Source organism: Bacillus rossius, chromosome 3, assembly GCF_032445375.1.
Source record: "Bacillus rossius redtenbacheri isolate Brsri chromosome 3, Brsri_v3, whole genome shotgun sequence".
Lineage (NCBI taxonomy): Eukaryota > Metazoa > Arthropoda > Insecta > Phasmatodea > Bacillidae > Bacillus > Bacillus rossius.
The window spans coordinates 303,935-359,148 of NC_086332.1; the positions used below are offsets into that span (position 1 = coordinate 303,935).

Genomic DNA, 55,214 nt, shown 5'->3' on the forward strand with positions numbered 1-55,214 from the left:
TGTCTGTCCGTGTGGGCACGTGTCGCTCACTTGATCGCAACTTTCCATTCTCTGGAGCTGCTAACCCATGGTTTGGGGGGGGGGGGGGGGAAGCAGAAAAGTCCGCCATTCCGTGCGTTTCGTTTGTCATGTCAGTCGCAATTGTCCTCAAACACTTGGTTTCACCCACTGACCACTTCCCCGGGACTAAGTTAGCCGGAGGTCGTGGCTAGGCTATAGGGGATCTAGCTCCCCAGTGTCCCGCCTCGTCACTTTACCTGATGACTGAGGGGAACGAGTGGATCTTTTAGTTCCAGAAGGTAAAACAATGATTTCGTCCAGGCGTTGGTTTCTCTGTTTTTATTTTACTTTTGGTTATTTGTCATACTATAGAGTTACAACCTATGATTTAATTAACAGAAAGCATATACAACGTGGAATTGAGATTACATTAATACAAGAATGGGTACAAGAATGGGCCGGCCCTTATTAGGTCCTTAACATAAGTAGCTTAACCTTTTTTACTTAAAGTTAGTGACAAATAACTAGTTAAATTATCGTAGTGAGGTTCTTGATTTCAGGTCGAAAATACGTCGTGGCTGTATGCTAGTCCGAAAAAGGTTTTAAAAAAAGTGCAAGGCTGGTGTTTCGGAGATTGAGGGATAAAATGGGGCAGCTGACGAGACGTCAGAAGCCCTGGGCGATCCGCCCCGTGTAGATGGATCTGGTCCTTGGCAAAGTACCCGGGTCCGGTGTTCGGTGCCTGGCACTGGTACTCTGGCACGAGTGCTATGGCACTTGAACCCTGTTACTTGGTCCCTGTCTGTGAACAGATCCAAACACATATGTTTAGGACTGAATCACAAACAGTAGGTGGAATAGGCAAAAAAAAATGCCTTCTAGTTACGATAACAGGTGGAGGAGGGGTGGTGCTAAAAATTCACCAAACAGGGTGATGTCTTCCAGGGCCTGCCCGCTGGTTGAGCAGGCGAGCGCGACGCGGATGATCCATGATTCTCAAAAAAATAAATAATCTACGATGACTTCTACATTACTACTTCAGCTATATTTACGTGGACTGACTAATGCCTAAACACTACTATGTTGGGAAACATCCCTTGGCTAATCTGATCACATCTTAAGAGAAATGGCGAGGGGTCCCGATGACGTTTGGTTCTATGCAGTCAGTCCTGAATCGCGGTGTGCAGTGAGTTTGTGGCGGCCGAGACTCTTAATTAAAATATATGTTAACGGGAGAAAGGTGGGGGGGCTTCGGCTCTCGAACCGAAAGGTTCCGAACATTACCGAGGTGCTTTTCGAGGAAAGGCAGACTTCGATATCTCGAAGTTGTTGTACTGCCCGATGTCAGCGCGACCTACTGAGGTGTGGCTGAACTGAGAAGAGATCGACTCGCGCGGGTCAGCTAGTAGCATCATTGAGGCTTATGAGACGGTCTAAGCCAGCGCTCTGGTGGCCTAGGGAGTAACTACAGTACTGGTTACTGCGGCAGACGCCAGAGGGCAGGCGTTCCGCGGGCGTTCTAACTCCCAGGGGAAGGGATTCGCAAAACTGCCGCTAGATGGCATAAGTATGTACTTCATGTACTACGGCCGTGACCTTGGGGACAGGCCGACACTGGCCGGGGTTGGTGGCCGGTCAAAAACTCGGGGCGGTGTTCCCAGGAAAACCTGGAAAGGGAAGGGGAGGTTAAAATTGTGGTGTCAGTGGGAACGGTGGTCTACAGCGTAGGTGTGACTTACTTTGGCGAAGATAATTCGCGATCATGCCAAGGAGTGCTCGCGTCAGGCGAGGTCTAGGAACTGGCGGTCCTGAGAGTTCGCAGATCATAGCAGTTCTCGTCACGAATCGGGGACGAATTACAGGAGATGTCCATGCGCCAAGGCAGGAATATTAGGATCGCCCTGCTGGGTCATTGAATATTAGCGGCTGGGAAAATTAGGGGAGACGAGTCTGACAAAGGTTGGATGGGAGTGTACAGGAGGAGGAACAAGTTTAAGTTCATGCAGCAGAGGAATGATTGGAGACATTATTTAAGTTGAAAAAAAAATTCAAATTTAAAATTGTGCCGAAAATATTAGTTGGCGGCACACCAGTACTAAGTTAGCCGGGGGTCGTGGCTAGGCTATAGGGGATCTAGCTCCCTGGGACTAAGTTAGCCGGGGTCGAGGCTAGACTATATTTTGCCATTCTGTGATGTTAAATTGTGTGCCTTATACATGGCTTTACTCCTAGAAAACGACAAAGTCATTGGTGCCTTTTGAAATTTAAATTTAAGTTTACTATTTACGTTTTTAAAATTTGTATGTTGTTTCTTTTATCAGTTACTATTTTTAAATTTAATTGTGGAAATTTTACTTCTAATGTTCTTTTATTTGAATGTGAATCTATTTACCAGTTATGTTTTTTTATTCGAATGTGGGGCTATTTAAAAGTTGTTTTTTTTTTTTTTAATTTAATGTAGTGCCTTACAGTATTTTTAAATTATTTGTGATGGCTTTTTCATCTTTTTAAATTTAATTGTGGCGCCTTTTACATTTTTGAATGTGGCACCAATATTAAACTAAATGGTAACATTCTGAGTTTAATCATGGTGCCTCCCATATGAATTAAAAAATGGTCACCAGTATTATAAAAACGATGGTGGTCTCTAGCAGGCAACACAGTGGTTAGTATATTAGTTTTTGAATTTGGCACCAGTACTATACAAAATATGGCGGACTCTGGTGTTCGAATTTAACGAAAGTACTATTTTAAATATGGCGGTCCCTAGTAGTTGACACGATGTTGATGCCTTTTAGCAAGAACACAAGATGGCAGTCTAAAATATTGAAACTTATCGCTCCTCTGGTGTTTGAATTCACTAGCAGACGTCAAAGTCATTGGTACCCTTTGGTTATTTTGAATTTGGCACTACCGACTGAAAAAATATGGTGGTCTCTCGCCCTTAGTCATTGGCCTCCTATAGTATTTAAACATAGCTATTTAAATATGGTGCCACCACCCAGTACTACACAATAAGGCGACCTTCAGCAGACGACAAAGTCGTTCGCACTCTCTTATTATTATTTTTTATTTATTGCCAGCACACAAGATGGCGGTCCGTAGCAGAATATGGTATTTTATAAATTTAAACTTGCGCCGTCATCTAGTAGGAGATATGCCGTATTTAGTTATTTAGCTTCCAACAGTCACTTTGGTCTAGTGGCCAATGTTGTGCCTAGCGATTAGCATCCCTGGGTACGGGGCGCGGATGAAATAATACATAATTTTATATTCTTAAAAATAACACCAGCGCTACAGCCAAGATAGCCGCCGCCGACTGTGACGTCAACAGCAGACGTGACTCACGCGCCACTACCGCTGTGGACGAGTGCACCCCCCCCCCCCCTCGCCATAGCCGACACTTGGTGCCATGCCCACCTCCTGTTTGGTTCCAGAACTCTGGCACTACCCCTACTCCAGTGTACATATTGGAGTTCTAAAAGTATACTATTTCCTGAGATTTCAGTGTGACAACTAAATGTTCTTTGAATATTCAATTGTAAAGAAAAATTAATCATAAAATGATGGGGGGGGGGGGGGTGTTTGCCTGTAAAGTTGGTTTATGGACGATAATTTTACGTGATAACGTCATTAGAAAACATTGATGAAAAATTGAATACTTTTTAATTTTCAAATATTATTTACAGATTTTACAAAATTAATTTTAAATATTTGTTTAAATATAATCACGAACAATTAGCTAAAAATCCCGCCTTAACCTGTTTGATATTATAGAAGATTTTCCCGCACGGTGGTTGGCCGGTTCTTGCACGCTCGGCTCAGGCGGAACGTGACAATGAGTCATGCTTTTTCATGGGTGCAGCTGGCGTTTATCAATTTATAAGACGTTATCACGACGAAAATGATATAATGATTATGCTGGAACCCCTCCTTCACCTACGGTCCCGATTGCTGTATTGAAAGTAAATAAATTCAGTTATGTTAACGGTGTATTTTACATATAAGAGCAGAACAAATATATTTCGATAGTTAAATGGATTACACTTCTGCTTGAAAATAATACATTAAACACTACTTTGCGATTGGTTATCACGAAACAATTAGCGACTAAGGCGCGTTCCACTCAAAAATAACACGCAAAAGAGATAACACATAATAGTTATGAAGCGATGCACAATAATGATCTGGGCAAGGACTTGAGGGCTGAAGGTTAGAGTCAAAAGAGTGTTTATGTTTAAAACAGGACATATATTTCAATGAATTTTTAAAACTATTGAATAGTAAAAATATACAAATGAATAAGGAATAAAAACAAATTTATAAATACGAGCATAGAAAGTGGTAGTTAAATGTTCATTTAAAAACTATATTTTTTATAAATTATATAAAATATACAAAAGAAAATGTATTTTTATAGGAAAAATTAAATCATGAATTATAAATTTCACAAAATACACAGCATACATATAGAAAGAAAAAGGTGCTACACCTGTGTCTGGTCAGGCTCACACCAGTCTGTCGAGACCAGGTCGTGGCATGTCGTGTGGTGGTGTGGATCTCTTGGAGATATACTGCATCTCCACGACCCCGGCTCCAGGCGGCGGTGCTGGTGTGGCTGGTGTGTCTCCCAGAGCTGCAGTGCTGCTGCCTGGACATGTGTCTGGTCAGACTCAAACCAGTCTGTCGAGACCAGGTCGTGGCACGTGTGGTTGTGTGGATCTCTTGGAGAGATACTGCATCTCCACGACCCCAGCTCCAGGCGGCGGTGCTGGTGTGGCTGGTGTGTCTCTCCGAGCTGCAGTGCTGCTGCCTGGACATGTAATGCAGTTTCTATGCTTGCTCATGTCTAGAACCTTTCTCTACCCTTACATTTGAAACAATATTAGATAAGTTGATTTTTTTGTTATGTTTATAAATTATTTTTATAAAAATATTGTATGTAGACTAGTAGTGGCGTTTAAGGATAAGTTTGAGTGCATTTGAACACTTAGCTTGAAAATAATATTTTATTAGTTGTCTTGGCAATACGTGGTTTGCTTTTCTCAATATTACAAGAATAATGTACATTAATTATTTTTACTGACATTTTTAGGTTATCAATTAAAATTTAGTTTTTTGTTGGTGATATTTTAACAAAACTAATATTAAGAATTTTTTTCATTATATACCGAGATCTTGACTTTTACTCCCAACTTTGGAGTTTAACTTATTACATGAATTTTGGCAGACAACAAACTTTAAGTTAAAATTTATGACCTAATTTTTGGTGATTATAACAATACAAAAAATTATTAAATATTCATGTGAGAAAATTATAAATTTATATAAGTGTATTGATGAATATTTCTTTTTTTAACTTAATAAATAATTTGCAAAAGAAAAGTAAACCTCAACTTGTGTCGTCATTAGACAACTACAAACATTAAACAATGTTTATATTATTTAATATACATAAATTCACTCTCATGCTATTATACTTAGTAATATAAAAATTATGTTCTAACTATTATTAAAATGTAGGTATTAGTTATATTTCACATGTAAACTGCCGGTCTTCATAAGGGTGGGGTATAAAGGGATGTGTAAGTTGTTGACGCATAAATGAGGTCAATGTCAAGAAGAGGGTGCCAGTCAATGTAATAAGTTAATGTCTTTGGCAATGAGTTGCTGACTTATGAAAGTGCAATGAGGGATTATAGGAAAGTGCCGCAGGATGGCCTACGTGACAGTCCTGATTATATTTTCTAATTAGCTGACCTATGAAAAGGTAAGGACCTCGTTTGTCGCCTCTGGGGCCCCATTGCCGGAGACTGGGAAAGGTGCGAGAGGGGTGGGGCATCCTCTCGTGCCAATTCCATGCAAACAAGACTTAACTATTCTTACTGTGTATACAGAAAGCCAACCCACACAGTCAGGTATCTACAGGCAAGATCACACCACCCTCCATCGCAGAAGAGAACAGTCATCTCAACTTTGGTAAACAGAGCTAGAGCCATTTGTGAAGAAGACCATATTTGGGAAGAAATTAAACATCTTACAAGTGCTCTTCAAGCGAATGGTTATTCAAAGTCAGAAATCAGGAAAGCCATGAAACCACCTCAACTGAAAAAAAAGAACATCGTCTTAATAAAGCCTTCATTCCGTATGTCAAAGGAACCTCTGACCAAGTGGCAAGAATTCTTAGGAAGCATAAAATTCATACAGTTCTCAAACCTATAAACAAGAGGTGAAAAACAAAACTCCTGCTGAAAACCTAGCCGGTGTGTACAAGATTCCATGTTCTTGTGGCAAGTTATATATAGGACAAACTGGCAGACGAATAATCACAAGGGTTAAAGAACACACCAGTGACTACAAACATGAAAACCCACGATCAGCTATAGCAGAACACTCCTTGGAAACCAGACACAGCATTGATTTCTACCAATATAACACCATATACAACATCCGTGAATATAAGAATACATACATTCGAGAATCAGGAGAATTATTAAAACATCCAGCAAACATTAATAGAGAAGATGGCTACAAATTAAGAAAAATGTGGAACTCACTCTTTAGAACATTTTAAATCTAAATTGAAATCACATTAAATTTAAGATACCACACACTATAAATAAAACCACATGACATCTGAACAGTTAAGGCCCGCTGTTCACTTAAACTCAACCCTCCCCCCCCCCCCCATCAAGTCATAACTAACAAGGCTGAATTCCACACACGAACTTAAAGTAAATTCCCCACGAAATTAAACATTAAATCATAAAACTGGGCCACCCAATTATCACAAATACAGCCCCGCAGCTATTAAACCCCTAATTTGTTTCCCAATGTCCCGTCAAATCTAAACTATTCTAGAATCCAAACTGGATGTTATGGGCCACATTCAGCGGCCTGGTACTCCTTTGTGTGCCTCGGGGTTCGATTCCAAGTCCAGGCACTCGGCCCTTAGGCCCGCCATGGCGATGATGAGATCCCTGTCAGCCGGTCAGCAATGACTGCTGGGGATTGCTTCATGAAGCAAGTATTCTGAGCCCGAGCCAGGCAGGATAACTGGTAAGAACCTCAGTAGGTAACTGCTCCCTGATGATGGCGACTGCAATGTCGACCGAAATGTCGGTGAATTATTCGCCAAGGACACGACTACAACCCAGAAGCCAAGCTACTATGGTGAGGCATGTTGTCCACTGGCAATCAAAGCAATTTCGGGTTGGCCATAATCCTCCCACAGCATCTCAGTCCACGTGGCATAGTGTACGAGATTAGGCTCTTGGTTCTTACGTTTTCTCCACATGCCAGTAACACAGTGATTTACGTAAGACACCTGTCACATCCATAATGCGTAAAAACGAGCTCTGGCTCTGTTTGAGACAGGCCACGGTTGTAAGGGAAACCAAATTACTATAAACACCTCTTGAATGTAAGGCCCCGTTCTTCGACAGTAGCATAGCATCCTGGGGGTACACCCTAGGATACTTTGTCTGCATTTCTGCCTGCTGCCGAGTCGCCAAGAGGGGACGTCACGATCAGATAGAGAGTCTCGTGTTCTGTGGCCTAGGATGCAGGTGAAACACCCACTTGGTAACACCCTGTAGCAGGGCAGTACGGGTCAATATCATTTGAGAGAATATCTCAATTATCATTTAGGGATGTTTGTAAATACACCTTTTGTACATTTTATACAGGAACATTTACAGTTTGTATGGCACGCTTAGCAATAGGGATTAACAGGACACAGTAAACTGAGACTACTGTTCCAAATACAGATCACTAAATCGGCTAATATAGACCTATATTTTTATCAACGAAATTTGTTAAATAAAATATAACATTTTCTAATGACTAAAGTGGAGCGATGCTGGTAAAGAATGGTACTTACCATGGAAAGGCACCATCTTGCTGAGCACCGCTACTGGCATCTCGAATGCCAGGCAGAACACCGCCGACACTCCCAACATAAGTGGAAGATCGCCGATCACATCCGTCACCTACACAAAACAACGCCCATCAAGTGTTTCACATATGCTATGTGCTAAGCACAACCACGGTCAGTGCTGTACTTCATGGTACAGCGGGGGACCCTGTTACACGGTGCGGACTTGCTTAACTCGCTAGCACAACACTGATTCTTAAAGACAATTGGCCATGCTACTGCGAAGTAATGACTCCAGAATATTGCTATCGTTGAAGATCGGAGGTAAGGACGTGTTTATAATTATTTTACGTGAGCAGCACATAAAATTATTCTACAAATATTACATTCCAGCATCTCCCTTCGACTTGGTTTGCATGGTAGACAAAACAGACATAACTTTTGCCCTGTTGCTGGTAAAGAAGGGGGTTCTATAACAGGAGAAGGATAATAAAAAAGATAAGAGAACATACATAAGACAAACAGTCCGCCACAGTTTGTGATCCCCCTGTTCATCACCTGTGGAATGTGCTGGCAAGTGGTCAGGGTGGGGTGGGGGGGTTCATGTGCGCAAGTATTGTCGTCATCGCGTGCGCCTGGCTCCCAGAGGCGGGGGACAAGCACTGTCCACATTTAATTAATTACATTTTGATCATCTGCTGGATGTTTAAAAACCGATTACAAATTGAGTGACAACTGTAAATATAGGTGTAGTTAATAAATATATACAAACTTATTAATGGTATTCTTTTTGAACCATGTGTTTTTTCTTTAATTTTTCTTAACAGTTTGGTGTAAGAAGTGTAGGTGCCGTCACCCGACCTCTGTGAAAGGCCCGGGGGGTACCTGACGGGCGCTACGGGCGTCGAGTTGCTGTTGTTGTCCGGAGGGGCGCCAGGCTAGCGGGCTGCTAGGCCGTTGGTGTTGGGTCGTGGGTACTCTGCCCCCGCGTGCCCCGCCAGGTACACGGCTTGAATCTACCCTGAATGGCTCTCCCTTGACTGTGAAGGCCGCTCGGCCGTGTGGAGGACGGGAGACTCCGGAAAATTAGTATACACGAGTTGGTGAGAATTACCTTTTATCTAGTCCCGCTACAAAACACTCTCACCAACACTTGGCGACGTCTAGCCGTTACACAATTAACACAGAAAAAACATAACACTACGCGACACTAATGGTTACCGCGGCAGTCTCGCGGGACGCGGGTCGATGCTCGCTGGAGACGGCCAGATCCGAACATTAACGGGTGCAGGGGGGGCTCTATGAGCGGGCTCCTAAATTCGGCGAAACACTTACGTGAGTGATACGATCTGCAGCGCGGTATCACGATGAAGACGGTCGGGATAGGCCCGGTTCCGTAAAATACGCGCCGAGTCGACGTGGGCAGCTTATGAATTAATAATAGGTTTAAATTTAAATATTTAGTGCAGAATAAAATGATCACAGAAAGAAAACTTGGATGCTGCCCACGGACACACGTCTGTTCCCGGCGCGGAGTGGTTCGAGACTGCCGGACATGGCCGCATCGCAAGGAAGTGAAACTTTCTCTTCTTTGTGAGTCGGCGTCAAAAAACTTATATTAACTTAATTTGCTCTATTATAAGCTAAAAACACGTTCCAGGTGCTCAATTAAAAGGTAGCACCTGGTAATTGTGTGCTTAAGGCTTAACAACTGTTTTATAGTAGTATTTAATTATTTGAATTGTGACATCAAGTTGGCGACTGTAAATTTACTAACATATTGTCCCACTGTGAATTGTTTTAGAGGGACTTCTCCTATTCCGACTTGATCATAGTCACGGGCATTTTAATTAAGGCCAGTGGCCGCGGTGACTGTTAATGAGGTTTGTTGTCTATTGGGGTCACGCCCGAGGCGCTCGCCTGACTCAATCCGGCTGGGCAAGGGGTGCGCTCCGAAAACGGGATACGGTACTGGCGGTGCGGAGCACGGGCTTAAAGGCCATGGTCGGTACGACGTCATAGGTAGGAGTCATAATAATTAAGTTAGGATTAATTAATTTAATAATTTATCAACAAAAGTATATATTTGTTAAGTATAAATTTAAAATAGGAATTGGGTTGATTTTGATGTTTAATAAAGTAATGTTCATAAATTATATTTGGGTTAAAGTTTTGGTGTAAGATGTAAGTGAAATCTGAGAGGAGATAATACACAGTTTGTATTAGTTAGGCATAGTTAATTAGTGAAAGTGGATGATAGAGTAAGCTTCTGAAGAGCTTAGTGTTGAGGGCCTCAGTGACGTAAATGAGTGATTGTTTTGATGAATTTAAGAATTGTTCCCGAATTTCTAGGTCAATAATTACAAATTTCCAAGATGGCGGTTATATCGGATTACTGGTGGCTGGTAATAGAGTATTTAAGCCTATTTTATGTCTTACCACCTTATTGAATGACAATAGTATTTTTTCATTCAATTAATTTTTTGCATTGTTCAGAAATCTAACCAAGGATATGAATAGATCGAATCAATCAGTATATTGATTGTAAATTTATTTAATGAATTTTGGAATTTTTCCCAAATTTCTAGCTAAATAATTACTAATTTCCAAGATGGCACCCAAATTTCAAGATGGCGGACGTCTCAGTAATAGTTAATTATTACTGCACTCTAGCAGGCAAAACTTAAACTAATATGATGGTAATGCACTTTATCAGACGAGTACACACACACAAGATGGCATCCTCCAGCCGACGAAAACAATATGGTGGCAATGTCCTCTAGCAGGTGATATATGTTAACTATAGCTCCTGGTAACGAGTACTGAACACAAAATGGTGGGTGCAGGATGATCATCAAGGTCTAGGTCATAGACCAAGGCCAAAGTTCAAGGTCAAAGTTAAATTACAAAGTTCAAGGTCAAAGGTCAAGGTCGAAGTCAAAGGTTAAGGTCAAAGTTCAATGACAACAGTCGAGGTCAATGGTATGGTGACAAAAAATTAAACTAACATGATGTCAGCGGCAGGGGCGTAGCCAGGGGGGGGTTTTAGGGGTTCAAACCCCCCCCTTAGCACCAAATCTTTAATTAATTTCCTATTCATCACTCAAACAAAGTTCATATTAAAATTAATAAAATTTTTACCATTACAATATTTAAATTTAAGAACCGAAAACTGCTGAAATAGCTCTATTTTACACCTTACAATCCAAATTTTTCCGGGGGAGGACCCCCGGACCCCCCGCTTTAATACGGCGGGTGGGGGGGGGGGCAGCTTCTTAACACCCCCCATACACAAATCCTGGCTACGCCACTGGTCAGCGGTCTCTGGTAGACTTAAACCAGATGGTGGTCTCCAGAGGTCGAAAACAAGATGGCGGACATGACGTCATACCAGATGACGATATATACCTTGGTATTGGTGGTGGTGGGAGGTCAGTCTGCAGGTGGCTTCTGTGGAGGAAGGATCTATCGACATATTTTATTAGCTTTGCTCTTACCGGATTTTAACCGAGAACTTCAGGGCGTAAGTCCGTTTTTAAAATTTATTAAAATTTTATTTAAAATTGATTGATAAAATTTTATTATATTTTTTAATTTTTTTCAAATTTCTAGCATAAAAATTAATTTTTTTCAATATGGCGGCCGTAACGAAAAGTTCAACGTTCTAGAAACCAATATGGTGGTCATAACGAAAAGTGTAGCGATAACATCATACTCAAATAAGATGGCGGGTGTAACAAAATTTGCAACATTTATAGAATCCTAGATGGTGGTCGTAACATTATGTGCAACGCTGTTTTTAAGTAGTATTTTTATTAAAACTTAATTATTTTTTTTATAAATTTTAAAAGTTTTTTCTTTAAAATCGGATAACAAATAAAGATTTTCATGATGGCGGCCGTAACTGAAATTTCAACGGTGACTTCAAAATCCTAGAGGACATCAGAGGCTTATCGGAGGCTGTAGACATGGATGCTTAAGCCTATTTTAGGATTAAGTGTTCTTTCTAAGACATAAGTCTTTTGAGCTTTTCGAAATCCTAATTATTGAATTTTTCAGAACAAAAACGGGAATGTTTCCCTCAAAATATTAATTTTTGAGTGATTTTAATTCATTTTTTAGGAATTATGAGGTGTTTTTGAGTCCAAAATGGCTGCCATGACGTTTCAAATACAAGATGGCGGTCGGCTCCATACACCACACCCAGAACCCAGTGCCAGTACCGGCTATCCTACACTATTTTCATGGTAGCATGAGGTGGCACAGGACTACTTAATATCATGAGGTAACACAGGGCTACATGTTAGCATGAGGTGACACTTGCCATGCTGTAGACAGTGTGGTGTCCAGGAGCTCTCAGCGAGCCAGCGCGCGCCAGCAGCCCCATATAGTGGCACAGGGCTACTTGTTATCATGAGGTAACACAGGGCTACATGTTAGCATGAGGTGACACTTGCCATGCTGTAGACAGTGTGGTGTCCAGGAGCTCTCAGCGAGCCAGCGCGCGCCAGCAGCACCATATAGTGGCACAGGGCTACTTGTTATCATGAGGTAACACAGGGCTACATGTTAGCATGAGGTGACACTTGCCATGCTGTAGACAGTGTGGTGTCCAGGAGCTCTCAGCGAGCCAGCGCGCGCCAGCAGCACCATATAGTGGCACAGGGCTACTTGTTATCATGAGGTAACACAGGGCTACATGTTAGCATGAGGGGACAATTGCCATGCTGTAGACAGTGCGGTGTCCAGGAGCTCTCATCGAGCCAGCGCGCGCCAGCAGCACCATATAGTGGCACAGGGCTACTTGTTATCATGAGGTAACACAGGGCTACATGTTAGCATGAGGTGACAATTGCCATGCTGTAGACAGTGCGGTGTCCAGGAGCTCTCATCGAGCCAGCGCGCGCCAGCAGCACCATATAGTGGCACAGGGCTACTTGTTATCATGAGGTAACACAGGGCTACATGTTTGCATGAGGTGACACTTGCCATGCTGTAGACAGTGTGGTGTCCAGGAGCTCTCAGCGAGCCAGCGCGCGCCAGCAGCACCATATAGTGGCACAGGGCTACTTGTTATCATGAGGGGACACTTGCCATGCTGTAGACAGTGTGGTGTCCAGGAGCTCTCATCGAGCCAGCGCGCGCCAGCAGCACCATATAGTGGCACAGGGCTACTTGTTATCATGAGGTAACACAGGGCTACATGTTAGCATGAGGTGACACTTGCCATGCTGTAGACAGTGCGGTGTCCAGGAGCTCTCATCGAGCCAGCGCGCGCCAGCAGCACCATATAGTGGCACAGGGCTACTTGTTATCATGAGGGGACACTTGCCATGCTGTAGACAGTGTGGTGTCCAGGAGCTCTCATCGAGCCAGCGCGCGCCAGCAGCACCATATAGTGGCACAGGGCTACTTGTTATCATGAGGTAACACAGGGCTACATGTTAGCATGAGGGGACACTTGCCATGCTGTAGACAGTGTGGTGTCCAGGAGCTCTCATCGAGCCAGTGCGCGCCAGCAGCACCATATAGTGGCACAGGGCTACTTGTTATCATGAGGTAACACAGGGCTACATGTTAGCATGAGGGGACACTTGCCATGCTGTAGACAGTGCGGTGTCCAGGAGCTCTCATCGAGCCAGCGCGCGCCAGCAGCACCATATAGTGGCACAGGGCTACTTGTTATCATGAGGTAACACAGGGCTACATGTTAGCATGAGGTGACACTTGCCATGCTGTAGACAGTGTGGTGTCCAGGAGCTCTCATCGAGCCAGCGCGCGCCAGCAGCACCATATAGTGGCACAGGGCTACTTGTTATCATGAGGTAACACAGGGCTACATGTTAGCATGAGGGGACACTTGCCATGCTGTAGACAGTGCGGTGTCCAGGAGCTCTCATCGAGCCAGCGCGCGCCAGCAGCACCATATAGTGGCACAGGGCTACTTGTTATCATGAGGTAACACAGGGCTACATGTTAGCATGAGGGGACACTTGCCATGCTGTAGACAGTGCGGTGTCCAGGAGCTCTCATCGAGCCAGCGCGCGCCAGCAGCACCATATAGTGGCACAGGTAGACGCAGTAGCTCAGTTTACTGAGTGGCACCATCACGCCAGCAGACAGGATTGTGTTCACCGGTCCTGCAAATAACTCATAACTGTTGGTTTCACATAGTTTCTACTTATCTACTTAAAGTTATAACACTTTTGAATTATGTTTTTTCGATTCACGAATGCCATTCAAGTACCAGAATACTAGTACTGATTTATACATATTGTGGTTCAAGCAAATATGTATTAATACATTTTGTTTATCATATTATTAAATACATACCTTAGTCAATTATTTAATAGTAGGTAGGCTTACATAATTTATTTTCACTTAAAATAAATAAATGATATATTAACAAGTAAATGAAACAAAACAATTCTCTAATTTAAACACCTACTTGATTAGGAAACAAATTCCAAAATTATTAATTAATAAACTAACAGTTCACAGTAAACCCCACTTGTTAGCCTAAATAAAAACGCGAGATGGTTTTTCTTCACTTTAAATTTAAGTTTATGCGAACCAAGCATGTTTCTTTGACTCACTGAAGAACAAAAATTGTTAGTAGTAGTATGTTTTGGCCGGTCCGGGGACTGGGTCCGGAGCGTGGTGCCGGTGCCGAGCCACATCTCTGATTCTGACGTCACGGCGGCCATCTTGGATGAGCGTAACGGGACACAGCGTAACGGAACAAGTTGTACCGTGACCTTGACCTCGGCGGCCATTTTGGATCCGCCATTTTGAATGACGTCATTTTGTTTTCTCGAACATTCCGGCGTTGTGTTTTCCGCCATTTTGAATTATGACGTCACCGTTGCAATTTCCGTTACGGTCGCCATCTTTAACTTTAGTATTTATTATCCGATTTTAATGAAAAAAAAATTTAAAATTTATAAAAAAATTCAATTAATAAAATTTTAATGAAAAATATTTAAAAAAACATACTTTTTCGACACGGAGCTCGGAGTCCTCGGTTCGAACCCGATAAGTGCAAACAAAAATGGCGACAGGCTCCTTCCCCCGTGGTGGGTGCTGGCAGACTGACCCCACCACTTGTTTCATAGCATATATCAGGTAGTATGACATCATGTCCGCCATCTTGAAATTTGGACACCATCTTGAAAATCTTTATTTATTATTCGATTTTAATGAAAAAACTTCCAAAATGCATCAAAAAATTAACTTAATTGAATTCTATTTGATTAGATCGATTTACGTCCTTGGTTCGATTCCCGGCGAGAGTAAACGGTCGAACTTCCTCCATGGAAGCTACCTAGACTGACCTACCAAAAACAATAACAAGGTATATATCGTCAACTGGTATGACGTCATTTCCGCCACCTTGTCATCATCTGCTGGAGAACACCATCTTGTTTACGTCAGGTAGAGTATGCTAATACCATGTTGGTATAATTTTCTGTTCACCATACCTTTGTCCTCAACTGTTGGCATTGAACTTTGACCTTGACCTTGAATTTGACCATGACCTTGAAATTTGACCTTGACTTTGAAATTTGACCTTGACCTTGAAATTTGACCTTGACCTTGCACTTTGACCTTGACCTTGAAATTTGACCTTGATCTTGATCTACGACTTTGACCTTGACGACCATCATGGATCCAACATTTTAAGTTCAGTACATGCTACCAGGAGCTACCACCTGCTGGAGTACACCATCTTGGGTATGTACTCGTCTTATAGAGTACATTTCCATCTGAATAAATTAATTCCAAACCCGCTACAGTGCAGTAAACATTTATTACTGAGGTGCCCCCGCCATCTTGAAATTTGGACGCCATCTTGAAATTGTGTAATTATTTAGCTAGAAATTCGGGAAAAATTCCAAAATTCATTAAATAAATCACTCATTAATTAAAATATTGAATTGATGGATTACTATCTTCGGTTTGAATCTTGACCAGTGACAGGTGTAACTAAATATTAAATATATGTAATATTTTATTTTCCATTACCTTTCGTGGAATTTAAAATCATTCACTTTACGAAAAACAACTCAAGACAATATACCTGACCATCGAATTAAATACAGTACCGCTATGCCTTACATGAAAGTCTAATTTTTCGATAATTGAATAACCTATAAACCGTTCATGTACAAAGCCATACATACATATAGACCAAGCGTCTTCGGACCGAGAGACCGGGTCATAATCAATGTCAGACGTATAGAAAATATATTTCCGAACCTCACGACCTTCCTCATCGTCAGCTAATTATATTCAATTGAACCAACGGACCATGTTTTTTACGATTACAAGAGGACCAAGAATCCAATCAAAAAGGCAGCACCATCAACAAAAAGGCAGCACATTTGGAAGCACCATCAAAAAATTAAGCACAATTGAAAGCACCATAATCAAAAAGGCAGCATATTTGGAAGCACAATTGGTAGCACCATCAACAAAAAGGCAGCACATTTGGAAGCACCATCAAAAAAGGAAGCACATTTGGAAACACAATTGGAAGCACCAACAACAAAGAGGCAGCACATTTGGAAGCACCATCAAAAAGGGAAGCACAATTGGAAGCACCATCAACAAAAAGGCAGCACATTTGGAAGCATCATAATCAAACAGGAAGCACATTTGGAAGTACCATAATCAAAAAGGAAGCACATTTTGGAAGCACCAAAATCAAAATGTCAGCACATTTGGAAGCACCATCAAAAAAGGAAGCACAAGTGGAAGCACCATCAACACAAAAGCAGCACATTTTTAAGCACCATAATCAAAAAGGCAGCACATTTTGGATGCACCATCATAAAGGCAGCACATTTTGGAAGCACCATCAAAAAAGGAAGCACATTTGGAAGCTCCATCAACAAAACGGCATAAACGAAGCACAAGTTACGAGAACTAAGTCTTAGTTAGAATCAGAATACAAGAAATTAAAACATTAAATTTTTATAATTTAAATAATTTATTTTATTTCTTTACATTATAAAAATACAAGTAAAACAAGACATTATTGTATGAAGCCAGCTTTCCTCAGTTCTTTGAGTATGAAGGATATCTCTTTGATGCACGAATAGTTTCCTGCACAAAGCGAACCATGTAGAAGTCTTAGCCGGTCAACCAATATGTTTGGATCTTTCCATGATGTGTAATCATTCTCTTCTACCACCATCTTCCTTGCACGTTTATAATAAATATTATGATCTCTGGTGTCTTCCGTTTTACCACCAACCTCAGTGTAACTTTCATTTTTGAGACAGTGATCATCACAAGCTTGATCAGATTTATTTAATATATTACGTCGTTTCCATCGTTTCGGTCTCAGGACACCGCCACATTCTTCGATATTGTCAGCTTTAGGTGCTTCATCACAGTCTATGTCTTTGTCAACAGCCTCAGAGTCACTGTAACAATCACCGTAGAAGGCATCGTCTTCACCCTCATTACCGTAAGAATTCGATGTTCATGATGTCGATGTGTCTTCATCGTCTTCATGCTTTCTTTTTAGGAGTCCATCATTTTTACAAAGTAGGAAAGATCTCCTTGAATTCGGCTGGAATATATTCTCACTTTTCTCGTTAAGGATTCTTCCATTGTCTTCATTCTTCCATAAATCATCAACCTCCTTCAATTTAAGTTCTTTGTCGAGATCGGAAGAGCCAGGAAAATTTTGTCGCAATGCAGATCACTCTTCCTTAGTCTAGTAGATTCATCATTGTCATCTAATTTGTACGCAGGCTTGGCGTTACAAGTTCTTCCATGTCTTTTTAAGCTCTCTCTCCGCGTAAACGACTTGCTACATCGAACACAACTTATCATATTACGTAGTGGATTTTTAACACAGTCATTCTTGTCGTGTTGTCTTTTATTCTTTCTCAAGAAAAACTCTTTGCTGCAAAACTTACACCTATGTTCTTTCGATACAGCTTCAGATCCCAAATCGGAATTCATATTAGTTACTGAGACTAATGCCGGATACCAATAGAGTGTTTTAAATTATATCCATTACTTAAATAGAATTTTTTTCATATTTCATCAGCAAGAATTAATATATCTCATGCAAAGGTACTTGATGCATGTAGTTCTGCTTTTCAACAACAGATGTTGCCACATGTTGCTTGCAGCTAAATAATTTTAATTCTTTTATGCGGGATGCGGGATGCTCACTAACGATCACAAAAGAAGGATGGCTTCGCTAGACTCCAAGGAAAAGGAAGTTCATCCTTCCTGTTAGTGCTTCTTAGATTTCTCAGAGATTATTATTATTTGACTAAGTAATGATTTTTTTTTTTTAATTTCCACCTAATAAAAATATTACAAGTGTTGATTAAGTAGCATAAATTCACTAAGTAAATGTAACCTTAAATAAATTAACATGACTCATTAAGTAAAAAAATCCTTCATGCAGAGATCAATTGCTCATCTGTAACCAGAAGCACTTGCAAAAAACCATCAAAATATTGTCAAGTATAATCAGGAGCACACGGAGAAAACCATAAAAATATTGTCAAGTATAATCAGGAGCACACGGAGAAAACCACCATAATATCGTCAAGAATATTCAGGAGCACACGGAGAAAACCATAAAAATATTGTCAAGAATAAACGAGAGCACACGGAGAAAACCACCATAATATTGACAAGAATAATTGGAAGCACACGGAGAAAACCGCCAGAAGTTTTCATTGTTATCATAAAATTACAGGGAAAAAAAATAAATAAAAATTAAAAATAAAAAAATCACAAAAAATTCAAAAACTGATTCTGCTAGCTTGTGAACTTCTCATTGTTGAGCAAAGATAGAGTTCTAGTCCAAGCCAGAATCAGTTTTTGAATTTTTTTGTGATTTTTTTTATTTTTAATTTTTATTTTTTTTTTTCTGTAAGTTTATGATAACAATGAAAACTTCTGACGGTTTTCTCCGTGTGCTTCCAATTATTCTTGTCAATATTATGGTGGTTTTCTCCGTGTGCTCTCGTTTATTCTTGACAATATTATGGTGGTTTTCTCCGTGTGCTCCTGAATATTCTTGACGATATTATGGTGGTTTTCTCCGTGTGCTCCTGATTATACTTGACAATATTTTTATGGTTTTCTCCGTGTGCTCCTGATTATACTTGACATTATTTTGATGGTTTTCTGCAAGTGCTTCTGGTTACAGATGAGCAATTGATCTCTGCATGAAGGATTTTTTTACTTAATGAGTCATGTTAATTTATTTAAGGTTACATTTACTTAGTGAATGTATGCTACATAATCAACACTTGTAATATTTTTATCAGGTGGAAATTAAAAAAAAAATATCATTACTTAGTCAAATAATAATAATCTCTGAGAAATCTAAGAAGCACTAACAGGAAGGATGAACTTCCTTTTCCTTGGAGTCTAGCGAAGCCATCCTTCTTTTGTGATCGTTAGTGAGCATCCCGCATCCCGCATAAAAGAACTAAAATTATTTAGCTGCAAGCAACATGTGGCGACATCTGTTGTTGAAAAGCAGAACTACATGCATCAAGTACCTTTGCATGAGATATATTAATTCTTGCTGATGAAATATGAAAAAAATTCTATTTAAGTAATGGATATAATTTAAAACACTCTATTGGTATCCGGCATTAGTCTCAGTAACTAATATGAATTCCGACTTGGGATCTGAAGCTGTATCGAAAGAACATAGGTGTAAGTTTTGCAGCAAAGAGTTTTTCTTGAGAAAGAATAAAAGACAACACGACAAGAATGACTGTGTTAAAAATCCACTACGTACTTAATATGATAAGTTGTGTTCGATGTAGCAAGTCGTTTACGCGGAGAGAGAGCTTAAAAAGACATGGAAGAACTTGAAACGCCAAGCCTGCGTACAAATTAGATGACAATGATGAATCTACTAGACTAAGGAAGAGTGATCTGCATTACGACAAAATTTTCCTGGCTCTTCCGATCTCGACAAAGAACTTAAATTGAAGGAGGTTGATGATTTATGGAAGAATGAAGACAATGGAAGAATCCTTAACGTGAAAAGTGAGAATATATTCCAGCCGAATTCAAGGAGATCTTTCCTACTTTGTAAAAATGATGGACTCCTAAAAAGAAAGCATGAAGACTATGAAGACACTTCGACATCATCAACATCGAATTGTTACGGTAATCAGGGTGAAGACGATGCCTTCTACGGTGATTGTTACAGTGACTCTGAGGCTGTTGACAAAGACATAGACTGTGATGAAGCGCCTAAAGCTGACAATATCGAAGAATGTGGCGGTGTCCTGAGACCGAAACGATGGAAACGACGTAATATATTAAATAAATCTGATCAAGCTTGTGATGATCACTGTCTCAAAAATGAAAGTTACCCTGAGGTTTGCGGTAAAACTGAAGACACCAGAGATCATAATATTTATTATAAACGTGCAAGGAAGATGGTGGTAGAAGAGAATGATTACACATCATGGAAAGATCCAAACATATTGGTTGACCGGCTAAGACTTCTACATGGTTCGCTTTGTGCAGGAAACTATTCGTGCATCAAAGAGATATCCTTCATACTCAAAGAACTGAGGAAAGCTGGCTTCATACAATAATGTCTTGTTTTACTTGTATTTTTATAATGTAAAGAAATAAAATAAATTATTTAAATTATAAAAATTTAATGTTTTAATTTCTTGTATTCTGATTTCTAACTAAGACTTAGTTCTCGTAACTTGTGCTTCGTTTATGCCGTTTTGTTGATGGAGCTTCCAAATGTGCTTCCTTTTTTGATGGTGCTTCCAAAATGTGCTGCCTTTATGATGGTGCATCCAAAATGTGCTGCCTTTTTGATTATGGTGCTTAAAAATGTGCTGCTTTTGTGTTGATGGTGCTTCCACTTGTGCTTCCTTTTTTGATGGTGCTTCCAAATGTGCTGACATTTTGATTTTGGTGCTTCCAAAATGTGCTTCCTTTTTGATTATGGTACTTCCAAATGTGCTTCCTGTTTGATTATGATGCTTCCAAATGTGCTGCCTTTTTGTTGATGGTGCTTCCAATTGTGCTTCCCTTTTTGATGGTGCTTCCAAATGTGCTGCCTCTTTGTTGTTGGTGCTTCCAATTGTGTTTCCAAATGTGCTTCCTTTTTTGATGGTGCTTCCAAATGTGCTGCCTTTTTGTTGATGGTGCTGCCTTTTTGATTGGATTCTTGGTCCTCTTGTAATCGTAAAAAACATGGTCCGTTGGTTCAAAAGAATATAATTAGCTGATGATGAGGAAGGTCGTGAGGTTCGTAAATATATTTTCTATACGTCTGACATTGATTATGACCCGGTCTCTCGGTCCGAAGACGCTTGGTCTATATGTATGTATGGCTTTGTACATGAACGGTTTACAGGTTATTCAATTATCGAAAAATTAGACTTTCATGTAAGGCATAGCGGTACTGTATTTAATTCGATGGTCAGGTATATTGTCTTGAGTTGTTTTTCGTAAAGTGAATGATTTTAAATTCCACGAAAGGTAATGGAAAATAAAATATTACATATATTTAATATTTAGTTACACCTGTCACTGGTCAAGATTCGAACCGAAGATAGTAATCCATCAATTCAATGTGTTAATTAATGAGTGATTTATTTAATGAATTTTGTATTTTTTTCCTAATTTCTAGCTAAATAATTACACGATTTCAAGATGGCGTTCATATTTCATTATGGCGGGGGCACCTCGGTAATAAATGTTTACTGCACTGTAGCGGGTTGTAATTATATTATTCAGTTGGAAATGTACTCTATAAGACGAGTACACACACAAGATGGTGTACTCCAGCAGGTGGTAGCTCCTGGTAACATGTACTGAACTTAAAATGTTGGATCCATGATGGTCGTCAAGGTCAAAGTCGTAGATCAAGGTCAAGGTCAAATTTCAAGGTCAAGGTCAAATTTCAAGGTCAAGGTCAGGGTCAAAGTTCAATGCCAACAGTTGAGGACAAAGGTATGGTGAACAGAAAATTATACTACCATGGTATCAGCACACTCTACCTGACATAAACAAGATGGTGGTCTCCAGCGGATGATGACAAGGTGGCGGACATGACGTCATACCAGTTGACGATATATACCTTGTTATTGTTGGTGGTAGGTCAGTCTAGGTAGCTTTCATGGAGGACGTTCGACCGTTTACTCTCGCCGGGAATCGAACCAAGGACATAAATCGATCTAATCAAACAGAATTCAATTAAGTTAATTTTTTGATGCATTTTGGAATTGTTTTCATTAAAATGGGATAATAAATAAAGATTTTCAAGATGGTGTCAAAATTTCAAGATGGTGGACATGACATCATACTACCTGATATATGCTATGAAACAAGTGGTGGGGTCAGTCTGCCAGCACCCACCATGGGGGAAGGAGCCTGTTGCCATTTTTGTTTGCACTCTTTGGGTTCGAACCGAGGACTCCGAGCTCCGTGTCGAAAAAGTATGTTTTTTTTTAATATTTTTCACTAAAATTTTATTAATTGAATTTTTTTATAAATTTTAAATTTTTTTTCATTAAAATCGGATAATAAATACAAAAGTTAAAGATGGCGACCGTAACGGAAATTGCAACGGTGACATCATAATTCAAAATGGCGGAAAACACAACGCCGGAATTTTAGAGAAAACAAAATGACGTCATCCAAAATGGCGGATCCAAAATGTCCATCGAGGTCAAAGTCACGGTACAACTTGTCCCGTTACGCTGTGTCCCGTTACGATTTTCCAAGATGGCCGCCGTGACGTCAGAATCAGAGATGTGGCTCGGCACCGGCACCACGCCCCGGACCCAGTCCCCGGACCGGCCAAAACATACTACTGTTAGTCACAATTTCTCAAAGTAAGTAGTATAATAAGTTAGTAATCTTCTTGTGGGAAGAACTGGGTTCGTAAAGGATAGCCCAGGCTGTTCGCGGACGAGGCACCACCAGGTGCTCATGTCGACCTCCTGCCGGGATGCGCGAGACCTCGGGCTACTCAACACCACGCCCTGGAGACAGCGCAGTACACCCCCCGAGCGAGTCAGTTATATTGTCTTGTTTCATATTCTCCCTGTTCATTGCAGTTGACCATATTTCTGCTATAGGCCTACTTATATGCGGGTTGATGCCTTGTAAGAGAAGGCTGATCAGTCATAATTACCTTCATGTTTTGGCCCGCCATTTAGTTTCTCACAAACTGAAAACTATAGTTGTAGAAAGTCAGCGAGTATTATTTACAGTGGCAGTAATTTTTTTATGTGTTCGCAGTCCAAGATTTCTCAGAATCCTTGGGGAGCCATTTCGCAAACTGAACTATCGAAGCACTATCCATAGATTATTTTATTGCGTTGCATACCCCTGCCTCTAATTTATCAACCGTTGCCCAACTATTAATAGTTGTCCGCAACATGTGCACGGGGATTTCTTGCCCGCCACATGTTTACTGTTTGCATTGAACATTACGAAGATGTTCAAATGAGGCGTGACTCGACCCCCGCCCTGGCTTGGATGCTCCTAATTTGAGGCCTAATAAAAATTAATAAATTTCACACGAAAGCGGACTTAATAAAGCTGGACCTTCTCAAGCACATTAAGAGATTAGATTATTTAGAAATATCCCTGATAAAAAATTGTAGGCATAGGTATTATGAAAAAAATAGAATAAATATTTATTTTTTTGCAATAGGTAAACATAAATTATCAGGAGTCATCAAATGCGATCAGTAATTAATTATGAATACATGGTATATATTTTTTACTTTATTCTGAGAATATGAGTTAAATAACTGGAGACCGAGGGGCTCATGCAGAGGGGGAGAGGGGGGATATATTCCCGAAATACTAAAAAATCAATCAGCCCCATCAATATATGGAAATAATTTGAAAGAAAACATCGGGCAAAGTAGCTCTATTACTCCAGTGGAGGCCTGATGAATGTCAAAAATCTTTAATGACAGTTCCACGACACATCCTCGTACACCATGGAGGAGGTCATTTGCCGGGCATGTGACCATTCACGAGTAAGATTGGCCCTCGCTCGCCAAAATTGCTAACATGGCATGGTTATGTGACGAAGATCATAGGTTTGAAACCAGTATCCCAGTATTATTAATTTAATCTTAGACACTAATTCGATCATAATCCTGAATGGTCCCATTCCCTATGGCCTCTGTTTAAAACCATGCATGGTAAAGACAATTTAATATTCAGACGAGTAAATGTAAAGTGTCCATTAAAAAATATAAAGAAAATGAAAAACAAAGTTGTTGAAAATAAAGGTACAGGTTTGAAAGTTTGGGTATTGACTTATAGTATACTTACATAAGATAATGCCACCAAAAGCACTGACCTCCGAAACCCTTGACGCAGGCGAAGATCAGCCACGACAAGCCCAAAGACCAGGAGAAACGACTGAGGCCAGCGTAAGCAGAGGACTCGAGCACAGACTGGGGGCGGGTCTGCAGCACGAAGACCTCTGCTCCTTGCAGGACAGCCGCCATGACCACGAGCGACAAGGTCCAGCCCGCAGTCACAGCCCACTGTGCAGTGTTATGTTTCCTTTTAACATTACAGTATATGCGTAGTGTTGATCCACGATAACGTGCTGTTTAGTTTTCAGTCAACAATAATATGCACGAAATTTATTTTGGCAGATTATGTGCAAGGTTACTGAATATTGAGTAAAAAATTTTAAATTTGAGTAAAAAGAAATTGTTAAGTGTTATGTATTTACATGTCTTAACAATGTGATTGGGTTATATTCCATACTTGTTGTAACTATGTGTACAAAGAAGATAAATACAAGGTGAGTTCATTAGTCAATAAATATAAAATTATGAACATATGGTGACAATTATTTTATGTGGTCTATTCAATACATATACAAATAAGAGTTCATATATAAATAAGAGCTCTGGAATCCCTTAATGCCAGGTTATGTCGATGAACACAGAAAATAACTGAATTCACTGACAGCATTCCAGAAATATGCAAAAACACGATAGTTTATTATTTTGATTTGAATGTTCGATGAGGAGTTTATTTAATATCTAGGAGTATAACTTGATGAAAAAGTCCATAGACGACATTCGAGATCATGCACACAAGGTGAGCTTGTATAATATCATTGGATGTAATTTTTCGGATGAAAGACGATTTTACAAAATAACTGATATCAACGAATGATTTCTATAGAGAATAATTCAGTTGAGTGGTCTTAAGTTTACAAACATGCTCAACCCCTCACGTAAGAGTCGCCTAAGGGACATTACCAAAACCTCCTTGAGATTACTCAGAAAACATTGGGATATAGTTTCCTCTCACTCCCTTTGGCTATGCTTAAGTATGTCACCTCCCCATCCTATCTCCTCCTCCTACCCATTCCTCCAGTTTGTATAGTCATCCATATGGTTTCCACCCCTTTGAGGGGTGATTTATGGAGCATAATCTAGTGTCCAATAAGGAGCTGTCTCGCTCCCCTACCCTCTACCTCCAAGTCTCAGACAGGGTGGAAATAGAGGAAGGAGAGTGGAAGTGGACGTGATTAGTGCAAAACATATCATGTGGGACTCGAGGAAGAAAGAGCGTTGTTGTGATTGGCTGGAGGGTTAGGATCAAGGAGGTCAGGATAGCAGAAACCGCCATCTCGCAGGAAGGGTGGAAATAGACTAGTTTAGTTCAGAATATGTCAAGTGGATATTCAAATGAATCAGGTGAGTGAGAGGGAGTCGAATATGAAATTATTTTTAATTTTTGGTATTTGCAGGCCATATAGGACGATAAAACAACAGCTGGATATTGAAGGAAACTTAATAAAGTATACATAAAAATAATTTAAAAATGTATAGTTTTAGTATATTACTCTTGTTCCCCATCTTGAAGTGTGACTCTCAATGTATGTGCACTCTGTGCAGATCTGTTTGTTCTGGCCCAGCGTGGTTGAGTACAAACAATGTGCACTATTCACAAAATAAATTGCTTTTATTTTCTTTCATATTCATATTCTGGCAACATTTAAAGTTTATGTTTTGTGTCCAGGCATTTCTAAGCAAATTTTTGTCATACTATTCTACAAAATTATCTGAAGCTTTATTAAGCCACACAGGATAAACTAATATACCTTATTTTCTGAGTTACAGAATGCATATTTTTTTTTTAAAATGTCATAACTAAACTTACCCCTTTTTCACCCCCACAATCTTAAAATGTTAAAAAATAATAATAACATACTAGGTAACTCTTAGTTATGACAATGTATGATCGTTGACTTAGTTGTGAATACTGATCTAGGTGACATCAATGGAAAGTGCAATGTATTCCGAACCCCACTAATGCCTCACAGACCAATTAGATTCTTATGAATATTTACTTTTCCCATAGGACATCTAATAAACAGGCGCGGAAGCTTTAGGTCGTCATTGCTTATTATATAAACACTTTATTAAAATTAACTTAATATTTAAAATGATATCATTTTACTCTCTTGGTGAGTGAAATTACATATGTGCATTACATTTTAATATATTTATATATTAAAATATTAAATTGTCTAACACTCTGCATAAAAATGAGTAATTATTTTAAAATCTGCACTATAAAGCACTCATTAATTCGTGGCAAAAGAACATGTGGCGAATTTGGTATTTCCTAGGTGTTATTGAAATTTCAAACACGAGGTACATAACTACATTGTAGCCTGCCAGGCACCTTGGGCAGTGGCACGTCCCTGGTGCTGCGACCGTGCAGCCAGCGGCCCAGCGCCAGGCCCAGCAGGTAGGGGCTGGCGCGCGCATGCGCCGGCCAGTACAGCAGGTCCTCGATCTCGCTCTTCGCGCCTCTGCGTCAGACACAGTCGCGTGCTCAGCCACTTCTCCCTGTGCCTGTGCATTAGTTGGTCATTACTCTATGGTGCATGCTGGTAGACGTGTGTGTTCCTACAAATTACTTAGTCTATGTTAGGTTAAACACGAGGGTAATTTAAAAGTAAGAAAAGTTTAATGTGACGAGCCACGTAGTTCTGCCCCCCCCCCCCCCCTCCCCACCCTCACACACCACCACCGAGGATTCGTGGCCAATCCGTTCCTTCGTCAGTCTGACGCTAACAGCGAACCACAACAGTCGTGTACTGTTTACAGCGTGGCTTTGAAATGTATGGAAAAATTAAATATCCTGCCAAGTGTAGGTAATGTTAGTAGTATAATACGCTTTTGAATACGAATAAAGTCCACCCTATTGAAATTTACAGACAGATAACCTATGTTTATGATAATGTGATGAATGAAGGTCCAGATCGTAAATGGTGCATCTTGTTTAATGGCGGGCGGAACGAATATTTATGATGAATACCGCTTGGGCCGTCCTTCAGTTGGGACTGAACAACTCATATCCAGGATTGAGATACAAATTCAACAGGATAGATGTATCACTACAATGAAAGTGATGAACTGAAAGAGGATGTTAATGACTGGTTCAAAAACTTGGCGGTAACTGAGTGTTCAAAAGTTTAAAAAAATATATATTTTAATACAATATGGAAAATGTTTGAATTTTTTGGTGACTAATTATAAAAATAGCTAAGGTATTCTTATGTGTTTTAAAAATTAAGTTTTGTTTCATCTAATTAAGGAATGAATGATAGTATGTATGAGCGCTTGGTTCTGGTTGCAGATTGTGTAAGAATGAATGAACGACCGCTATCTGACATTTCGGCGACCATCTTGAATGATATCACAATTGCACTTATAGTTATGGTTGCCATCTTAAACACTATCTTGACCTCTGACCTTGCCACTCAAGAGTGTCGGGCCACCCACATTCTGCTGTGTAGTCTTCAGTTTTATTCCTTGGCTGATCGCAGGGCTCAGACCACCTCTTGAAATATTTATTACAACTTGTATACTAAATTTATTTAAATAAGTAATTATTTTGTTTTAATAAACTTAGTTTCAAATGTCAATTACAAAAGAAAAGCCCACTAGTTTCTACAAGAATATTTTTTCTGTGTGATGTTAAGATTTACTCTGATTTATCATACGACAAACACATTATGTTTTACATGGATTCAATAGCTAAATATTCGGGACTTATTCATTGTTTGGTCCTTTTTTCCAGGATTTCGCATTCAGGTTGTCGTGCCTGGAGCCATGTGTGCTCCTGCGAGGCGGCCCTGCGGCAGTTGCCGGCCGCAGCCACTCTGGGCTCGGCCAACACCAGGGTGCACCGTCAAGTGATACGTGAAATAACACGTGTGCAACAACTAATGCTCTATTGACCAACTTAACATTTTATAGGAAAGGGTGACAGGTAAATATTTCCAACACCTAAACCTTATAAAAAAAATAATTGTATTGAATATAGGGTAGCAGAGCAGAATAGAAAATGGCGCACAAATGATTTGCAGAAGGAAAAGTGACTAGTGTGCAAGTACTGGTGCTGCACTCACATGAGACCAAAGGGCAGCTGGCCGGGCAGATGGTAGGCAGCGGCGATGGCAGCTGGCGTGGCTATGGAAGCTGTGAGAGCGAGCACTAGCAGTACGTTGCCAGCACTGGGCCATCTTCGCAGCGACCACAGCACGAGTAGAGAGAGCAGGAACAGCTGCATGTCTACAGCCAGGTACCAGCCCGGCTTGAAGCACTGCCCCCAGCCATCAAACAGATGTGTGTATACTACTTTCAAATGTTCCAAATTCCTGAAACTTAAAAGACTATCTTCTCACGAAATTTTATGCAGAAGAAAAAATAACATACCATATAAATATCGATGCCAGGTGCATGTATGTGCTGTATGTTTATTAACAGCGAAGTTGTGCAACAGGAGGTGTTATGGGCAGGTTGGAGGCCGTTGAGGTCAGTAGAGATCGCTTGCGCATAGTTCTGCGCATCACGTCACTTCCCAGCCAGTCCGCTCCTATCCGTGATTGGGTTCAGAAGCGCATCTGCTCGTAACGGTCATTTTTATTGTGAGCAGTTTCACGATACAAAGTGCGTGTGTTATAAAATGTTACTATGGCATATATTTTATGTGAGCAAATGCTTAGTTAATATCTAACAGGCGACATGTTAAGTGCAGAATTTTAAAATAATTGGCTTTGTTACTTTAAGAAGCCTTTTAAAAATAATACTTAAACTTTGCGATACCAAGTACATGGTGTACAAATAGATTGGTAAATTAAATCATTTTACTGAAACAAATCATATCATATATCATCGATTCCCGAATGATGAACATCTTTAGCGAGTGTGGGTTCAAAAATGCTGACGAGATGGTAAGTGAACTCCAAAAACATCTTACATTTGTTCAGGGAACTTCACATTTAATTGCTAGTATGACTTTAAAGTTGAATTGTTAAATACTTGTGCTAGAAAACGTCACAAACTAAAAGCTGTACCTTCACTCAAAACATGAAAGTAAAACACCCGTAAAAACTGAGGAAAGTCATTTGCGTTTAGCCGACCGAGTTAAAAGTAAAAATAAGGGGAGGAGAGAATTAAATGTAATTTTATGAAAATTCAATTTAACATGTAAGTGATACACTTGTTATCCGAGCATTTCAGATTTAGTACTAAAAATGAATCGGTTGAAATACTTAGGAAAGAAATCCGGGCCCTTAAAGAAAAATTATTTTGTCGTATGAAAAAAATTATATTTGTAAATTATGAAAAAAAAAACTCAGAAAAGTTAACTTAAATTTTAAAAACCAACGAAAAACTCTTCTTCGTTCCAGATCCGCATACGCAATATTATTTCGGATGATTAAAAAAAATTGACATATTACTTGCTTTGAAAAGGAGGGTAAATTGAAGCAATGACCATTGACTAATTTGATAGTTATATATTTATCATAATTAACTTTCGGAAATGCTGATCCTATTCAATCACCGAAAAAAAAATTTTATTTAAATATTAAGATATCTGCTACCAGTCACAGCCTGTTAAGTCATTTGAAAAGCACATCAAAGCAATTATAATGATCATACAATTCATACATGTGATGAAGTGGTTCCTGAAAAAAATTATAAAAAAACAAGTTAAAATTATTTAGTGATAAGCGAAATGTATGTATTAATTTCTACATAAGTAGCTGTTAAGTTCTTAGAACGAGGCGTCACAGTTGTAAGTATGATGCGGACATTTTTAAAAGGTCATAATCATATTTTGGTTAATTGCTGGCAAAAACACTTCTATTAAAACACTATAAAGGAAATTTTTCAAACATGCTTCATAAAACAATAATATCAGATTTTTCGATGTGTATATGTCACACTGGAATACCTGGACTGCACCGTAGTGCAAGTAGTTTTGTAAAGAGATTTTTTCGCAACAACAAAAATCGTAATGTACAATTTCGTTCATTGTATAGCTAAGTCGACAAAGCATAAAATAAATTATATACGTATTGTTTATCAGACATGTGAATGTATTGATAAACGTAAAACGAGCACAGCTGATAAGATAAGGCCGTCAGGAAGCAGGTGTTGTGTAGCGGCCGGCTACAGCTGGGCTGCAGAGACGTCACAGCGGAGTGTGATGTATGTGAAACTTTTACTGTATGTATTGAGGTATGTGTATTAAATTTAGTTAATGTATTAGCTACTTGGGCTGTCGGGCAAGCGAAGCCAGGGCGGATGTTGTCGAGATGACTGAGTGTGTACAGAGTTCGGGAGCCTGAGGCCACGGGACAACAGGAAATGTACTATGAACCAGTAGCGGAACTTGGGTAAATAACACACAGCCTCTGGGCCTGGAAGTATAAACATGTGAGCAACCGTGTTTACAGGACCAGGGCAGGAACTGACCTCCCGGTCACGAGGTTGTTACAGAGTGACCCCGGTCACAGGGTTGATTCAGAGGAGGAGTAAAGGCAGAGGAAGCTATCGGGGTCGAGGGAGACTTTCGTAGAAGCTGGAGGGGAACAGTCGTAAGGTAGGAACCAAGCAGGGTCTGAGCGCTTGGCAGGAAGCGCGATGATTAGTTAAAGTCTTCAGAATACTGGAAGCAGTTAAGGTAGATACTTCGCAACTGCCATGGCTTGGCTGTCATTAGCAACATTAGCAAGCTGAATAATGAATTAAGAATTTTATGATTATTGTAAGATAACACCGATGCAGAGTATAATAAAAGAGAGCATAGTATTACAGGAGTTAGAGTTATTGCTTAAAACCTCGCTCGCTTGCCCGCAACATCGCTGCCTGACAGAAATCCTCGCCGCTCGGATACAACAGGAGTGTGGGCTGACTACGTTGCCTGATGGGATCGAGGCAACCTGTCATAGGCACCAAGACATAGCGACCGGCTTACTGTTAGGCTGGGAAAATGAGAGGAAAATAATGAGAGAAGAAAGTACTCTTGCAGCAACATATGGGACAAAGATACAATTAAAGCAAACAACCCAAAATGAGCAAACACATTCTCGAGACAAACAGCGGGTTGCCAGGCTACGATTCTAGCCATACAAAACTGTCGACAGCATGGAAACATGTATTTTGCCAATTACTCAGCCTATATATTAACTGTAAAGAAATGTATGATGCGCACCAATTAAAATAGGCAAGCTGTTAGTAGAACATCTGAATCTGCAGACACATGAATCAAATAACACTAAGCCAAAGCCAAATAAAATAGAAGAAAATGCATCGCAGAATTAACATGTTATTTGGTAAATTTTCGTGAGAAATAATAATATTGTTACGAGCATACTAGAAGCTGGGCCCGAGGCCCAAGGCACCTGTCAGAGCGCTAGCCCCAAGTGGGGCATTACGACGTGCGGCGCATTGCTTCCCGGATTAGCTGCCCGCCTCGCTACCCCCCCCCCTTCCTCGCGGTGCCTTGTCTTCCATCGCGCAGTCTCTCTGGAGTGTTCTGCGGGCTCCCAGAGACCTCCACGTGGAGTGGCATAACTAGAACGCCATTTTTCTGGGATCTTCGGACATAATGACGACTCTGATGACGCGACCAATGAAAGAAATGTGATACCATTACAGAAGGGGGGCTGAGGGGTATAAAAGCAGCGACGTCAGCCTTCGAGTCAGTGGAGTGGATTGTGAAGTGGCTCCATGACGACAGATAATCAGACGACAAGCGACGAGCTTCCTAATGGCCTGGCAGATGCAGACCAGATCCCTTGTGCCCTCCCAGACACTGACAACACTCCTAACGACCAGACTGATATTTCCAAGACTCCTGGTAAGATAAACACTGTGACTTCCATATGGGTTACCAATGAATTATCAATATAATTATAAAAGAATTTACAGTTTCAACTGGATGTAGTTCACCTTAGGATTCCAATGATACAAACTGTTGCCTGATTCTATCAATACCAAAAACCATTTCCATTATAAAATTATTAAAATTTTGATCTCAAATACTAACTTACAAATAAACTTTCATTCAATAGTAAAATTACATTTGCGCTCAGGCTTAACTAAAGGCTTGAAGAGCGGGATCTCTGAGTTTAAGATACTCAAGGTAAAGAATACAAATCAATTAAACAGTGTGTGAAGCAAAATGTAAAACTTTAATTTAATCCAGTTAAATAGTTAATTATATCACTTGGCAACAATTTTCATCAAAATGATAGTGTTTTATATAGAATGATAAAAAAAATACAATGGCATGGGATTAACTAACATAACATTACCTTAGGTTCGACATCAGGACATCAGTGCAATCCAAGCAATATGATATATGCCAAAACAGACTTACCTTTTCAGGAGATTGTGATATCTAAAATAAATACTTGATATTCCTTAATGAAGACTAGACATATTGGACAGATACACGCAAAATATCAACACATGTCACAAATTACGATCGTAATCTTGGTCCTGGGGTTCAGCTGGTAGCTCAGTGAAATGGTCCAATGATGGATTCCACTGCAGGTTGATTTCGAGCATAATCCATCCTAGTTCCTTCCTTCCTGACATGTTTACTTGCTTACTTACTTGGTTATTTACTTGCTTGCTTACTTTCTTACTTATTTACTATCTTACTGTGAACCTCTTTAAAGTAAAGAGTTGCAGCATTTCGAGATCTGATATTTGTATTTTTCTACTGTAACCTCCGCATAGTGACTGTCTGCATCATTTGCTACCATTGTGGTTACAAGTTAGTGTAGACGAATATATGTATTACATGCTTGTTACTGCATAATAGGTTAGTGAACACCTAATGGCCATCTCATGACAGTTATGGGTAAATATATACTTCTGTAATGATAGTTGATTTTAAATGTTTACTTTTACTCACCATGAGCTTGGTGCCATTCAGGTAGTTGTTAATGTAGAGAATATTGGTCCACCAGCCTCTGACACAAAGATCCCTCTGAGTACCGATTAATTTGTACCATAAAGGACCATCGCCCATCCGGTACAGCAATGTTGCGTAGAAGAATATCACAGCAGCATAAGGTGGTGTCAACCTATATATGTCAATTGCAAGCACACAATGGGAGAGAATTAATTGGTTACTTAAATTTTATACACATCTTAAAAACTTGTAATGTTTTGTATTAACACAATAGAGCTAAAGGTAGGCAATAGTATTCTTCTAAAAAAAAGTCAAAACAAAAACGATTTTACTAACTAGTTTTTTGGAAGGTTCTGTAGTTTTATTGTTCCAGCTGCCATCTTTGTTAACACTGACCTTGTATAATGATGTTTGTCTTTACCAGTGACCTTTGCCAGTAGCTTTAATTAATCAACGAGTTGTAATTTTTGACTCTAATCTTTCAAAATATTATATATTTCAGATATATAAAAAAAATGATACGCCAAAAATATACACATGAGTAATCATTCCACATAGCCATCTGTTATATTAAATTTTGTAAAATTATAAAATTTATGCTTGGTGGCTGCAGATACTGCGATCTAGCAATGATCTCTGTCTGTTTGCACAGGAAAACTTTACTCAAGAGACTCTGTGTGTTCCTTTCTTGTTAAGCGTGAACACTCTCTGAGTCACTACATGATGCGACATCTGTTGGTGAAAAGTAGAACTACTTAGGTATTAATTTTTAAATAAAAAATGGAAAATTGCTCTTGCTGCAGGATTATAGAACCACATAGTTTAATATTTAATTGTAATATAAACTTTCAGTAAGAGTTGCAGAGGCTATTATGGATTATGGATCGATACCTGCAGTGTTATCGATAGGCCGCTGTTGTGTTAATGCAGCAAACAGTTTACCTTTGAGAAACAATGCTAAGCATCAAGAGAGGATTGAGTGTATTATGGGTCCTAACCAAAAATCATTTAGTTACATCCAGTTCCATAAATCCTTTGATCGAAGATATATCTTGAATGAACATCGCAAGATTGGAAAAACCAAGCTGACTAATTATAGCGAGAACGAGTCTACAACCCCGAGGAGGAATGAAGGCCAAAATATTAGACGACTATTAAGAATTTGAAGAATGTGAAAGTTCTGATATTGACAACACTATCCCAGATCAGGCTAATGATTTGGAATTGAAAGCTAATGAAGAAAGTAGCATGTTCATGGCATATGTATTAATATATTCACACAAAATTCTTGTCATCTCTGGAGCTGACAAAATCCAATATTGTGATGAAGTTCTGAGACCAAAATGATTGGAAACGATGTTCGCATTAGAATAAATAATTCTCATCATTCTTATGATAATCACTGGGCGATGACGATTTTATTGACTATTAAGCTGACATTAAAACAGAAAACTAAAGATATTTTAAGAATATTAATAACGATCATGCAAGGAAAATAACAGAAGCAGATAAGAGATTGATTACACATCAAGGGAGGATCATAAGGTATTGTCGTCAGGTTAAGACCTATACTTGCTTCGCAAAATACCGAAGGCTTATTCATCACCAAAGAAACATTAACTTTACTTCGTTAACTAAGAAATGCGGAGTAGTACAGTAAAGGGGCTCCTAGCACTGGCTTCTGGTTGTGATGCATGGTGGCGGTGTCTGTTGCCTTGGAAATTACATCTCCAATAATGTCATGGCAGCCATCTGGGATAAACTTGACATTGACCTTTGACTTGAACTTTAATTTTATAGTCGACCTTGATATTTAACCTTTACCTTGACTTTAATCTTTGAACTTTACATTTAACCTTTGGCCTTGATATTTGACATTGACTTTTGAACTTAGATATTGACCTTGTCCTTTGGCCTTAGTCGCAATCTTGAATTCCGCCATCTTGACATCGAAAATCCAACTTCCCGAATGTTTCACTTTTCGTTATGTCCACCATATTACATCATGTCAGCCATATTGAATTCTGCCATCACATTCGCCATTTTGAATTCTGATGTCAGTCCGCTATCTTGTATCTGATGTCACAAGAATTTGTTTTCGATTCTGACATCATGTCTGCCATCTTGTTGTCTGCTGGTGGCCGCCATCTTGTATACTGCTATCTTTGTTTATGCTGTTGTTCTTAGAAAATGACAGCAATGATCTTGTCTCGTGCATGTAGGGCTGATGTTCCATTACCTGCCAAAGTGGTTGTGGTCTTATTGACATATTAAACTTTATTTATATGCAAATTACATTGGAACCATGGTGATTTGAACCATTACAGCTCGGATTTCTGGGTTGGAAAACATACCTTTGATCGGAAGGCCATTGAGACATTTACTAGACAGAGTATTAAATAAGGTTTTCTCGCATTGTCTAGCATTCTTTCTCAAGATAAATTCCTTGCTGCAGAACTTACACCTATGTCCTTTCGATAACACTGCAGACATCGAACCGGGATCCATTTTTGCTTCTGAGACTATTTGTTTTCCTCGGCACCCCTCTCCTGTTTGGCACGGGCGTGGACGTCAACGCTAGTTGGACTACTTCTGCTTCTGCGACGGGACGCGGCCGCGGAGGTGACGTCACTGTGATGCCGGCTTGCACCCCGCCCCGCTGCTCCGCTTGTGTTCTGGAGCTTCGCTGATCCTGGCCCTTGTCGGCCACTGGACTCCCTGCGAGGTCGGCTTGACGCCGACGCCTCCCGGGATCGGCTGGCCTGGTGCAGAAGTGAGGCTGCTGTCCCCCTGCGTGAGGCGCGAGCCCTGTGCCGAGAGATGCCTGGTGCCGCAGTCTAGGGCGGGCCTTGATCGGCCTGCCTGCCCCTGTGAAGCTCGACTCCCACCTCACAGCGGAGCCTCCGCGGGGGAGCCGCCTTGTTGCGCGATAGTCTCCGGCTGCCGGCCGCCCGTTCTGCAACCATCTGCGAAGCTACGGGGGCCGTCGCACAGTGAAGCTCGTGTTATTTGGACAGTAAACAAATGGAAGAGCCTTTGGTTTCGAAAAGGGGGCGGGGTTGAAGAGGCCCAGAGAACCTCTTCGTTTATTAGGTCTAAACGTCAAGCCTCGCGCCTTAACCCCCCCCCCCCCCTGCAATACTCCACCCCCCTCCTTTCAACTCCTGGGTCTGTGACGCAGCGTTTCTTTTCCCCTTCTCCCCGCGCTACGATGGTGGCGCCTCCAGTGGCAAGTCGAGGTGCGACCGAGGCTCATCGCCTCTGGGCCTTCTTCACCTCTAGCTCTCGTTGGGGTCGGTCGTGCGTTCGATGGCGGTCGTCCACTCTCTCGTCTGGTCGGTAATGTGTTTGGATGCCTTGATTGTCCGCGAGGTGACCGTGGAACTAGCGTAAAGTAAATCGTGTGTTTCCATAATCCAACTGTAACGATATTTTGGCTGTCACCTTCTGAAATTGTCTTTCGCTCCTTTCATGGAAACACACGTCGCTTGCCGACCTGGGTACTGCAGGATGGTTTTGCATTGCCATTCTTTCTGCCCTTTTTTCCCGTGCCCTTTGTAAAGTGTGGTTTTCATAATCCTCCTGGCTGGCCACCCCTTCCCCTATTTGAATACCCGGTTTGGGGTCGATTGCAGACTCTACTGGTTCTGTCGCACGTGTACGAGACGTCTGTGTGCACGTCTTAATACCCGGGTTTTCTTGTTTTCGTGCAGCGTGCTTAATTTCTGGGTACGTTTCCTTCCCCGACGGTCTCGAATTACGTTGGGCCATGTCATGCCGATTCCAACATTCTAGAGGAGGAATTGGTCCGAGCGTAGGTGCTCACTTTAACTTAGTTCATTTATGCTCGTGTTTAACTCGCTCAGTAGTACCGCTTGTGGCGCACGATGTACCTTCTTAATCAGTAACTTGTTTTTATTGTACTTGTGCACTTTAACCTGTACTTATTATTCCAAAGAATATATATATACACATTTGTGTGTATAAGGATGTTTAAATTACACTAGTCTCATGTTCCTAATGATCCCGTCTATTTGTATACTCTTTTATGTACACCTATAAACTAGCTGCAACAGGTTCTACTAGAAGAAACCCCCCCTTCCTTATCCTATACTGATTAGCAGGTTGAAGCATCCTTCAAATGCAATCTGAGAGTTTATAATTATAAACGGATACTCAAATTGAATTTTAATATTTCATCAGCGGGAGTTAATTTATCTCATTCAAGAAACTTGTAATAAGTAGTTCCGATTCTTGTCAACAGATGTCACCACATGTCGTATTCAGTTGTGTATTTTTTTATGTGAGATGCAGGATGCTCACTCACGATCGCAAGAGGAGGGCTTCGCTGGACCTCAAGGGTAAGGAAACTCGTCTTGCATGATGGTATGGTTCTGACGTTCTAACTAAATGGATGTGTAATCAACATTCCGAAATTGAATCATATCTCACAAAGATATGTTGCAACTTATAATATAATAAGTTATGTTAAATAATTTCAGGAATAAATATTTAGAACTTCGTTGTGGAAAGTATTTTTCTGAGCGTGTTCGCGATACGGACTTATAAAATATTTGCAAGAAGATATGCAGATATGTTTTAGCAAGCGATACTTACAGGAAGGCTATTGTTTTTATCAATAATTATTACTTAAAGACTTTCGTGAATTAATATTGGATAATCCTATCAAGATCCCCTATAATAATCTACAAAAGTACTTTCATTAACAAATATTGAGTAACACTATCAAGAGCTGCAGATTCAAAGATTCACATCTCAAAATTACATCATAACTCCCCCAGGCAGATAATCCCGTTAGAGTTTGATCCCGGTTAGGAGAAAGATGGTTCTTTTACATGCCAGACACTGTTTCCAGAGCCTGACATGGGTTCCTAGAACCGAGAAATAGATACGCCATTTCCAATCGTGGCATGTTACTGGGGAGTGCCCAGCTAGGTCGAGAGGTTGAGGAGACCCATCCCAACTTCGGCCCCACCGAAACACCCCCAGCTCCGCCGTCCACCCCCTGACCTCCAACAGAGCAAGCCCCCTCTGAGGGATCTGAGTAGCAACGACACGGAACCATACCTCTCACATCCCTGGGACCCCTCGGTCACCCAGTTACTCGTGATCCAGCTGAGGCCTATCCAACCTCTACTAGCTCAGCAGGCTAGTACCCGAGCTTAAGTAGCTCAACACTTCCACTCGTCAACAGGGCGGGGACCCTTCGGAGTGTTCTCCAAGCATAGGAGGACCACTACCACCACGTTTTCCTACTCCAATCCTGATCCTGAGCCATTTGAGGAAATCTCAGCAGGGAACTATCACAGTAAAAGATCAGTCCCATGGCACCCTTCATCTTCAGGTATAGTGCTTTCCCAGGCAGCCTCATAGCGGGAGAGCACCCCCTAATCCGGACTTGGATGTCCTTGGGTACTTCAATATCAGCATATCCCCCGCCCGAAGGTTACAGCTTTGCCAGAGCCCGGGTAGGTATGGTAACACCAAACCAAGGATTGCCTTAATTGCTGACCCTTGGAATATCCACCGCCCGAAGGTTACAGCTTTGCCAGAGCCCGGGTGCCCGGACAGGGAGCGAAACCCCGCCACGCTGCCACCCTTCGCTATTCCATATGCATCCTGGATTCTTCACTTTGAATCCGATGCTTTGAGACACCACCTAGGGTTTGGGGGTCCAAAACCCCCCAGTGGACTTTCTGCAGAGGCAAGTCGTAGTCACCTACCCCCAACTTACTAATCCACCAGAATTCCCGTTCCGACATACCGAGGAAGTCTGAGGAGTGGGCACCCCCGGCATTGCCCATATTTGTTTAAACACTGGTGCCACGAGAAGGCTATGGGTTGCCGTAAGTGGGAGAGGCTATATATTCGCATCACACGCCCTTTTTGGGTCTTGCAGAGAGCTTCACTCAGATACTAGAGCCGACTACAACTCCGACACTTCATAGGTCCGCTCTTCATCCAACAAGGTTGACGGGAAACCCCGTTGGACGCAAGACCCTTAAGCCAGCTATCAAGAGCTACAATAAGAGCTACAATAAGAAATTATGTGAACTAAGCTGGTGCTGTTGAAGATACCGTAATGATTCGTAACTACCGGGCTACGATGGTTATTGCGTCGAGCCACAATGAAAGACCTCGTCCAAGTTGCTGCTCTCCTGATACGGTGGTTTACACTTGTATAGTAAACTATTGAAAATGGACCATTAGATATTTGAAGTGCTTATGTGCCATGATGTGTAAATCAAAAAGGTATGTAGAATAGTAACTACCTGCGGACAGTTTAGGTTGAATGCTCGCATGTGTATACGCAATAAAGCTGATGCACAGCAACCGATTGCGATAATGACTGGACATGAATCTAAATTTAATACGTGCTCGACGCGTTACAGGTAAATGATAATGGATTCTAACTATTTAATCCGCATTTCGTAGAACATTGAAAGACTATTATTATTTAAATAACATAAAGGGGTCAATATATATTTGTAGTTTTCTTAGTGATATCGAGCAGAATATAATATAAATCAGCTTACGGATGAAGTAAAGACACATGGAGTTTAAAAGTTATTTATGAGGTAAACTGGAGTCACTTGAGAACCAGGTGAAGAAGTGATCTTGCAAGGCGATGAATACTGCCATTTACAATTCTGATGAAGTGACGCAGTTTGTGAAACACTGTATCGAGAAATTCTGTCGAGAAGAAAAAGACTACATAGGAAAATGATCTGGCTGGTCGCTGACTTCTGAGGACAGACTGAAACAGATAATTAGTCATTTATACTCAATACAGAAGTTATTGTATAATATATTGTTTAAGTTGTCATGCATAATTGTATAAGATTATAATTTATGTAATAAATAATGTTTATAAAAAATATTGTCTTATTTTTGTAATCTTGTGTAGAATTGAACCTGGGCCTTTAACTGTGTGGGCCAAGAAGTATTAAGTATTTTATATTTGTACCAGTGATAGAACCGAAATATATATAGTAAATCAATATATTAATAGGTTATTTTTTAATGATTTTTAAAAAATCTACATGTTTTTAAGATGATAATTACGAAATTTCTAGATGGCAGCCCAGACACTACAATATATTATCGTTTGGTGATTGATAGTACTGCACTCAAGTGAGTAAAAAATAAACCAAGATGGTGGGTGCTCACTCTAGCGGAGCGGACATAAACAAGATGGCATATGCATGTTGGTGGAATCCAAGATGGCTGCCATTGCATTCCATTGGTTGAGCGTTAATATATTCCTTGGTATTGGTCAATCTGTTTAGTGAATTTTTTTAGAAAGTATCTATTTATTTTCATTAGTAAATTCACCAAGAATCGAACCAAGGACTTTCATTTAAGTTTTTTAATAATTTTTTCTGATTTTTTTATATTTTTTTGGTAATTTGTATTAATATTTTATTAAATGCTCTTGCAGGGATCTAACTCAGTACATCCAAAGTCCATGGCATAGAAACATATTTTATTTTTTTATTTTTTAAGAATACTTAATAAAAAATGATTTTTTAATTTTTTGGTAAAGATGTAATAGAGGTGTCGAATTACACTCAAAGTATCATATTTCATTCACATTTCAAGGTTATGGTCATCTTAATTGGCCGTCATGTCATGATTATCCAAAATAGCGGTCGGTCATTGACCTACTCTGGACACTATTCCCTACTACTTGTGTTTAGGATTAAGTAACCCACAATGCATACAACACTTGCGCATGTCTCACTCGTGCGGGCGCCTCAGGTCAGCCACTGCCCGACCGGGCACAGAGGCAGCTAGTAAGAAACTACCCACCTGATGTACCTGCACACAATGAACTTGATGACACTGCAGCACGAGCTGTCTGCTTGCTTGAGGAACGAGTAGGAGAGTAGCAGGCCGCCTAGCAGCAGGAAGGAGTCCGTGGCCAGACTCCCATTCAGCAGCAGCATCAGTGCGTTGTCATAGAGCACCTGCATCCACGCTTGGATTTATGTCGTCCTCCAAATACTACAATACTCACAGCCTTTGTTACAACACATAACAACTATTCTACGCTAAGCAGTTTTGTTATTCTTGGGTTAAATTTTAAATTTTGTTTTAATAATATTCGAAATAAATCATTATATCCAATTCTGTATGAATCCTTGAGATGTATAAGTTTTAATTATACTGAAATGATAGCTTCCATGTTGTCTGACAGTTAAAATGTTAAGAGATTTTGGGCACTATATTTCCTTATACTATACTTTTTAGTTGCAGCAAAGGTCACTATAGCCCAGCGTGCCAAGGAATAAACCACAACTTCGACCGACGCCCATTGAGACCTGATGCCGAATCGTCTCTGTACTGTTGCGAACTTATACGACAACTTACGTGTATGAGCCTAAGACTGTTGCGTAAAGCATATTTGTTCGTAAACAGCAGGGAGTTGTGCAGAACAATCACCCACAACATGCTCAGCACTCGTATGCCATTAAGGCAAGTCATGGTGTCGCGTGGAACTGTCGTAGTCAACAGCCGGCTGATGTTCGCTCGCACGGAGAAGGCAACCAGGCCGCGCTGAAGGCCTGCAACACACGTGCTGCTGACTGCGGACACCAGCTCAACTCAACAAGTACTGCACTTTCTGGAGCCTTCTGATGCAGTGCAGCATAAAACACATTTCAAACACTAATTAAGGGGGAAATGTAAAACAACTGTAAAAATCTGTATACATCCCATTATTATTTTAAAAAAAAACTTTTTGATTTGATAAAATCCACGTAAGATTCGAAATAAAACCATAGATGGGTTCTTTTTAGCGTCACAGGAAGGTGTGGCACAGCTGACCTACCCTCCGAAGCCGTACAGAGTGCGGCCCTGCCTCTTCAAGGCGTACACGACGTCCATTGCGGTGACTGTCTTTCTCTTGGCGTGCTCTGTGTAGGTGACCGCATCACCAGGAACACTTTGAGCACGCCTCGTGTCTCCTGGTAGATGAGGCCCGAGATGCGCTTCACTCCGCCTCGCCTGGCCGGCTTGGTTGTGCCCTGGAGGTTGTCACGCAGCACCTTCCTGTGACGCTTTTTTAAAATAGTTTCAACTCACTTTAATGTGGTAGCCTAAGCAAATAATATTGTGTTAGAAGTTCGAAGCATGAAAACACATAATAAAATTCAACATACAAAATGTTATTTATAGCCAAGGTATTAAGTTAAATTCATAATACATGTACTTGCCATTTAAATCATTCTTTCTGGTGTCTCGCGCGCTGTTGTACACATCAAAAACTGTTGCAACGACCAGTAGTAGAGACATAGCAATCACAAATATTCTGAAAAAGGAAAACCACAGTAAAACACAAGACTTTTTCATCTATGACATTTTAAAAACCTCCCCACCTATACTTATGTGTGGTTTGTAGTATATTTAAATTCAATCAAAAGCTAAATGAGTAGAGTACTCATAGAGCCAGCATGTAGCCAAGTACTTACAGGAAAGCGAGCTCAGCAGCAGAAAGTGGTTGAGGTGCAGACACCCGGCAGTCCTCAGGCCGAACCCGCACCCTTGCCACAGGCTCTATGGCTTGCAGTCTCTCTCTCAGGCTTGCCTCCACCTCTCCCGCAGAGCATGTGGATGGCACACATACGCCCCAACTAAGCGTCTTGTCCAGTAGCTGCCATTCCTCGTCCTTCACAATCAAAACAAACACGCACTTCACACACACTTGCCAGAGACCCTACGTCTAAGATGGTGGAAATTACAGAAACAAATATGACTACCAACAATCTTCAATTCTTTTTTCAGTACCCAGGTGCCTGGCACATTTTTTTATATTACTCGCATAATTCTTCATTTTATTTGAAAATTGAAAATATTGCTTATATTTTCTTAGTACCCAGCTGTTTTAATGTTCAGTTTAAGAACCCTCTCTAAAACTATGATTTTTTTTATTCGCCGCAGAGAATTTGAATGTGCTTTGGCACAGACTTGCAACCCACCGCTCGCCAGAAGACGCTGAACAGCTGCCACAGTCGACCGCCGTCTCGTGCAGGAAGTGTGATGGAGGCAGTGCAGTGCTGCCCCTGGAAGCCGCTCCCCACGGCCCCCAGGCACTCGTCGTAGTCTCCGAAGTTGGCCAGGTTGCCCACGCCGAGTCCACTCTGCAGCTTGGCCGACGAGTCGAACACTGCACAGTCGCAGCCGCGCCCGCTGCTATACATCACATAGCAGGTCGTCATATTTCAGGTTTGGTTCGTCCCGGTGCACCGGCTCATGGCTCGGATCCAGGGATCCGCAGCGGCCATCTTGGATACTGCCATTTGGTTTTCTAGAACATTCCGCCTTTTGAATTAATATTTCATGTCCGCCATGTTGTTTTCTAGAACTTTCCACTTTCCGGATTTTTCAATCGATTGCTCCATTCATGTGCATTGCAATTTATGAAAGAATGACATCATCGAACACCCTACTGCCATTTTGAAAATATATTTATTATCGTAAACAAATGAGAAAAATAAAAAAAATTAAATTTTAATAAAAATTTACCACTATCGCTGGAGTGAGCCATTGTGTTATTTTAGTAGAGACCGCCATATTGATTTAATTGGATGGATGTCTTGTTGAGTGTTGGTTCCACGTGCATGCAAAGTCGAGTTTCTATTTCCTACCAATGTTATTATGAACCTTAGAGACAAAACCTTAAAAAAATATATAAAAAAAGTCGTGGAAATATTCAAAATCTTCACCATTTTGTTCATGATGGAGGCATGCACAGAGGCGGCAGCACTACTCACTCTCGAGGGCCCACAGTGTGTCATTGGCGAGCTCGTGCAGATACGCCCGGCTGTGTTCCAGGCAGTGGGCGGACATGTTGGTGGGCGGTGACACCGGGGCAAAGGGACGGTTCAACCAATCCTGCACCTCGCCCGGGTCCTGCTGTGACGTCAGTGCGGGGAGCAGTAGCGCCGCAGCTACCAGCGAGGCCATGCTGCCAGTCGCAGCAGTCCTGGGACGAACTGAGCACTTCTAGCCAAGTGCACGCTGCGTCCAAGGCAACAGCAGCAGGTTTAGAGAGCGATAAGACTCGCATGCCCCAGACCTGTCTTCAGACCGCGATAACCCACTATATTCAGCCCCTGCGACCTGACACAGGCTAATCGTGTACGTTATACTCGTTATCTGTAGTATTATCATTATTTTTAAACCACCTCAATTGTTTTGTTGATAAAATTTTAATGATGTAGTAAACATGTCGATGATATAAGTTATAATTTGTATGTCAGTAGTTTTGTGTTGTAGAGTGAAGGAATTGTATTAGTACAACGTGTTTCTTGCTCTGCGCGTTTGCTTTTTAAGATTTAAAAAAAAATCATAAATATTTTATCTTAACCCTTAAACACTGTGCCTTATTTTTTGGCATTGTTACTGACCCTGGGTCAGAGGGACCGCCATATTAGCAATAATTTTTATAGAATAGAATATGTTAATATTTTGTAATAATATGCCTTTCTATACACGTATTATTTATTTTTTTCGTCGACGTTGCTAATCGCCTAAAATATATGCTAAATATACTAATAAAGTCTAATATACTAATAAAGTTTGGTTCTACTACAAAATGTGCACATAATTAAAAAATTTATACAACATATTCACAATAATAATGTTTCAACCGTATGTACAGTAAAGAAATTGTAAAAAAAAAAAGGAGGTAAAGAAAATTTTGTTACAAACTGTTGCACAAAATTTCTGACGTCAGTAGAATTGCCATAGCCCGTAGTCCTGTGTCCAAAACCTCGGAGTGGACTCATATGGTGGATGCGGATTCCCGCGAAGAGCGCCACAGCTAAACACGAGAGAGGGGTGGGTCGCCTGCTCTGTGGTACACTAATACGAGGCTGCGATAGTTCGGGACCTCTTATAACTGTTACTGCGGCACTCCCCTACTCACCTCAAGACGTTGATGCCTAACTAGGAGGGACAGGTGAAAACTTACAAATAATTCAAACTGTTTGGTCAATGAACTTTAATCACGCGCATTTCCCGGGACTTTGCACAGTCATGTTGGCACATCACACACTATAGAACAATGTACTGTAAGTACTTGTGACCTGATTCTGCGGCAGTCTCTTTAACCACGCGTCCCGCGGTCAGTGCTAAGATACCATTATTAACTGGTCAGTCCCGTGGAGTGAGTTCTACACACCAATAGTGCAGTCGGTAGGCGTATGCGCGACACAATTACCCATAGATCTCTGATGGAAGTCGGCCAAGTTTGATCTCTTACTGTGAAATGGTGAGCGCAGACCAAGGCTCTCACTTAATTACTCACGGAACAGAACAACTCGATCAAAGTGACAACATGCACGTGCGGTCCAGACTGCGGCTGAATGCAGACTGCTGGAGATTGGGAAGGGGTGCGAGAGGGGTAGGAGCATTCTCTCGCGCCAATTCCATGCAGACTACGAGTCTTACAGTATTCCTTTATAATTAAATGACATTGTACATTGATTTAACAGGTTTTATGATATACGTGATGATTTATGTTATGAATAATTATTGGCTGCTAGATTCAAATGAAATATTGTTCGTCACTTGCTTGGACTATAGTAGTATGTAAATGGGGCTTTTGGCACAGGCTTCAGGCTGAGGTGCCTAGGTGCCGACCGCCATCTTAGATTGTGACGTCATGGCGGCCATCTTGGATGACCTTGACTTTGACCTTGATCCCGACGGCTATCTTGCATCCGCCATCTTTGATGATGTCATCGCTGCCATTTTGTTTTCTCGAACATGCCACCATTTTGAATTATGACATCACCGTTGCAATTTCTGCTAGGGCCGTCATCTTGATTTTTTTATTTATTATCCGATTTTAATTTAAAAAATTTAATTTGTTAAAAAATTAATCAATAAAAATATAGTAAAAAATTATTTTAACAACGAACTTATGACATGGAGTTCAGAGACCTCGCTTCGAAGCCGGTGAGGGCAAAAAAAAAATGGCGACCGATCCTTCCTCCATGGAGGCTGTCGGCAAACTAACCTCCCACCACTTAGGTCAACGTATACATATATATCATCAGCTAGTATGACATGTCCGTCATCTTGAAAATCCATAATTTTAAAGCTAGAAATTCGTGAAAAATATTAAAATTTATAAAAAATAATTAATTACATTTTAATAAAATTATTTTAAAAACATTGCACATATGTTACGGTCGCCATCTTGGATTCTATAAATGTTACATGTTTTGTTCTGCCTGCCATCTTGGTTGAGTTATTGGATTCTAGATCGTTTTACTTTCCATTATGGCCACCATCTTGAAAACTATAATTTTATGCTAGAAATTTGGAAAAAAAAAAAATTCTAAAATTATAATAAAATTGTATCAATCAAATTTTAATAAAATATTATTTAAAATGCACTTACGTCTTGAAGTCCTCGGTTCGAACCCAGTAAGAGCAAAAAAAAAATTCGATAGATACTTCTTCCACGAAAGCCATCCGCAGACTGACCACCCACCACCAATACCAAGGTATATATCATTAGCTGGTATGATGTCATATCCGCCATCTTGTCACTGGTTGGAGGCCACAATCTTATTTTCATCTACTAGAGTGCACTACTATCATATTAGTTAAAGTTTAACCTGCTAGAGTTCAGTAATAATTTATTATTATTACTGAGGCAACCGCCATCTTGACATTTGGTGCCATCTTGAAATTTTGTAACTATTCAGCTAGAAATTCGGGAAAAATTCCAAAATTAATTAAATAAATTTGCAATCAATATATTGATTTATTCGATCGATTCCTGTTGGTTCGATCCCTGGGCGATGCAAAAAATTAATTTTATGAAAATAAAATAACAATTTCAATTCATTCATTCAAAATCCTAAAAGAGGCTTGAAATCCTTTACTAGTAGCCTACTATACCCAGATATACCGCTATCTTGGAAATTTGTATTGTTGACCTAGGAATTCGGAAAAATTCTTAAATTCAACAAAAAAATCATTCATTAATTTACATGTTTAATCGATACTTGGTTCGGTACTTTATTAATGCCAAAAAAGGTAATTTAATTTAAAATACTACAAAAATGACAGATTCGAGAAATAAAACACCACAAGTTTGTCATGTCCACCAGTTTGGCCTCGGCTGTTATGATAGCGCAAGCCCCAAGTGCGCCACCCATCCTACATAATATATGGGGAGGAATGTTAGTTCGCCACCCGCCCCTAGATGGCAGACAAAGGATAATGTAAATTAAGGAAACTTTGTCAACCTTCCCAGCATAATTCAGGACAAATATGTAAATACCCAGTGTTGTAAAAGGAAGCCTTTGAATTATACAAGTGAATGTAAATATTATTGTAATTCTACTATGGATGCATAAGAATGGTACAGGTGTGCCCACCCTGATGAATATGTACATGCATTGTATATTTACTCTGGCTGAGCTAAGCCAGGGAGAAAAAAGCTCTTGCCAGTAATTTCTGGGGAAATAAAATTGGCAAAATACTTGAACAGTATTATTTAGGTAGCGACCTCCCTGGAGGACTGTTCCTACTCCTACCTCCTCTGGTAGACAGCGATCTCTCTGGGGGACCGCTCCTACCACTCCCCTCTGCCCCTCCATGACCAAAAGGGCTGGCCGCAAGCGCTCTCGCCAGCAGGGACGACCCTGGAAGGAGACATCGGAGGAGCTGCTGAAGCCATACCAGCTGGGCTACTTCACTGGGCTGGCGAAACCCAGCCCTACCTACCATCCCGAATCCCTTGGACAATACTCCCCTGTTCCCTACTCCCCAGGGCACTCGCCCTCTGCTCAATTCCTGTTCCCTCATCCCCCTACCCCAGTCTCACCCACCGGCTCTCCCGCTCCTCTCCCCGACCGCCGCCCCCCGAAGCCCTATACGGCCGGTGACCGCCCTCGGGACCCGCGGCCGAGCCCATCTCGGCCAGACTTGCTGCACGGCTGCAAGAGCTCTTCGGCCCAGACGCCTGATCGCGTCACTCATCGGGGGTTTTTACCCCCACCTGAACTACTCCAGGGTCCCCCGCAGAAGTCCGGGACAAGTCAATTTGGCGCCCAATGTGGGGCCAGTCAGCTTGGATAAGCTTGCCTTGCCTCTACAAGAGCTATCAGCACAGCCGGAGCAAACATCCACTTCCAGGAGTGAAGACAACACCTGGTGGCGCCCAACAGAAATACCGCAATGGAGTCTACACCGTGTGCCGCCCCAGATTGCCGTACCCAGGATGGACCCCAAACCCCCTGCATGTGTTGCAGGACATTATTCCACTTGCAGTGTCTGGGACACAATAATCGAGACATCGATCCCCAAGACTTCATCCACATATGCCAAACCTGCCGAGAACAATTGCGGAGATCAGAAGCCAACGTCAGTTGTACCACGCCGATGCTTCGCCCGAGACTGCCCACGGACTGCCCTAGTGCTTACCACCTGCAAGAGCTGCTATCGGGAGTACCATATATCCTGCCTAGGCTGGGATGACACCCCACTGAACCTCGCGGAACTCTCTTTCAAGTGCGGGATATGTAGGAACAGCCCAGAAATTTCCAGTGGCACCGAAACAAAGATGACACCGAGGCCCTTCCGGGGACAAGACCATGAGGATCCTGTCAAACAGCTCCAGAACTGGGAGCAGGCCCTACAGACCCAGGGGATTCCCTAGGGCGAAAGGATTGACCATGTCGGAGGACTACTAATGGGAGAAGCTACTGGATGATGGAAGAGTCATGAAGGACTTTATGACACCTGGGAAGATTTCGCCTCAAGTTTCGCCAACCAGTTCGGCAGCCTGCCACGAATCGCGGAACTTACTGCCCAGTTGTTCAGCCGCAAGCAGAAGGACAGCGAGGAAATAGAGAGTTTCCTCGCCCACAAGAAGAAACTATATGAACGCCTCTACCCTGATAGAAATGTGAAGGAATTCCTTCCTACGGCACTGGAATTGGTCAGACCCAACCTACGGCCATTCCTCAGACACCCACCTCCCAAGGATTGGACAGAACTACATCTCCGAGCAACCGCAGTACAACGGGACTGTCAAGAGACCCGGAGCACTCCCACAGGAAAAGTGAATGCCTTCCCCACTCGGGAGGAGAAACCCGTCAGCTGCCAGGAGGTACCAAAATGCTGGTACTGCCCTGAGAGGCACTTCAACGCAGAATGCCCGGTCCGACGCCAACATCGGGACACCCAGGACAAGAAGCCCTTGCAGGGAAACGCATAAGGGGAAGGAAACATACCTCCGGAACCTTCCCCAAGGGAATGGAGGAATACAAGAACCCACTTGCCATATCAAGAGAACCAGAGGGAGCTGGGCAAGTGACGAGCATCCAGCAGGACCACCCTCGGGTCCTACCTCGCCTTTCCGTACAGCTGGGCGATCACCAAATCTATGCATTACTGGATTCTGCAGTCACTACCAGTTACGTAAAAGCCGAGTTGGTTCAGCAGACTGGAGCCGCCATGACCCCACAAGTACAGTATGCCCAACTGGCACAACAAAACACCCGTATTATGCTCCAAGGCAGAACCTTCTTGAAATGCCACATTGGAGACAGGGAAGTGCCAGTTTCCTGCTGGGTAGCCGAGGACCTCCATGAAGACATGATACTGGGGAAAGACTGGCTTATTGAAAAAAAGGCTGTTATGGATTTCGAAGCAGAGCGGATATGTTTTGGAAGAGCTCTACGCCAAACCTTCTACTGGGTAGCCCGGCGAGTAACTGAGACATCACTACCGGAACTATCATTGGCAGTCCTGCAACAAGCCTTCCCTGAGTGTCTTCAACAACAATTGGTTGATATGCTCCAGCCCTATAGAGTTGTCTTCATGCCCAATGGAAACCTGCAACGGACTTCAAGTGCATGTCACCAAATCACGCTGAAAGACAACCGTCCCATCTACTGTAGGCCAGGGGATCCCCCACACCACAAGCGGAAATTGATTGCAGAACAGGTGGCTGAAATGCGGGAGGCGGATATCATAGAGCCCAGCCGGTCTCCATACAACTCGATAATTGTCATAGTGACAAAAAAGGACAAGACACCATGCTTTTGCATTAACTTCCACCCGCTGAATGAGGCGACAGTCAGTGCAGCGCCCCCGGCAGTAAATATCCACGAAACGCTTAAAGCCATTGGTACAGCACGGGTATTTTCCACCCTGGATCTTAAATCAGGGTACTGGCAGATCCCCATGCACCCAGACTCCAAGCATTTGACTGCCTTCACCACTCCGACAGGGGAGCATTATCAGTTCAAAGTCATGCCCTTTGGCTTGAAGAACGCCCCTAGTATGTTCCAGCAAATGATGTCACAGGATGTATTACCGGACCTCATTGGGCAATGCTGCTTTGCCTACCTTGATGACATTATTATTTTTTCCAACTCTTGGGAGGAGCAACTAACTCATGTAGCACAAGTACTGGAACGGTGTCAGTTACACCATCTAACTTGTCATCTAAAAAAATGCCACTTTGGAAAGAGCCAATTGGAGTACCTGGGACACATCGTATCAGCAGATGGAAATGAAGCTAATCCAGAGAAAATACAGGCCATCATGGAAGCTGAAGCGCCCAGATCGGTACATCAAGTCCAGAAGCTATTGGGTCTCTGCAATTGGGTCAGGGAATTTTTACCACATTTCTCTAGTATCTGCCAACCCATTACCGATCTGCTGAGCCCCCAAGTGCGCTTTCACTGGGGGGCCGAACAAGCACAAGCCCTCCGAAAGACATTCTCCCAGATCAAGAGGCTAGGCCGACCTGACCCAACCCAGCCATTCACTCTACAAACAGATGCCAGCCAAAAGGGACTAGGAGCGGTACTATACCAGGAACCGACTCCGGGAAACCGAAGGATCATCTCCTATGCCAGCACCAAGCTATCACCGGCAGAACAAAAATACCACAGCAATGAGCTGGAGTGCTTGGCCATCATGTGGGCCATCAAGCGATTTCGGCCATACCTGGAAGACCAGCATTTCACATTGCGCACTGACAACAGGGCACTTACGTGGCTGGGATCCATGAAGGACAGTAAGGCGAAACTTGCCCGCTGGGCATTGATGCTACAGGAGTTCGATTTCACCATTGAACACTGTGCCGGGAAGGACAATGAGTTCGCAGATGCCTTGTCCCGAGCACCCACAGGACCACCACTGGAAGATGACTTCCAAGACTACGACAGGATGGTCGCTGACCCAAACCCACTCCCTTCAACAGCAAAGGAAGGGATGAGCCTACAGCAAACGGAAATCCCAGGGGAAAGTCACTGCCAAGCCGTAACACAGGGCCAACAAGCAGACCCAGGCATTTTTATGATGGTGCAGCGCTTTCAGCGCATACATAATACCCCACCTTCTGAGCAATCGCCCGCTGATCAACAGTTTGCTCGCACCCACCGCCACCACCCCGCTGGCCTAGTAAGATGGCCTGACAAGGGGGCCAACCCACAACTATTAGTTCCCCGAGCCTTAAGGAAAAAGGTAGTAAGGGAATACCATGATGCGGATCTCGCCGGCCACCCCGGCATGGCGGAAACCCGGAGGGCAATCCAAAAGGGATGTACCTGGGACGGGATAAAGAGGGATGTGGAAGAGTATGTAGGGCAATGCTATAGGTGCAACACGGCCAAAGCACACCGACCTGCGGGGCCCGACCACCTTCATCCTCGCCACCCAAAGAAACTCTGGGAAACAGTAGCAGCCGATCTCATGGGGCCATACCCCAAGAGTGTCCGGGGAAATCTATTCCTATTAGTACTTACCGACCTTTTCTCCCGGTGGGTGGAGGCATTTCCCTTGAGAACCTCTAAAGCACCAAAGTTAATACAAACCTTGGAGAATGAAGTCTTCTCACGCTGGGGATATCCCAAACAGATCCTTACAGACAATGGGAAGCAATTCACCGGAGAACAATGGGACAAAGCCTGCAAGCAATGGCGAGTGAACCGATGGACCACCGCACTGTACCATCCCAGGGGGAACCCCACATAGCGAAGGAATCAAGAAATTAAAAAGGGAATATGGATTCGGATTGGGGAAGACCACCGCCTATGGGACGCGCATATCCCATCGATATTATTCTCCCTTCGGAACAGATACAATGAAGCGTTCGGCTGCAGCCCCGGCCAGTTGCTGCTGGGAAACGAACTTCCCCGACCTGGAGAATGGGAGTTACCCACTACCCAACCCCAACAAGCCGAAGAAGCACAGGAGCAAATTCCGCACACCGGAGCCGAAGCCGAAGCCTGACAACAAGCCGCCAGAGAAAATCAGTCTCAATACCACCAAAGGGTTCAACCTGCTCCTCCTGAAGGAGTACAAGAATCAACACTCCAAGTAGGGGACTGGGCCTACTGGCGGACACACCCAATGTCCTCACAGGAGGATAACTTCTGCGCCAGCCTCTCCCCTTGGTGGCAGGGACCCTACCCAATCGTGGGGAGACGCGGGCAAGTTCTCGACCTAGAAATGAATCCTCAGAAGACCATCAAGGTCCACCAAAAGGACCTACGAAAATCCCCACTAAGGGATCCCAACGGAAAACCTAACCCAGGCCCAGATAACCTCCCCAAATCCCCATCATTAGGTACGTCATCAGGACCCCAGGACACTCGGCAAGAAGAAAACACCACTCTAAGAAGACACTCCAGTCCATGCTAGAGGCTACGACCACGGGACCGCCTCACCAAACTGGCACGGTACAGGTGGTCATAAAGTGAAGTGTAGTGGCCAGTGTAGAGGAGCCAGCCCTGGCACTGAAGCCCAGCGTGCTGACTCCTGGCATGTGCAACGATCCCAGCCAAGGCCACAGAGGGAGGGGGGTGAATTGTCATGTCCACCAGTTTGGCCTAGGCTGTTATGATAGCGCAAGCCCCAAGTGCGCCACCCATCCTACATAATATATGGGGAGGAAAGTTAGTTCGCCACCCGCCCCTAGATGGCAGACAAAGGATAATATAAATTAAGGAAACTTTGTCAACCTGCCCAGCATAATTCAGGACAAATATGTAAATACCCAGTGTTGTAACAGGAAGCCTTTGAATTATACAAGTGAATGTAAATATTATTGTAATTCTACTATGGATGCACAGGAATGGTACAGGTGTGCCCACCCTGCTGAATATGTACATGCATTGTATATTTACTCTGGCTGAGCTAAGCCAGGGAGAAAAAAGCTCTTGCCAGTAATTTCTGGGGAAATAAAATTGGCATAATACTTGAACAGTATTATTTAGGTAGCGACCTCCCTGGAGGACCGTTCCTACTCCTACCTCCTCTGGTAGGCAGCGACCTCTCTGGGGGACCGCTCCTACCTCTCCCTGCTCTTGGGCAGCGACCCCTGCTCGGGGACCACTCCCGCTCCTCCCCTCTGCCCCTCCATGACCAAAAGGGCTGGTCGCAAACGCTCTCGCCAGCAGGGACGACCCCGGAAGGAGACATCGGAGGAGCTGCTGAAGCCGTACCAGCTGGGCTACTTCACTGGGCCGGCGGAACCCAGCCCTACCTACCATCTCGAATCCCTTGGACAATACTCCCCTGTTCCCTACTCCCCAGGGCACTCGCCCTCTGCTCAATTCCTGTTCCCTCATCCCCCTACCCCAGTCTCACCCACCGGCTCTCCCGCTCCTCCCCTCATCCCCATCGAAGTTCCTCCTCTCCCCGACCGCCATCCCCCGAAGCCCTATATGGCCGGTGACCGCCCTCGGGACCCGCGGCCGCAGCCCATCTCGGCCAGACTTGCTGCACGGCTGCAAGAGCTCTTCGGCCCAGACGCCTGATCGCGTCACTCATCGGGGGTTTTTACCCCCACCTGAACTACTCCAGGGTCCCCCGCAGAAGCCCGGGCAAGTCAAGTTCTTTTACAAATATAAAATTTATTTCATAAATTATACACTACTACTAGTACAAAAAACACAATCAAATTTTTAAAGTCTTGAGCATTTCTCGATTTCAGCATCTGCTACCCGCCTAACATTCGCTGCCATGCATAGTGTTCGCAGTGTACTATGTCACAGGCTTGAAGTGCCAATCAGACTGTAACCTCGTACCGCCATCTGGGGACCTTCACAATGCATCGCCATAGGACATTTAAATGCGTACTCCGGCTGTAGTTGTAAACGTAACACTCGTGTTCTACAAGTACCTACGCAGAGCCATGCTCCGGTACCGACACGATATGGGCCGGGTGCTGTGATAATCCATTGACGCCGTCCCCGCTACATCTGACTATTTAGACGTGATTTTTGCTCGGGTTCGTGATCTCAGGGAAGGTTCGGCCTTGTGGCTAGAGGTAGGGGTTAACGCAGTAGGGCCCCCCGAGCTGTTATGGCCACTCGGGACGCCTGAAGAATAACACTAAGTTTAGTTGGTGAATTTAATACAGCACAGCCCAATACATGGTGCTGCCCGTTCTGGCCGTAACGGTTTGCCCGACGTGACTAGTCACACGCGCAGCTCACTTCCTCAGTGGCGGCTCACGATTTTAATGCGCGTGAGGGGCGGACTTGTACACGTGATGCGATAGTTACAAAAATACACTCTGACATGGCGCACGATATCTTGACGAACAATATACTTCACTATTACCTAACACTTAATAAACTGGGCTATCAGCACGTAGGCCCGTGTCTCCGGCGACTCTATGTGATGTCTAGATGTGTCCCAGGGACTGAATCGTTATTATGTTCGATGGCACGCGTCGCCTGCTGGCTGCCCCGTGCGGGCCAAAACTATGTAGCCTGTAGGCTAGGTTGGGGCGTGAAGCGCCGACGTAAATTCACATAAACTCCCCACAGTACTTACGTATGACGTAGAACACTCATCTTGGAGCACTGATTTAATTAAGTTAAGTACCTCAGGGTAAATTTAGGCCGACTGCGGAACTGTACGTAAAAGGTTGAAAAGATATTACACTATTGAAAACTACATGTCGGTGAAAGCAAAGGTTGAAGGTTCCGCATTGCGCGCAGGCTGCCGGCCTGGTTGAGCTCTCGAAGGACACTGCCTGTGTCGCCGCGCGCGACCCCCTTTC

At 42.2% G+C, this 55,214-nt stretch overlaps 1 protein-coding gene across 1 annotated transcript; it reads right to left on the reverse strand.

Annotated features, from left to right (window-relative positions):
• Positions 1-13,852: 13,852 nt before the first annotated feature.
• On the reverse strand, positions 13,853-44,177 carry LOC134529988 (nose resistant to fluoxetine protein 6-like). The gene is made up of 11 exons (XM_063364514.1): positions 43,933-44,177; positions 43,138-43,325; positions 42,631-42,827; positions 42,376-42,470; positions 41,531-41,724; positions 40,970-41,127; positions 33,137-33,308; positions 28,329-28,522; positions 26,594-26,723; positions 24,237-24,426; positions 13,853-14,016 (listed from the first exon to the last, which is right to left on the reverse strand). The coding sequence occupies exons 1-11, from the start codon at positions 44,123-44,125 to the stop codon at positions 13,853-13,855; spliced, it is 1,875 nt and encodes a 624-aa protein (XP_063220584.1). The 5' UTR covers positions 44,126-44,177.
• Positions 44,178-55,214: the final 11,037 nt, after the last annotated feature.

Coding starts and splice junctions, on each gene's coding strand:
- LOC134529988 (XM_063364514.1), bottom strand. CDS start 44,125: ATGGCCTCGCTGGTAGCTGCGGCGCTACTGCTCCCCGCACTGACGTCA. Junction 42,471..42,630: donor GCTGCTGAGCTCGCTTTCCT/GTAAGTACTTGG, acceptor TTCCTTTTTCAG/AATATTTGTGATTGCTATGT. Junction 24,427..26,593: donor GGGACGTGCCACTGCCCAAG/GTGCCTGGCAGG, acceptor AACACTGCACAG/TGGGCTGTGACTGCGGGCTG.